This window comes from Hydra vulgaris, chromosome 09 (genome assembly GCF_038396675.1).
Source record: "Hydra vulgaris chromosome 09, alternate assembly HydraT2T_AEP".
Classification (NCBI taxonomy): Eukaryota; Metazoa; Cnidaria; class Hydrozoa; order Anthoathecata; family Hydridae; genus Hydra; species Hydra vulgaris.
In genome coordinates this window covers 20,079,974-20,145,000 of record NC_088928.1, presented here as the reverse complement: position 1 = coordinate 20,145,000, position 65,027 = coordinate 20,079,974, and the positions used below count along the sequence as shown (strand labels likewise).

The window sequence follows — 65,027 nt, the reverse complement described above, 5'->3', positions numbered from 1 at the left end:
CGTTTGACATCATAGAAAAGGAGAGTGGTCTTAAGTACCAGCTTTCTCTACATCAAAAGGTATGCATGCTACTTGTTAAATTTAGTCGCTATAACTGATACTGACTCGGCAGAAAAATACAATGACACATACAAAAGGCTTTCACGAGCTGTCTTTGGGAAATGCCAAGCTAGGTGGAACAAGACAGGTCGGTTATACTTGGCAGCAGAAACTGCTGAAGAGAAATGCAAGCTCCAGCTCATCAGGCCAAATCAGACTAGGTGAAACTTTACATAAATGTGGAGAGAATCTTAAGGATCATACAATAAAAAAGGCCCCAATGCCATCAGAAATGTGTGTGAAGAATTCAAAGGAAAAAAGTTTTTTTAATATAATTCAATCAGCGTAATCAAATAAGTATAAAATAATACTGATTGAAGTAATTACTTGAAGTTCCTCGTCTCATATTTTTAAAATATTTATTCCACACCTTTTCGTGCAAGAAATGTCTATAAATTTGCATTTGCTGTGAATTCTACAGGTTGAATCCAGTTGAAAATGTTTTCCTGACAGAATATTGCGCTTGTATGAAACCTGTTGTTCAAGCAATGGACATTCTTCAGTCTGAGTCCAACACACACATGGGACGGCTCCTGCCAGTAATCTTTTAGTTACAAACAAAATTCAGCTGCCTTGAGACATCCTCCAAAATATGCCTGCCCCTTATTAAAGCAATTCAAGACGGTGTCTAAAAACGTTTTGGTAGAATGATGCAAGACCTGGAACTGATTGCTGCTGCAATTCTTCTGCCAAAGTTCAAGAACACCTGGACTGATAAGACTGATACTATAGGAGCAGGTATGGTTTCCTTTTTTTTTTATGTCATAGTGATCATCTGATTTACTGCTTAATCATTCATTGTTTTTTAAGTAAAATGAATCTTTACATTGCTAAAAATATAATATGTATTGTTTTGTTTTTAAGCAAGTCTGGTCTATGTGAGACAACACATTGACCAGATGGCCGAGATGGAGCAGGGTGGGCAATATTCATCAGATGAAGAAGATGTCTTCTCGTCAATGAAATTGAGAAGATTGTTAGGTACAGGGGAGGTTGATAAGTCCTTTGCTTGCAGTTCGAACAAAAAGGATTTGTTGAACTCATTTCCACCCATCAAAAACCATTCTCTTAAACTGAACACTGGTCTTCCTGTTTCTGCTGTTAATGATCGTCGATTTAGCAGTGCTGGACTCTTATTCACTGCAAAGCGGACAAGAATAAAATCGGGCAAGGAAGGAATAGACTACGTTATTTTTGTTTTTTTATTCGATAGCTTTGTTATCTGACAGGCTGTTAAAAAAGTAACTCATTTTTAATTAGCTACTTTTTATTTTTACTTAAGTAAACTTTTCGACCGGTAACTTTTACATGTATTTGAGTAAATTTTCACTCAAGTAACAGTACTTTTACTTGTGTACAAAATTATTTACTTTTTACACCTCTCTATACACACACACACACACACACACACACACACACACACACACACACACACATATATATATACACATATACATATACATATATATATATATATATATATATATATATATATATATATATATATATATATATATATATATATATACATATATATATATATAAATTTATATATATATATATATATATATATATATATACATATATACATATATATACATATATATATATATATATATATATATATATATATATATACATATACATATATATATATACATATACATATATGTACATATATATATATATGTATATATATATATATACTCATGTGTATATATGTATATATATGTTTATAAATATACATAACAACACAACAAATTAAAGATATGCGTGCGTTTGAATGCGATTTATTCAAATTAATTAAGAACATACAGTTTATAAGGTTCAATGCGCCTTCCAAAATAAATTAAAAAATGACATTTCTTCTGTTCGAAAATCAACGTATACTTACACTTACGCAGATAAAACATCAAATTTGTATAAATTATCAAAAGACGAATACAATAAGTTGTTAATGAACGCTACTACATCTAACTATAGAAAAACCAACCCTATTATAAAAGATCACATTAATAAAGAAGGAAAAACTATTCTAAAGAATCATGACGTTTTTAAAAAAATCAATATAAACAGTTCTTCAAATTGCTTCATTACATTAAAAGACCATAAGCCTAATTTTTTAAATAATCCTATTGTTCGTCTAATTAACCCAGCTAAGAATGAAGTTGGTAGAATAAGTAAGCATATTTTATCAGATATTATCACCAACCTAAGAAATATTTTGCAATTAAACCAGTGGAATAGTACACAAAATGTAATAAATTGGTTCAAAAACATCAATGACAAACATTTTTATAAATTCCTTATTTTCGACATCGTTGACTTTTACCCTTCTATAAATGAAAAGCTACTTATCGACTCCATAAACTTTGCAGAACAATACGTTTCCATTGATGCTGATCATAAATCTTTAATTCTCCAAGCGCGTAAGTCTTTATTATTTACCAATGATCAAGTTTGGATTAAGAAATCAAGTGGTTTGTTTGATGTTACCATGGGTGCATTTGATGGAGCGGAAGTGTGATAGTTAGTTGGTATTTTTCTTCTCTTCCGGATTTCGCAATTTTATAAAAAATCTGATTTTGGATTATATAGAGACGATGGCTTAGCCGTGTTTAAAAACGCAAGCGGTCCAAAAATGAAAAAAATTAAGAAGCATTTTACTCAAATATTTAAACAATACAACCTCTGTATTTCCATTCAATCTAATATGAAAGTTGTTAACTACCTTGATGTTACATTTGATCTTAATAACTGCACTTTTCAACCTTACCATAAACCTGATAGTACGCTAAATTATATCCAAGCTAGTTCCAACCATGCACCAAGCATTTTAAAACAATTACCAACCTCAATTGAACATAGATTATCTTCCAATTCTTCAAACGAAAAAATTTTCTAAAAGTCTGCTCCTATTTATAAAGACGCATTAGAAAAGTCTGGATTTCTCACCAATCTCCAATATCATTCAAATCTAAATTCTTCTAATACTAATAAACGAAAAAGAAATATAATATGGTTTAATCCCCCTTTCAGTAAAAATGTGGTAACAAAAATTGGACACCTTTTCTTATCTTAATTGACTTACATTTTCCATTACATCATAAGCTCCACAAAATTTTCAACAGAAACACAATAAAAGTTAGTTACAGCTGCATGCCAAATATTCGATCTATTATTAATTCACAAAACCAACAAATTTTGCGCAACAAACTCACCACAAATGATATAAATTGCAACTGCATTAAGAAAACTGCATGCCCGTTAAATAACGAATGTCTATCAAAAACGTTGTATATAAAGCCACTTTATCATCACCTAATCCCAGTCTTACGGAAAAATTTTACATCGGTATCAGTGAAAACGCTTTCAAGCTCAGATTTGCAAACCACCTTAAATCATTTAATGCAACCAGATATAGAAATGATACAGAACTTTCCAAAGAGATCTGGAAACACAAAGACGCAGATAACATGCCTATAATTAAGTGGAACATAATTAAAAGATGCCAATCTTATAATCCATCTACAAAAAGGTGTAACCTTTGCATCAGTGAAAAATATTTTATTATGAATTTTGATAGTGGTTTACTACTTAATAAAAAAAGTGAATTGGTTTCTGGTTGTAGACATAGGAAAAAATTTTACTTTCCAACTTTGATACTGGCGATTAGCAAATATCGGATCACGTACACTTGACGTCAGATGCCGTTGCAACGCTAAATTTGTATTTTTTATAACGGTTTTTATTTTATATTTGAATAATATGGCTGATGATTGCCGAATGGCATGAAACTTCAAGTTCCATTATAAAGTTGTATTTTCTCATTTAAAATATTTTAATATTATATATGTATATATATATATATATATATATATATATATATATATATATATATATATATATATATATATATATATATATATATATATATATATATATAAATATATATATATATATATATATAAACTAATTTAAAATGTCAGATAATACGAGTTCTCTCAATAATAAATAACTTATTTGAAATTTTCGCCGGATTATAGGCACCGGCATCATCAGCATATAATACAATTATTATATTATATGCTGATGATGCCGGCGCCTATAATCTGGCAAAAAGTTCATATAAATTATTTAGTATTGAGAGAATTCGTATTATCTGATGTTTTCAATTAGTTTATATATATACTCTGGTACAAGATGTCAACATTTAAATCATATATGTATATATATATATATATATATATATATATATATATATATATATATATATATATATATATATATATATATATATATATATATATATATATATATATATATATGTATATATATAGGCCCGTAGTAACCGGGGGGTCAGCAGGGGCAGTTTTCCCCTCCCCTAAAAATTTTTAAAGTAAAAATTTGGAAGTTAGATTTTAGAAAAAAGCATACGATTACAAATTAAGATATAAAAGAAAAACTTGTTATCCATATTTTCGGCGTAAATTCCTTTGACAAAAATTTGTGACCTTCTACTTTTTGACCTACCCAGTAGTATTGTCCCCCAGATGTGGCGGGTCGGGGCCTAGGACAATTTTTTTTAGTAGAAAAAATGACTACAAATAAAAAAAAAAGGTCCCCAGTGCTGCCCTCCCCCTCAGTATTATTTTTGTTCCTATGGGCCGGATATATATATATATATATATATATATATATATATATATATATATATATATATATATATATATACATATATATATATATATATATATATATATATATATATATATAATATATATATATATATATTTGGAAAATTTTTCAGTATTTGATATATATTATATATCAAGTACTGCAAAGTTTTCAACAAGAAGCGTTCTTAACAAATGTGCCTTAATTCAATTATATTACTCTTTAATTCATTGTCATATTAAGTATGCAAACATTGCAAGGGGTAGTACAAATAAGGTTAAACTTGAACCTCTCTATCGGCAACAGAAGCATGTTGCACGCCTTATAAATTTCAAGTTTTGCTCATGCAAAGCTTTTTTTATATGGAATGTAAATTCTCATATACGAGCATATATATATATACGAGCTAAATATTTTTAATATTCTTTGTTTTATGTATAAATGTAAAAACAATTTATTGCCCGTTTCTTTCCGCGACTTGTATATGCAAAGATATAAATAAATATATTTCAAGGAATGAAAATTTAATTTAACAACCATTTTCTCAAACTAATTTTGGAAGTTTTTTTATTTCATTTTGCGGACCATTTTTATAGAATAATATAGTTTTAAATACTATAAAAGACATTTCTTAAGAACCTAAGTTTGATTCTTTTTTAAAAAAATCTTAGAAAACTCATTTTTTTTACTGAAAATATACTTATATACTTTTAAAACTTAGTCGAATCTTAATTTTTAGGCGTATGTGTATATTTTTATGTTTTTACTGAAAGCTTATTGTAATATGTTACATAAACTTAATACAAATACGCATTTACTAAATATGTTGCAATATGAATTTTACTGTTTTTTGATCATATTTATAAGTTGACTTAATTTTACTTGCATGTACTGTAACGTAATGTATCTATTTTTTAAGGTAACGTACTGTAATTTTTTTTTAGCGGTTTTTGGTGACAAGACCTAGCGGTTAGGGAATACAAATTTTGACGAAAATAAAAAAATTGGAATTCGGAATTCGAAATTAAGTTTTTTCGGAATTCGGTCGAATTCCGAAAATAGTTAAAACGTCTATAAAAATAATAAAAATAACTTATTTGAGAAAATTCATTGTTATTTATTGCATAAAAAAATACTTTCTTTAAAAATAAAAAATGGAACATAAAATTATACTAAATTCAATTAGTAAAGAAATATTTTAATATGGTATATCAAAAATATAAACTTATTGTTTTATTTGCCTAAAATATGCTGTGAGAAAGCAGATATCACTTAAAGCTGCGTCTCCGAGTCTCGTTCGAACTTTTGTACAAAAGTTACCAGCAATTGAGAAGGTTTGCTCAGACTCCACGTTCGATGGCGGAATCAAAATCAAATATGATTAGTCAATGTATTCCTCATCCGATTCATCTTCTACACTAACATTTTCTGTATGTGTGAGCCACCAATTCAGTTGTGTTCGAATTATTATACAGGGCATCAGTTACAGCTAAATGTATTGCACGTGCGATGCACAACTGCTGATTACATGGTAAAAGCCGTCCAACTTTTTGCATCACAGCTGCTCCATTAGTTGTTATAGACGTAATATCTTTATCGATATTTAGATTGTTGTCTGGCAATGTGGTTTTTAGAGCCGTAATGCATTTTTCTGCAGGGAAACGTCCTTCAACAGGTGCTTATCCTAATTTCCAAAACTGTTTCTTGCCATGGACATTCACATTTAAATAACATCGATTTCTTGAAGATGTCCATTTACCTAGTGTTAAGCAAAATCTTGTTCCATCTTCTTTTAAATTTATAAAATCTTGCATCATTTTAGCCCGCATTTTTTGTGCGTATTCTAAAACCATTTTGCAAATTGAGTTAGGTGATTTTGGTAATACATAATCTCGAGTGCCTCAAATCAAATCCTTAAATTAAAAAATAAAAAATTTCTCAAATCGATAGACGTACAGAAAACTTTGAATGGCATATTATCTAAGGCACACATTCGTGACACGATTGCAGAAAGTGATTCATCTTTTTTGTTGAATAAATAGTTTGTAATCATCATTTTTGATGCGCGGCTTTCTGGACCTTCATCTTGCACGACACCCCGTTTTAATACATTAATATTTTGTATTGTTTTTAAATGCAAGTGCTGTGGTGTTGCGGTTGAACCAGCGATTTTTACTATATCATAGCATATTTTACATTTTGCTGTTAGTTTTTTTGATCCTCTTAAATAAATCCAAACAGAATTTTGATTTTTACATTGCTTTGTGTATTGCGAATAACTTTTGAAGATATTTTGAACTTTTTTAGGATGTACTACTGATAATAATTTAATTTGTTTTAAAGACATTTTAGGATGTACTACTGATAATAATTTAACTTGTTAAACAAAACAAAATTAAGATTAAATAGTTATCAAATAATGTTGTTTAATTAAAACTGCTATTATTCCTGCTATTATTTGCTTACCTATTTAAAAAATATTGATCCAAATAATTCAATACATACGGCACTCCAAAAAGCAAATCTCATCACTGTTGAAAATCATAAAATATAAGACACGAACACGAGGTTATACCAAATATAAAAATTATTAAAAGTGGATATGAAATGAAGACATGAAACCGTTAACTGCAATAACGTAATAACGCAATAAGCAAATCTCAACAAATTATTACAAGTGGATATGAAATGAAGACATGAAATCGTTAACTGCAATTTAGGAATGTTTTCTCTATGGCTACTTGTATTATGCAGGATAACTGTAATTTATAATTGTTTTCTTTATTTCTTCTTATAGAATTAGAATGTAAAATATTTATATGTACAGAAACAAAAACACAATTTAAAAGTTAGAAAGAGCACGAAAAAATAAATTTTAATTTCGGAATTCGCTGGAAAAATTTTCGGTATTCGAAACAATATTATGAAAATGAATTCCGGTATTCTCGAATTTCGAATTTCGAGATGCAATCCCTACTAATAGTCTTCTTCGAGTGTCCGCGTTCTTTCTTTTTTATATTAAATATTGTTAAAGTTTTACTATGTTTAACGAATTTTTTTACCTGTAATTTCATTTCTTGTATATATTTAAATAAATATTGAAATAAAGAAAAATAATAATAATAATAATAGTAATAAAAAAAAAAGGTTATAAACTTTCGGGGTAACATTGATCACGTAAATAATAGTATTATTTATACTCATTAATAATAGTATAACTATTATTAAATAGTATAATAGTTATACTATTATTAACAGTTATACTATTATTGATGGTTATACTATTATTGATGGTTATACTATTATTGATGGTTATACTATTATTGATGGTTATACTATTATTGATGGTTATACTATTATTGATGGTTATACTATTATTGATGGTTATACTATTATTGATGGTTATACTATTATTGATGGTTATACTATTATTGATGGTTATACTATTATTGATGGTTATACTATTATTGATGGTTATACTATTATTGATGGTTATACTATTATTGATGGTTATACTATTATTGATGGTTATACTATTATTGATGGTTATACTATTAGTTATATAACATTATACTCATTAATAATAGTATAACTATTGTTAATGAGTATAATGAGTTAATACTTATTTCAAATTTGCCTAATTATTATTTATTCTTCCTAGATTTTTTCATACCTAGTTTTTTAAAAAATATATTAATTAAATAACTTATTTTATAATAATAAAGATTATTTATTATCAAGCTGAATTGTTTTTGTTGTTGTTGTTGTTGTTGTAAATTTATGGAACTTTATATTTTTATTAACCCTAAAGATAAGTTAATTAGTGTTCAATAATTGACTAATGCAATAATGATGTGACTGCCAACTATAAATTCTAGTTTATCAAATTTAGAAGTAAGTTTATAAACTTACTTCTAAATAAACACATTTATTTTCACAAGTACAAATTGCAGAGTTTGTTTGTGTTGTTTATATTTACTTTTTTTTAAGTATAATTGGCCGGGTGAATAAAAACGAGCAATTGCTTTTACTCAGCAATTGATAAAACTTTAAGTGAATAAAAAGTTAAGCAAAATTGTTAAAGTTTTTATTAACGTAAAATTACTGAGTAAAAGCAATTTTACAAACATTATAATTGGTGATGATTGGTTTTAAATGTTATGAAGCGTTTTTAGTTAACCCGTAAAATTACATCAAACATTAAAAAAAAACGTGTAATTTTTCTAACTGCAGCTATAAACAAGAAGAATTAAAACTTCATTTTAAAAACATTTAACATGAACTTGAAGGATTTCCACCTTGTAACATTTGGAACAATGACAAAACCAATTGACGTGATGACCCTGGACTTAAAAAAATGTTATGACACGTGAAATGAATTAACTTGATAAAATAATTCTTCTCTGTGATGCTTTGTGGATATGATTTAGAAAAAATTTTGCCATTATTTTTAAATTATTCATTAATTTAAAAGTCTATTGGTTAAAACATGTTCCAAAGTCTTCTCGATTTAGTTGAAACACACCTTGTTGGTTTGATAAAGTCAGTTTTGAGGATTGATAAATTTGGGCGTTTTTACCATACGTAATGAAACAAATTAAAAAAAGTATTATTTGACAATTTTTTCTCATATATAAACAATAGTGTTGTTAAAAACATAAATGGAGGTGGTGATGTGGAAATAAGTTTTAACCGATAACCGAAAACCGAGTTTTTTTTGGCCAAACTGATATAAATGAAAACCGTCGGTTTTCAAAAACGTTTTTGGCGGTTTTTTTGTATAATATCTTTTGAATGTTTGTTTATTAAAAGTATTAAAAAATCAAATTTGTAAGTAATAAAATTTTTATTTTATTATTTTATTTTGCTGGAAAGCTTAACATGTCTTTGTATTTTCAAAATTATTCAACCATTCCAAAAAAATATTTGAATATCAAATGAAACACGCAAATATATTTGACTATTAAGTATATGATTACTCAAATAGGATGGCCTATTCTTTATGTTAAAGATTTTTATTCCTTAAAAAAACATACAGATATTTTTAGTGTGTATTTTGGTTCAACAAAATATTAACGTATGGGTATACCTATACACCAATATATAAATAATTGATAGAAACATTATAGAGGAATTATTTTTATTACATATATGTAATAAAAAAAATTCACGATAATGTTTCTATCAATTATTTATATTTTGAAAATATATTTATCTTCCAGATAAATCATGTCATTAGTTTGAAAAATTGCTGTCCGGCTTAAAATTCCAAATTCAAGAAATGTTGAAGGCATCTGAAATAGACACGGTTCTTTTGTAATATGCTCTGGTGGGATCCTCAACTACTTTGCGGAATTATATTTTGCGTCATGGAATTACTATTAATAGTCCTTCGACTAGAGAATATGTTTTTAATTTTCTTTTTTTCTCTCTTTCTCACACTCTCTTTTATTTCAATATTGTTCATTCATTATAAACACTTTATACATTTTGTTGCTTTTTTGTGTTGTGTTTTCGTTTGTTGCGTGTTTTTTGTATCTCATGATGAAGTTTTAAAACGGTTATAATATTATTGCTTAATTTAAATTGTTATTATTATAATTGTCTTTGTTATTTTTATTATTATTATTAATATTATTTTCTATTGTATTACTGTTATTGTTATGTAAACTCTTTCATCGTTATTATAATTGTGTTATTACATATTATTAACACATTATTTTAACTGTATTATTAAGATTATAAGGTGCATTTTATAATTTCATGGTTTTTTTAATTTTTTAATTTTTTTTAACTATGTTACTTTATAGTTTGTATAATTTAATAATATTGTTGTTGTTGATTTTATTTTTTGTTTATATTATTTAGGTGTCACTCCTTTGACTAGTTTTTAACTATATGAGCGACACCTAACCTGATTTGTAAAATTATAATTGAATTTGTAATTTTTAAAATTTGGTTAAATAAATGAATGAAAAGAATCAAGCAGCAGCTCAAATCCACCACTCAAAATCCACCACCGAAAAAAAAACCCGTGGACAATTATTTACAAAAAAACAAACCTTAAAGACATCAAAAAAACAAACCTTAAAGATGATCTAGCTATAGACGGTGTTTCAATGAATACGATAACTGACAACAAATTTATTCGTACACCGATTCAACAAAGAGGAAATCATCTTCCTAAAAGTCCAAAAACAGTAATAAATTTAATCCATCAAAATTTTTCTGATATAAAGAAAGTTATGAAACAAGAAATTATCAAAAAATTCAAATCGGACATAAATTCAGCTTAACGCATAATGAATACACAACTTTGAGGCACAGAAGGTAAATTGGTGTCAATCTGCATGAAAGTAAATGTAAGAAAACCTATAAAACTAGTCTCATTAAGATTTATGGTTTCTGTCCAGCTGAAAGTTTAATACAAAATATTAAGTATCGTTTGAATTCATTTGGTATTTGTATGGAAAGAGATGTTGTAGGTTCTACTCAAGATGGTGCAGCAATCAACAAGAAGCTCATGCAATTAACGGACATTATTGATTAGTTTTGCTTTAATTATGCAATTTATTTTGGTGCATGCGACACGTTATACAAGAAAAATAAAGACACAAACGTACCAATTCCCAAGGAAACAGACAGTGATTCAGAAGAGGATAAACATGAAATTTACATTGATAATTTTAGTTTGAATCCTGAAATTTTGATAAATGCACAAAAAGTAGTGAAATTAATAAAAATTTTATCAGTTCGTAATCAAATTTTTCAGAAGAAAATTACTGAGGAATTCGGTAAAGAAGTTAAACTACATCTGAATGTTCGTCATCGATGGAATTCTCTTTTTTCAATGACTCCGCCTTTATTAAAAACTAAGAAACGTTTATTCCAGACACTTACTGAAATAAATGCTCTTGACGTAATCAACAAGCTAGATTTTGAGTCATTAGCTTCATTTCATGCCGCATTAGAGCCAGTAAAACTAGCAGAGAAATTCCTTCGCAGAGTAGATGCAAAGTTATCGACAGCAGATATAGTTCTTGAATTCATGCTTGCAAAGCTTTTTTGTATGAATACAGAAATCGCATCTTTATTGCACTCTAATTTAAAAAGCGCGTCGATGAAAGAATTAACGGAAATGTTATGCAGTTGTTAAGGTGCCTAAAAGATCCTTTAGTTGTTCCACTAAAAAATACTTTAAATTTTGCTGAAAAACATGCGTTTAGGCCTTTTAGATTTACATCTAATGATGAGGAACCATTACTAACTGAAGCACCATGTATAACATCGGAAAGTTCACCTGTTTCTCTTAAGGACTGTTGTACCGAAATACGGACAAAAAAACAGAAAATCTTGAAAAAAATTTCAATGCGATTCTCTCTATAAAGCCTACGTCAACAGATGTTGAACGCATTTTTTCGAGCTGTACTAGTTTCTGCACAAAAATCAGGTCACGATTATCTGATGAATCGTGAAAATCTTTAGTTTTACAACTTTGTTACAATAAAAATAAGTCATAATTTTTATTTCGAAATATAAACATAATGTTAGAACACTTTGTTTAAATAACTTTTTTAATAAACAATGTAAGATAAACTTACATCAGTTTTATTATTTAACAAGAAAAACCGAAAGCCACGATTGTTTTTTTTTAAATTACAACCGAAATCGCGGTTTTTGGAAACCCTTATGTTGAAAAAATGACTTTAAATTGAACCAGGAAAATCTATTTTAGCGAATTTTGACAGAGAAACGGAAACAACATCAGAAAGAAAAATATTGTCGACTTAATGTTAGACTTAAGGTAGTATAGTAATTAATAATGAAAAGTTCATTTTTTCAAAAATATCTTTTTTTGCTAATATAACTATTGTAGATTCGAAATGTTTCTTGTTTTACAAAAAAAACCTTAGTATATTCCTCTAAAATTGCTTTTAAGTTGTTCGATTATAGTTTTTATTTATAGCAACGCTTTATTTACCATGTTGCTACGGGTTTTTGCAATCAAATTTATGCAAAATAATGCAATAAAAACATTTCTATTCTAACTTTCTATAATGAACATTGTTACTCGGCAGTTGCTTCTTGTTTATTGACTCGATTTTTACGCATACATTGCGCATGTACTTTATTGCTATCTTGTGATCTTGACAAGTTTAGTAATAGTGTGTACTACAGTCAATTTTTGTAATATCTTATTTTAATAAAAAGTGCAATCTAAAAGACTATACCAAAATAAGAAATCAAAGTTTCATGGAAACAGATACAAAAAGGTCTGCAAAAATAATGAAAACACAGCTATACCTTTAGTTGAAAACATGCCATGTTTATCATCTTTCAAGAAGTTGTTCAACAAAGAAGTTATAAAGGAAGCTCAAAATATAAATGAAGACTTTAATTTTATTTTGAGCTTTATTTTACTTAAAAAAGCAATAATGGTTTTTAAATGCCCAGATTGTACAGAGTTAATTAATTTGCAGTTTGATTCTTCAAAAAAATATGGCCTAAGTATTGGACTAAAATTTTGTTGCAGTGGTTGTGAATGGGAAACGGTTTTTTTCATCTGCTAAAATGAATAAAAGGATAGATTGTGTTGGACGTAAACGCTTTGACATCAACACTCGTACAGTAGTCGCATTTCGTAAAATGGGTAAGGGATTTTCAGCAATAGAAACTTTTTGCGGAATTATGAACATGCAACCTCCACTGAATAAAAAAAGTTATAATGACACATTGCACATACTGTTGGATGTCTATCAAAGTTTGGTTGATAAAAGCAAGACAAATGCAGCAGAAGAATTAATATCAATCAATGAAACATCTAAAGATATTACTTGTGGGTTTGATGGATTGTGGCAAAAACGTGGATACACCTCAAACAATGGATGAGTAACAGCTGTTGCTGTAGAAAATGGTAAATGTATTGATTTCAAAATAGAAACAAAAACTTGTAAGTTTTGTTCTATATGGGAGTTAAAAAAATACACACATCATGAAAAATATAATGAGTTTCACTCCTTACATTATCAAAAGTGCAAAATCAGTCATACCGGTTCAGCTTCCTCTAAGGAATCAAGTGGTATAAAAAAATATTTTTGCATTCTAAAAAAAAAATAATTTAAAATATACAACATTTCTAGAAGATGGAGATAGCAGTTCATATGTTAATGTTGTTTCTGTAAAACCTTATGGAGATATTAAAATAAAAAAAGCAGAGTGCATTGGACATATTCAAAAACGTGTTGGTACTCGATTAAGAAATAAAAAAAAACAAAATAAAGAAATTTTATGTGATGGCAATAAGTTAGGAGGAGTTGGTCGCTTTACAGAGAATGTTATAAATACACTGCAAAATTATTATGGCAAGGCAATAAGGCAGAACGTTGGAAAATTATATGGAATGAAAAAGAGTGTTGCAGCTGTACTTTTTCACTGTTCTGAAAGTTGTGATGGCGAAGCGCGTCATCAGTTTTGGTGCAAATTCCAGGCTGACAAACTGACTGGAAAAATGTGATATAAAGAAAATATTTGTATTCCTGCTGCTGTCTGCGATGCCATCAAACCAATATTTATAGACCTTGGTTCCGATAAACTTCTTGAAAAATGTTTACATGGAAAAATGCAAATCCCAATGAGTCTTTAAACCAGTTGATATGAAAGAGATGTCCAAAAGATGTATTTATTGAAAGAACTGCCCTAAGTATAAGAGTAGTATCAGCTGTGCTAAATTTTAATGATGGGCAACAGTTTTTAAATAAGTTGTTTGATGAACTTGAAATGGAATTTGGTATAAATGCGCAAAATTACTGTTTACGTAAGGACAATAAACGAATCATTAAAGCAGAAAAACAATGTAGTGCTAAAGCAAAATCAAGAAGAAAAAAGTTTGCAATAAAGAAAGGTTTTGTGTGACCAAAATAAAGAACTGGAAGGTGTAACGTATTAAAGTGGAGAATTTTGAACTATTTTTATCAATTTTTTTTTAAAATTGCGTTTTTCTCAAAATCATGTTTTTGGGTCTGGCGACGGGGGTATTTTTAAAAGCCAATAATCAAATTGACTTGAAATTTGGCACACCTACTCACTACATTTAGCACACATACTCACTACATTAGTATCTACAACATGCACTAGAAGAATTTGCACTGATTCTCTCGTTCAGTAATTTTTAATGTTTTTTTTCATCAATTACCCCCAATATTGCATAAATTTGCACAAATTCAATTATTTTTTTATTTTTTTGACCATATTGAAATCTTTTAGTCCACGACACAATGCCACATGTAATATATCACCAGCCAAAATTTCAATAGAAAATATATAATGGTTCTCGAAAAATCTCTGTTGCCCTTTACCCCATTTTTGGGCCTTTAGCAATTACTAAATCGGAAAAAAATTGTTATGGTTATTTTTTTTTTTGCTTACTGATGTTATATTACACATTGTATAAATTTTTTTGTAAAAATAAATTGATTTTTTTTTCTAATTACTTTACTACCTTAAAGGATTCACTGCCAGCAATAGCAAGCGGGCCTCGTACGGCTTTTATCTGGGCTTACAGGAACGGATGGGCGCGAGTTCTGGTTTCTAGATGGGTCCCGTATGGTTTGAAAATCGTGCAAAACTTTGCATCTGGTAATGAATGGGCTAGAAAATCTGGGATTTGTTTTTTTATCGATTGGCTTGGAATTTTTGTTTTGGTTTATTTTAGAAAATCGGGATAGTCTTTTTTTCTGGTTTTAATCTGGTTTAATTATTAATTGGTTAAATTAACTGGTTAAATTAATCTAGTATTAATCTTTTAATCTGGTTTATTTTTTAATCTGGTTTATTTTATTTAAAGTCTTTGGTCTTTTTTTTTTTTTTTTCTGGTATGTTTTTAAAAATCTGATTTAATTCTGGTTTATTTAATAATAATCAAGTTTTTATTTCATGAAAAAAGTTAATTTGAGGGAAAGAAAGATTTCCATTTTTTCATTTTATAGAAGAACAACCAAGTTAAAATAAATGAAAGAAACGCTTACATTAAAATCTTAAAACATTAAAAACTTTTACTTGTAATGTCATTAAAATGTTGCATTTATCACTTAATTGCCAAAAATGTTAGAAAATTCTTACATTCAAGACGACATTTTTTGAAAAAAATTTGCCTGTAATGAATGTTGTTTCCCAAGTTGAAAAGGTCTTTTTAAATCTACTGTTATTTGCAAAAAGTCAAGAAATTGAAAATCTTTACACAAATCGTTGTTATTCATAAATTAACTGAAATTGCATCATTAGAGCGAGTCTAAAAACATTTTAAAAAAAATGAGTTTAAAAAAACACAGCTGAATTCTAAACTGCTTCGTGAAACCATTTAGAAGTTTCCGGAGACCTAGACCTCTGCAACATATATGTCTACTGCCTTGGCTGTCTATGTGTTCTGTTTTTAACTATTTTGTTGAGTCTTCTCACAGATCATCTGCATAAAAATTAAACTAAGGAAATATCAAGCCAAGGCTTGCATGCAGTCTTTTGGATCAAATCATATTTAATAACTTAAAAAATGCATTAAGTGATCGCCATTTAAAATTCAAATTTTAAGTAGAAAACTTGTATAAATATAAACAATGTAACGCGTATAAATTATAATTATATTTAAAGAAAAGTTAATTTTTTCATTGTAAAAAAGTTTTTCTTTTATTTGGTTTCTATTTTATATATAAGAATTATTATTTTTTCATAGAATTGTATTAATAAAACTCACGTTTATTAAGTTTTATGAAACGAGGAAACCCACTCAATAAAAAGTTGATATTTTTATTTTTATTATTGTTTTACTTTTTTTGAGCATAAATTTATGGCAATGTGAATGGCTTATAATATTATTAAGGTAATTCAATAACATTTTGCCCTTTCAAAAGAAATAATTTTTGTATAAACTTACTCTGTAAGTTACAGTTCATATAAAATACAGATTATATAAATATATATAAATTGTATTTTTATATGAACTGTAAGTTCATATTATTAAAAGTATATGTTTATGAACTGTAACTGTTTTAAGTTGTAAATGTAAGCTATAGCAGTTATAAAGTAAGTTGTAGCGGTTATAATTGTATACTATAACTGTTTAAATACAGTTATACAGTTATAAAGTAAGTTATAAATGTAAGTAAAGCAAATGTGTATGAAGTAAAGCAAAAGTGTATGCATATATATATATATATATATATATATATATATATATATATATATATATATATATATATATATATATATATATATATATACATATATATATATATATATATATATATATATATATATATATATATATATATATATATATACATATATATATATATATATATATATATATATATATATATATATATATATATATATATATATATATATATATATGTATGTATATATATATTTATATAAGAGATATATTTATATATATATATATAATATATATGTATAGATTATATACATATATACTATATATAAATTAGTAAAAACACTTATCTAACTTTTATCTTCAACATTATGTTTCACCATCAGTAGGTTCATCAGGAAGAATGTCTTAACATTTCAAAAAAAATTTCAAATTATAGAAAAATTATTTAAATCTTATTAAATCATTCCAATCTCGAGTAAAGAGAAAGGTCAAGAAGATCATGTTTACTGTTGAATATTTAAATATATGCGTCACAAACCCGTTATTCAAACATTAGAATATTAATGTAACATGAACACCTTTTTACCGCAACACCTGTTAGATGTTAATGTATCGTGAACACCTTTTTTGCATCAACACATTTTCCCTACTTTAATACTTATTTATATTATATTTATATTTAATACCTAAAATATCACAGAGCGCCCGCGGTGTTCTATGATAAGACTGTATATTTTGTAAATAATAACTTTTTTTTCGAAAACCTGCTTGTTTTGAATTTTATTCCAATAAACGCACTGGTCTCTCTTTCAAAATCCGCAAATCATTTTGCTCATCTCTGGCTATTCGAAGTCTGTATAAGGTTTCAAAATAAACTTCCCGGTATATCTCACGCTTAACCCAGTCAATCGCTGGAAAGTGCTATCTTCGAGCTTGAAAAATAAATGGGGTAGGTACAATCGGCTGAGCAGAGCAGATTGGCTGAGCAGATCATTCATATGGTACAAACGGCTGAGCAGATTATTTAATTATTCAGCCGAACTTTGTGTGATCAGCCGAATAATGATCAGCCGAATATTATGTGATATATGTGTGATCAGCCGAATATTATGTGATATATGTGTGATCAGCCGAATAATGATCAGCCGAATACTATGTGATATATGTGTGATCAGCCGAATATTATGTGATCTATGTGTGATCAGCCGAATATTATGTGATATATGTGTGATCAGCCGAATATTATGTGATATATGTGTGATCAGCCAAATATTATGTGATATATGTGTGATCAGCCGAATACTATGTGATATATGTGTGATCAGCCAAATATTATGTGATCTATGTGTGATCAGCCGAATGTTTTGTGATATATGTGTGATCAGCCGAATACTATGTGATATATGTGTGATCAGCCGAATATTATGTGATATATGTGTGATCAGCCGAATAATGATCAGCCGAATATTATGTGATATATATGTATTACAATTCTGAAAAGACAATGACCGTGAACAAACGCTGCCGACGATAGCATTGTTTGCTAGAAAGTTGTTGGCTATTTTTGCAACTGATACTGATACTTTGTTTTTTAGTTAAAGTTGCATTAGTCAAAGACTATTTGAAATAATTTGAAATGCTTTAACTACTTAAAATTACTTAAATTTATTTGTGTTTCATTATTGTAAATGTAAAGCTTTGTAACTAACAAAAAAAGAGGTTTGTTGATATCGAACCGAACCCGCACTGTGCTTGAAGACCTAACCGAACTCCAACATTAGATATTAACGAACCGAAACTTTAAAAAAAAGGGTATATATATTTTTTTTCGATAATTCACCTTCCTTAAGGCCCGAGGGGGCCACTACAATCGGGGAGGTTACTTTTTTTTTTATTCGTGGTGCAACCCTCTCGCAACTCTTTAATCCGAAACACGAACCTTGACAAGCAAGTCCGCTGCGCGGATAAACTAAGTTGAGCGCGGTACTTCCAGGGACGTGTGGTGGGAGTCGAACTCCGAACCTCTCGCACGCAAAGCGAGCGCTCTTACCACTACCGCATAATATATATATATATATATATATATATATATATATATATATATATATATATATATATATATATATATATATATATATATATATATATATATATATATATATAATAGTAAAATACACTACAAACTTAAAAAGCAATTAACCGATTTGGCAATCAGCCGAAATTAAATAATTCCAGTTGTAATATGCTTAGTACATAAATCTCGTAAAACCGTAAAACCGCAAATGTGTTATAATACAAAAAGTGAAAATATTTTTAATTATTAAAAATGTATTAAAAATAAATAAAATAATCACAAAAATTAAAATCAAGAATGTTTAGAAAATATTTTTTATATACATTTAGCACATTTGTAAATTTTCTGTATATCTCTCTTGTACTCAATAAAAAGTTCCTCGGATAAACCTATGCAAGATGAATGAAACCACTCATTGCACAATTTACACGGGACCATCGAGCCAGAAGACATAAAAATAGTGCGACAAACACAATACAAGGTGTTTCTTGAAATTCGAATTACACTCTTCCTCACAGTTCTAAAACTCTCAACAGGAAACTGAGTAATACACTTATTTTCAAGACATGCCAATAAATGTTGGCGCATTACTGACTCTCTGTATGTAAAATTGCAGGGATCTTTGCCTAGGCACAAAGAAACACAATTTGCAATTGCATAAAATCCACATAACATTTCTCTTTGACGGGATACATTGTTAATATGGAGCTCCATCACTGCACACTGTATACGAGCAAATTTTGAAATTGAATGTGTACACTCTTTGCTAGGAATTAACTGTAAACTGCAATAGATGTTTATTTTACCATCTTTGCAATGCTGGTTGGCAACAGTTATCCAATGTCCTTTGGTTTCATCATTAAAAATTTGAACATAACCACGTTTTGAAAGCGGAACACTATTACACTGACCTGCAAAACACAGAATTGGGTCCTCTAAACCGTCAACATCGAGGAACTGTTGTTTACACAAAATCATTGCAGCATAAATAACCTTATCATTAAGAAGGCCATCTGGACTTGTGATTAGATTACGATCAGCAATGCTAACACTCGTTGTATTAAATTGAAGCCAATCGTCTACATCAACTGGAACCTAGAAAACAAAATATTATTGGTTTATATTATTAAAACTGAAAAACACATTGAGAATACGTTTAGCAAACCAATGTCAGTTCTATTATTGTAACTATTTGATACTACTAATGCTATTTTTACCTCCAGCAAAATATTTACTTATGATTAACAATGCTTAGTGTGATTGCTTAGTCTAGTGACATAAGTTTAGTGACATTAGTATGTAGCTTAGTATGAATGTTATTATTAATATTTAATATTATAATTCATAATGACATTTTTAGTATAATTAGCAAACGGATTATATACCATGTTATAAACTGATTAGATATCATGATATCTTCATGAAGTGTAATAACTATTTTAGAAATATATTGATTTTTTAACCATTTATAGATTTCAATTATACATACAAGTTTCAAATTGAAGAACACTTCAATTTGAATTCTTATTTGGTGCACTTCTTGATAAAACTTGTTATAACAACCAACATTTGTTAAGAACAATAGTATAGCTGTTATAAACAACTTAGTTAACAACAACAGAATTTTGTAAATATTATTATGCTGTGACAAAAACTTCATACCCTGCTGCCGCTTGGTGTAAACGCTTGATATCTGTTAAACACACATACTTTGTAAACATTGCACACACAAACCCAATGTGCAATTAAGCACATAGTTAATTTAAACTAGTGCCTTGCTAGCTGATGAAAATAAACACAGATATACTTAGAATCTGAAAAATGAATAAATAGAATTGCATCACTTACAATACACTCCAATTCAACATTAACAATTGGTATCACATCTGAATAAAGTAACGACTGAAAATCAGATGAAACTAAAGAGGCAGAGGGTTGTCTTTTCTTTGGTACATATGCATCAACCAATTTTAATTGTTTTTGCTTCCTTAAAAACAATAACATATTTAACAGAAAAACAATATATATGTTTAAAAAGAAACTTTAAAAATAAGAACAACACTTGAATATTAAAAAAAAGAATGAGACAATTGTAAATGTAAAAATACAAAACCAAAAAATACATTTTAGATTTCGCTAATGGGATTGCTGTAGCAATATTATCAGCGTGTAAATAATCAATACCAACTAAAGTTGGAGACACTTTTGCGTCATTATTTTGTATTAAGGAAAAGTCATCAAAACTACTCAAGTCCAAATTATTAATTGCACCAATTGCATCAGGTGCAGGGATAAAGTTAATATCTCCTGGTCTTGGTTTCTTCCTTCCCGATTTTTTGTCACCTTTTTTTCTAAAAAAAAAAGAGTTATTTTACGAATTTAATAGATTTTAGAGAGAAAAAAAGTCTAACTAGAATGTAATCAAACAAAAATTAAATAAACTTGCTACAGAAATTAGTAAAATTACCGTGAATTGCCTCGCAACTTGGTCAAATTCAAAACTCGCCTTTCACTACACTCAACACCTATGCTACGTTTGACTGCCAGTACATGACAGCACATTGTTGAAGAAGGGCATGTGCAACTTTCTTTTGGAAATAATTTCACCACATGTGCATTGCCATCTGGTCCAGAGACTGTAAAGACTTTGATGCTTGGATTATGAACTACTGTCAGCATGTTAGAAAAGACACTAATCGATGGTGGTACAAGCTGTTTCAATGATACATTGGCTGCTGCTTGCAGCTCTGCAATAACGAGCTCAGGATCTTCCAATTTAGGTACTTCATCGATGTTAACTGAAACAGAGAATAATTTAAGGTAATGAATATGCAGGGGTGTACCTTCATGGTCATCTGGTACCTTAATGATTTCATTACTTGTGATTAATTAAAAGAAACCTTTAAAAAATAATTAAATCTTTTTAAAAAAAATACTAGGTTTAAAATTAAATACACTACAGTGCACTATTTAATTTTACTAAACGTTATAAAAAGCAGCGGATTTTAATTAAAATAGACAATAAATTACAGCACTGTTGATTATTATAGTGGGCGACTCAAGTAAGACATAAAATTACACACCTGATATGTTGTATAGATTATGATGATGAATGTAATGTGCTATTGCACGATAGAAAAACGACTGCAAAAATAGCAACAATAAGTGACCACAAAAATCATAAATAAGTTTAAAACATGATTTAAATACATACTAGACAGGTGAGTATTTTCATTGAGAGTGTATGGTCCAAAGCCACTGAAGCTGCGTTTAATTTCGGTGAGATAAAAAGTTTGTAAACGGTGCATTGCTATAAGCATAGCATCAACTGGTGCCTCCTCCCATTCCTGAAATCTCTTTATTAGAGCGTTTAAAGATTCAGATATATTGTTTGTAACTAAACCTTCAATTAATCCAACAGATCTCAAATAGCCAATAAAAGCTATAGAAATACGAGCGCTCAAGATCAAATTTTCGATCGTGTAATAAAAAGGCTATAGGCATACATGGTTTTTCCACAAAATAACTCATTTGTGCCACTAAAATAGATAAATAAAAATCCCCTAAATTAAAAGTTGTATCATAAGAAAGAAATACTTGAGAACACATCACAAGTTGTTCTATGGATTTTTGTATTCCAAATGATACAGCCAAGTCCAGGTAAGTAGAGATTGTCCACACAAATCCAGGCATCATATAAGCTAGTTCGTGAAGAGTAACAAAAGAATCAACTCCAAGTCTTTTTCCTGCTGATTCAACACTCCTTATATACTTGAATTGTCTAGGATTTCTAGGTTGAAACTGTATGGGCTCATCTTTGACATCAATAAGCATTTCTTTGTAATTCTTTGATTCAACAATAGCACTTCGCACTGATGAAGCTGTTGTTAGGAAATTAATAGCTTTTTTAGAGTTTCCTAAAATGCAATAAAATATAATTTAATTAGATATTAGAAATTTATGAAAAATATCTTTTAAACAAACATAAGATAGAACTGTTATTAAATAATATTTGAAAAGATTACCATGTGGCATAAGGACAGCAAGGTGATGGTTTCCCATATAATGAATAACAACATCTTTTTGACACAAATCTTTATAAACAAACTTCTGAAATACAGTTGATGTTCCAGTAGATGTCACTGTGGCATAGTGGAGCTTTGAATAAACTGGCGAACCACGTGGAATTTTACAGCATCCAGTTTGTTTCCATCTATATCCATCAGCGCGCCAGTCATCTAATAAATGAAATTAAAAAAGTTTTTCAAAACAAACAGAACAAATAATTACATAAAATAAGGTAGGTGAGTAGCCTTAGCCCTAAGGATAAAAGAGAAGGAAAAAAATTATTCAAAATCTTTATTTTATTATGTGTAGGAAAAGGAGGACAAGAGTTGAAAACCTTGATCACCCAAACTAATATTAAAAAAATAAAATGCTACTATATCATCTTACATTTTCTTAAATATCCAATTACTATAGACTAAACTTAAAATGTTAATATGATATGCAACACCAAAACATTTGTTAAATGCAAATGTGGTTGAAACATTGCTTTTTAGATGCATTTCATGGTCCTTAAATAACCATCTAGAGCTATTGTGCATCTTCGTTATAGCTATAAAGCTAAAGCTATTGTGCAGCTAATTTATATTGGACATTTTGACCATTCACTTTCCCCGGCTCCTAGGCAAAAAGTATTAAAAGTGGGAATAAGGATTCAAGCTATGCAATTTCTCTAATAAAGTAACTTTTATGAGCAGAAACTAAAAAGCTATGGAGTTACATAACTACTTCATAAATTATTACATGAGTATTTTTAAACACTTATATTTACAATTAACTTTTATATTATAATTGCAAATACACTCATTATACACTTTCAACTTACTGGTTGAAGTCTAGGAAAACATAAACAACTTATTAAGTATACTTATAAAGTTTTTTTTTTAATTATCTGGTTATTTACCTTTTTATTATTTGGCATTATACCAACATTGTTGGTATAATGCCACTGGATTACTTCAGCATTGTTGGCAACAATGCTGAAGTAATCCAGGTATGATCAAATTTGCTATATAGATAATCTGTAAGTCTGTAAAGAAGCACATCCTAGTTAAACCTGGCTTATTGAGAGTTGCTTATAAACGATTTAAGAAAGTGTATAAAGTATCATTATTTATTTTATCGTTATTAGATTTATTAAAGTTTATTTAATTACAAAAAAATCTTAGGTGTTTATGACCTATCCCATTGTTCACTTGAGCGACATACACTTCTCCTGACTTCGGCTTGTTGAGCAGTGTTGACCTTGTATTAATGTCGCTTTTGGTAATAAGTTCAGCAATAACTTCTATTTTTAAATGAGACAGAATATTTGTAAGTATTGGTATCGCCATTACATAATACACTTACACTTGAAGATATAAGACAAAAATAATAATTTAAATGAGTTGAAACATTTGTAAGTACTAGTATCGCCATAATACGCTCACGCTTGACACTAAGAGCACGTTTACATAGCATTTCATGTCGGGGAGAAATGAAATATTTTCATTTCGGTCTTTAATAAAACACACATATCGGTCTTTACACACATACACGGTCTTTAATAAAACACTGTTTACATTAACCAGGCGAAATGAAATTCATTTTGTCGAGAATTTCATTTTTGTCATTTTGACCGAAATGAAATTTCGTTGCGGTTATCGTTTTATCATGTAAACAGTTTTTAATCAAAACGCGCATGCTTAAAATTTATATGATTGACGTATTAGTTTTTCTTTAACGCAGTATTAGTTAATTTCAGACAATCGAAAAATTTTATTCATTATGATGTAATATTTTGTCACATTTAACGCTCGAAACTGCTTGATATAAATAATGGACGATTTAAGTTGCAATTTTCCAAAAAGATTTACAAAAAGGTAATATAAATTATTATTATTGTTATTTAATATAATTTAAATACTGCATTAAGATATGAAAAGTAAAATTTTTTATGTAAATTAGCTCTTTATAATTACAATTCTATGTCTAGTTACATTTGTAAAAATACGCAAAACATATGAATCATATAATTTTTTATAGGTGTAGTTTTATTATTTAAGTTTTGCTGCATTCCTTTTCTTTTAGTAAGTTAAGCAACCTAAGCAAAAGATTGTGTACTGAGACAAGTACATCAAATCATTGTTGTGAATCAGAGGAAGAGGAACCACATTCTACAATAAATTTAAAAGACATCGATTTTCAAACTTTTAACAACGCTAAAACCTGCAAAAGCGATCCTATTAGTATTAAATCTGCCAGTCTCATTTCTATTACAAAAAATAGATATAAGATAGATAAAGAGAAATCCCCAAGATGGACTTGGAGTGATGAAATGGTAGAAGTTTTATTGGAAAACTTAGTAAATTATAAAACTGATATGGATTATAAAGGTTTAGACTTTGAAAAAGATTTGCCTGCGATGTATAGTTCTGTTAGAGAAATGATGGGACAGATGTATCCACCTGAGGATTTGGGCCTTTCAAAATACAACCAATAGAAAGTAATCATCTTTCAACAGAAGAGCTTTTGGTCTTAAAACGGAAAATTGATAATCAAGAAAAACAAAAAAAGGAAGGTTACAATAGAATTAAATCAAAAATAAAAGAGTTAAGATCTGGTTACAAAACAGCCATCGATAAAGGAACATGATCTGGCAGTGGCCGTTTGGTTCAAGAACATTTTGAAAAGTTAAGAGAAATATGGAGTGGTTCACCTTCTGTAGGAGCTATACCCCATGGTCATTCTAGTTTAAATCTTATGAGTGAATCAAAAATAGACCATATGGTTATCAAAGATACAAAGCGAGATAAAATGAAAAAAAACTGTCTGCATACCAACGGGACATGATGCAATTAGATCTAGCAAGAGAGGAAATGACATTAAAACGCAGTCTAATACAAGCCATGGAACAATCGTCAAAACAAACTCAAAATGCTATTGAAGCGATGACTAATTCAGTAACCTCCATTGGTGACAGTATTAAAGAGGGCCTTTCCATCTTAGCTAATTCTTTTATGCAAAATCAACAAATGCAATGGCCAAATTACAATATGGTTTATGCAAATTTGCCAACAATGTCCAATAGTTTTTCACCACCGTCGTTTCCAAAACCACTGTAACACTGTTTTCAGTGTCAGTAATCTTATTGATAATAACTTTATCTTGATTCTGTTTTGTGTAAATACAGTAAAATGTAGAATTAATCTGTTGTTTTTAATGTTACAACCCTCGGAATAAAAAAAAATGAGGTCGGCAATAATTTGACGACCTCAATCTTTTAGACGTCGGCAAAAAAAGTTTGACACAAAGGTCTTTCCATAAAAGATGGAAACGAGGTCGGCAACCTCGTTTCTATCTCATGCCGACCGCAAATACTTTTAGGTCGACCCTAATTCCGAGGGTTGATGTTAAATTTATCTTAATAATAAACAATGCGTATTGTCGGGGTGTCACTAAGATAACGTCCTCATTACATTTTTACACTAATTCCGAGAGAAACATGTTAAAAGTAGATAAAATCGAAACAAGAAACAAAAAAATAATCACAATAACATGATTATAACAAAAATACTGCTAAAATAATAAAAAAAACAATGAAAATGTGTCACAAAAAATAATAAAAATTTATTACCTTTGCATTTCATTTTTTGCCATTACCGTTAGCTAATGATTAACAAAGTAAATTTCAAATCATGAAATTTGACCAAATTAAAACCATATTTTAACAGTCAAGTCAACTAAAACACAATGATGGAATTGATACAACTAAAAAAAAAATAATAATAAAAAGCAGACCAAAAATTGAAATCTTTAGATCTTTAAAGCCTTTTAACACAAAAATTCAACATATAGAAACTAAATATGATACAAATATAAACAATAATTAAAAAAATAACAACATTAAAGATTCTTTTTAACAATAGTTTCTAGCGTAAAGAAATAAAAGATTATACAAATATTAACAATAGTAAATAACAAAAATTATTTTTAAGAATTATGTATAACTGTACATAATATACACATACATAAGAAGAATATTAAATAAATAAAGACCTCAATCATAATTAAACCAAAGTGCAAAAGTATTTAAACATTTATTTCAAATATTTGTCACTTAAATATTGAGCAACTGCTTCTCTTGTTTGTACTCCACGTGATGAATTGTAGGTATAAAGTTTATCAAGTTTGTTGTGATGATCACAGCATTGTGACCTTTTTTCTGCAACTATTTCTGCTTGTAATAATTCACTGTGAATGTCAACCTCATTATCTTCACAAAAATTATGCAATACAAAGCATGTATAAACTAGGGAAGTGGTAAGTTCTAAATCAACATCAATGCAGCGATTAAGGACTCTCCAATGAGATTTTAATCTTCCAAAAGCACATTCTATTTGGTTACGAGCTGAACGCAACATGTTGTTAAAAAGCGCATGCTTATCACTTTCAGAATGTGGATATTCTTTAAGAAGATTTGGTAACAGAGGATATGCAGGATCCCCTCACAAAAATGGCAAAACAGGAGAATACCCAGGAACAAGCTCTTGATATTTTAATGGAAAATGTTTATTAACAAACATTTTGTTTAAATTACTGTTAGCATATACTCTTGCATCATGGACACTTCCTGGCCATCTAATTTCCACATCTGTGAATCTTCCCTTTTTGTCACAAACTGCTTGACAATTTAATGAATATTTCATTTTGTAACAAAAATAATCATGGCAATTTTCTTGCGGTTGTTGAATTGGAATGTGAGTACCATCAATGCAACCTAAAACTAGTGGAATACCAAATTTTGATTCAAATTTGTAAGTCATAAAATTAATTTCCTCATTTGTATTTGGGAACTTTATCAACTTTGGTCCTAGTTCTAAGTTTATGGCACAACACACAAGGCGTAGTGACACAGACAAAGTAGCTTTTGAAACACCAAATGTATTTGCTACCATTCTAAATGAGCCTTTATCTTTTAGATAATACAAAACCATTGCAACACGCTTTTCAGGAGAAATAGTATCTCTTCTTACAAACCTTGGACTTGGAGAAATATGATGCCTTATAGAGTCCACCAGTTTTATAAATACATTGTAATCCATTCTTAAATTAAGAATCCATTCTTCAGGAAGTAAATAACCAGATTCCAGATTTCTCCACCAAATATCACTTCGACCAGGGTTTTTCCAGTTTCTTCTTTTCTTTACTAGTCTAAAATAACATTATTCAAAAATAAAAAAAACAAATAATTATATTAAAAAAGACTTGTAATAATATTTCCAATATAGTTTACAATAATTATACATTAAATCTTAATCATTGGCATATCAAAAATAGTATTATAAATAAAAGATAATATCCACATTAGTATAAAAAAATTTACATCCAATAAAAACAGCAACAATTACACTTAATATGATTGTGTACAACCATAATACTTTTTTTTTATTTATAACAGTTTATATTGAAACCACATGTGTTTTTAATATAAACTACTATGAATAAAAAAAAGTATTATTACTAACCTTTTAATATTTTTTTGGTGACGCTTAGAAATTTTTTGAAGATCCATGTTCATATAAGAAATGAGTTGCACTTGATTACGATTTAAACTTAATAAATGAGGCAACACCAATGTTGTAACCGTAGCTATATTACCTAAAGCTGAAATAAGACAGCTTATCAACGAAGCAATGAACTTGTATATATTATTGTTTGTAGGTGCCATTTTGAAATAAAGCTTGTAATGCGCGCTTAGTTAAACTTTTAGGACCACTTTACTATGGCCACCCCGAAATGAATACATTTTTCATTTCATCCGAAATGAAAGCTCATGTGAACGATTACGACTTTCATTCCGCAACGATTTCAACTTTTGTTTCGCCCGAAATGAAATTCCATGTAAACGAGCTCTAAAAATACTATTTTTTATTAAAAATACTGTTCCTTGCCGTCCGCACTATTTATGATCTGCTCAGCCAATCTGCTCTGCTCAGCCGATTGTACCTACCCAAATAAATGTCTTAAAATTAATATTATATTATTAAATTTCTATAAAATAATAAAATAAAATATAACAAGCCATTTACAATTTAATATGGAGGTTAAGTATAAAGAAAAAGACAGTATATACATTTTTAATGACTCTTCTTTTTTTTTTTTACAGAGTAAAAAGTTTATTTTGAATGGCGATGTTTGAAGCTGCAACAAAGTGCATTGCAAAAAGTATAGGATCGAAGACTCTTCACAACGTTTCAGATTTAAATTCTTCTGAAAGATTCAAACTTTTATGCGTTGTATGTCAAAAAAAATCATTTTGGCCTTGGAAAAAAGCGCAAGTATTCCCTACTCAGATAGTATTGCAAGATATTCTTTTAACTGTATGAATTTATAATAATCTTTTTTTACTTCTTTAATAATCTGCTGTGATTATCTCTGAATAACTGCAATTTATAATAGTTCAAATAATACAATTTTTATAATATACTATATTATAGTCTTACTTAAACTCTATAAGTCTTATGTGTTCTTTAAAAATAATTTGTAATATAATGGAGGGCATTTAAAAATAAAATTTCAATTGATATCAATAAATATGCTAAAATTCAAGATTGCTTTTTTTCTAAATGACAAACAACACAATTTTATACAAAGTTGAATAATTTTTGTTCTGAAAAAAACTTCATATGATGTTTTAAAATGGTGATATATGATGCTTCCACCCTCCAAAATGACAGATAATTATGAAGCAAATGATAATAATGTTGTAATAGAACCATTTTTAACTCAATTGTTCTAAAATTTAGGTGTTAAATATGATTTTGTGAAGTGGTAAATTGTGCAACTAAAAGTAGGTGCTTGCAAAGTTTAAATGCTTTTGTATTTCCTGGGAAAAAAAGAATACAACTTTGCAATAATCATTGAACTCAAAGCTCGTTGATTCAACCATTATCACTTTAAATTGATAATTTGGTTCTTTTACACTAAGAATTTAGGCTAAAATTGCTTCAATGAACTTACTACTCCTTTCACCCTATACTTATTATAAAATATAAATTGATTAGGCTTATGTGAAGACTATTTAGGTATTAAGGGAATAACTTTATTTAAAAAGGTGATAAAAAATTTTGAGAATTGTTGACACAGTAAAACAATGTAAATTTTGCTCAAAAATTGTTGTAAATATTTATAATATTTATATATTTCTATTAAATATTTTTTGATGGTTCCAAAATGGTTTTAAAATCCAAAATTTATCTTCTAAGTCTAGCTAGTTTTTACTTCTGACTTTTATTTTAGATTATTAAAACAATTCAATAAGAAGATGTAAATTTTTTAAAATAATATTATTCTAAGATTTAATCATTTGATAGATAAGATAAACTAATTAAACTATTTTTTGCAAAATAATACAGATAGCCACAGAGAATAACCATTCTCTGTGGCTATCTGTATTTGGCATTATTTCTGATAAACCATCAGAATAAATGGATATATCCATTTTGCAGATCTAAGTCACACTGCCCTAAAACAGTTTACGGGAGCAATTTACAGCTCTTGCAAAAGTATTTTTTTTCTCTCAAAAGTTTAATTATCATTGTAACTAAAATGAAAAACGTAAAGTCAAAGTTCTTTTTAGAAGAGTTTTTCTACGCTCTCACGCTCATTTAATCCTGCCAAGGCCTGATTTTGGGAAGATGATAAATATTAAAGAACAACAAGAAAGGAGGTGGAGTGAAATTAAAAATTGATATTTACAGAAAACAAAATGTAAGTGTATGTCAAGGCCAAGCATATGGCTATTGTTTATGTGACAAAAATAATAGCAATCAATACTACGACTCAAAATTAGAATCTGCATACTCTAAATGACCTCAGTTTTTTGGTTACTCCCATGACAAAAATATAAGTCCCAAAACTAAAAGTCAGTCGGTAGTACCAGTAGCCCATCATTGGTTGCATTTAACTCTACCTATTTTAATGATGCTGACTATAGTAATTGAGTGTTATAGGACTGTTATAGCTTTCCAAATGCCCAAATTCTTATAATGACTTGAAAGCTCAAATAACATTTAACAAAAAACTCTTTTAGGAGTTGTATTGTTTTCAAGTCTTGTATTAGTTTAAAAATAGCAATGATAATTTTTTATCATCTTGTTTTGTTATCAAATTCGGAAAAAAAAATTAATAGTTAATAATTTTTTAATAATATTTTATAATTATCATGTAGGAATTTTTCTAGTTATTTTGGTATAGTATCATTGGAATTCTTCTAGTTGATTTTTATTAAATGCAATCATATCTTTGGTAATATCATAGAGAGACCATCCATATATTACGTATGCACCAAGGGGGAGTGTCCCAAGTTGAGAAATTTGTGTATCAGTGCGTATGGAGGGGGGAAGGTTCCAATAAATGTATGTACGCAAATGCAAAAAATTGAAGTTGCAGTTCATATTCACTTGCCCATTAATAAAAGGTGAACGCTCCTCATGTTCTCGGCTTGTTAAGGTTGTAAAGGTTGAACAGCGCAAAAAAAAAGTGATCAAGTTCGTGTATGTGAATGGAATTGGGGGAGGGGGTTAGACCACCAAGAATATGAAACTTATATTGGGGGAGGGGGGGGAAAGACCACCAAGTATACATATGCATGGGGGGGGGGCAGGTATAAAAATGTATGAGGTGCAAAAGGGGAGTGGAGGGGTCAAAATCTGGAGATTTTTGCGCACATAATATATGGATGGCCTCAGGCGCAATTATATGTAACATCATCAGACATTGCAACTTAATAGCTAGCTTTATCAATGATACTCCATTTGGTCTAAAATTGCTTTAAAACCATGATATCTGGACGCTTAAATGGTCTAACAAAAAAAAAACTGTTTCAAGTATGATTTCTAAAATATGGTGACAACATGCAGGCCAGATATCTTTTTCTATTTTATGTTTGAGAAGAATGCATGCACCATTTTTCATTCCAGAATTCATTGAGGTTGTGTCAAAGCACAAACATTTTTCTTGAATTTTGATACCACATACAACCACAGATTCATAAACCGCTGAAGAATATGCACAAGCAAGAAATTGATTCACACCTAAGCCAGGCAATTAAATTCAAAGGTGATTCACAATAGTTAAAAAAATTGTCAAGTTCCTTTGTTAGAAAACTTTTGTTTTATAGTTTGATGACCATTGATTTTTTGGCATCTAGAAACTGTTTTTGATATCTTTACTTTATATATAGTTTATATATAAGTTTGTATCTATAGTTTACTTGTAGCAATGCCTGCTTTTGACCTTCATCTTTAGTGAGGATTTGATTGTATTCCTGGACAAGAGCCGCTCCTCTTTCTGCTCTTTCACAACACTCAATCCAGAAACAATCTAAAGAGTTGCCTCAAAAACATTATTCTGGCTCCACAAACTTGGATTACTTTTTAGCCAGTTTGATGTGATACCCAGGTTTTCAAAGAACTTCATGGTATTTTGTGTAACAAATTTCACAGGGTTTAGTGATGCAATATTGTATTCCTTGATTTGTGGTCGTTAAGAATGATTTTCAACACCAACATTTGTTTTTATTGCTTGAACCATTTCAGCCTTGGTAGCTGCACATTTTCAGTCGTCAAAAAAATTGAAGGCAATTAGTTCTTCACTCAAGTATCATGTATGACAACACAATGCCTTTATTGCCAGATTCGCAACTGTTGAATTGATTGATTTGTACAATTCTAGCCTTTCAAAGCTCTTAAGATCAATAAGTGGAGCTTGAATGGTGTAAGATGCTGTAAATCATGATTGGACATACAAAAAGTAGATAAGTATGTTAAACAAACGAACTATATATTGTCATTTACAGATCACTTTGGCCATCCATCTAGCCCGATGCATTGCTCCAGGTGCCACCAGATGGATGTCTTCAGGTGGGGTATGTCCCACATGGATTAGTGATAATTCAAGGAGTTCTTTATAGTCATCACAAGGCTGACTCTCCTTCTGCAAACATGACACAATAAGTTCCACAGCCACTTTCATCATCACTTAGTTGTTGTTGAAAATTGTTGTTTTTTCATTACCATCCACAATTCCATCATAAACCATTGACATCCATGCTCCTTTGAATATTTTAAACAGCAAAATATCAGATCCAGTAGATGGTCCAGCCAAGGAGTTAAATACAATTCCGAGGACAACCTCAAATATGTAATGTCGACATGCTAAATGTAATAATGCCTTTTCAATCTTTTCTTCAATTAGAACAGTTGCACTGGCTCGAGTTCCAGAGTTACTGGCAGTGGTGTCAAATGACAGTGCTTTCACATTTTCAACTAAGTGACAGTCATTGATTGCTGCAACCATCGCATTTGCTATTGCTTCTTTTGTGCCATTAAGGAGATCAGGAACATTGAAAAGACGTTCAACACCTAACCTGGAAACAAGGATAGGTCCTTATGGTAATGCGTACGCTCTCAGGTACAGTTTTGTGATAGATCTTCAACTGGTAAAAAAATACTGTAGAGCCTGCTTTCTTGATGGAAGCCTTCCCCTGAGAATAGAATCATTGGTAAATTAAACTAGATAAATCTCTGTATCAGATCTGGTTGAAGACATTAAACTTGCCATTCTGCAAGTAATGATAAATATTGCAAACAAAATTGAGGTAGGTAACTGGTAAAAATTCTATTGTGATGAATATCAAAGTTTGGCTGGTTTTCTTGGTTAACTAGATTTAGGGTTGGTTCTAGCCTGTAGGGTTAAGGTTTTCTTAAATAGAATACATATTTTTCTAATATTGATTATTCACAGCTATAAAAAAAATTAATAAATAAAAAACAAATAGATTTGTTTTTTATTTAAGGTTGTGAAAAATTACTTTTTTTTAATAAAGTGTGCTTGATTGGTGTATTTGTGTATTAAATTTGCAATGGATTCTGGGAAATAGTAGTAGGTTTTGTAAGTACTAGTAAGTAGTAAGTTATAACCACAATTAAGTAGTCTCCTTGTTTATAGTGGCCTACTTGGCCTTGGGGAGGTGAATTAACATGAAGAAAAAAAAAGTATTTAAATAAATGAACATTTAAATTTTATCTAAAAATAAAAAACTCTGAAAAGTAAAAATGCAAACTACAGTCAAATGTCTGATGCAATTATGGGTTCATCAAACTTGTATAATTGATCAACAAGCATGTTTTTGGTTTGATTGAACTTTATTAGCTGATAAAGCAGTACAACATGTGATATTTGCAGTCATATATGCTGATATAATAAATTTTAACTGATATCTGAAGATGAAATGCTATTTGGAATTATTTTTTGCTTGGCGGCTGTGCTAGCATGAATGTTCAAAATTTGTGTTGTCGTGTGGCACTCTTTAATATTTTAAATGTATTTGCATAGTAGTTTCTCTGGTTAAAAGGAACATTACTAAGGGTTGTCCATTCATTATCTTTTTTGGCTACCTAATATATATATATATATATATATATATATATATATATATATATATATATATATATATATATATATATATAATATACATATATATATAACTCCTAACTGGTTGTCAGAAAGTTTTGTTGACAAAAATTAAAATTAAAATGCAAGACCGGAATTTTTTTTTTTGTTACCAGATAGACTGCTTGCCCCAACCAAACCCTCATTCGATGTAGCAGCACTCCCTTGCGAGTCAGGCTATAAAATAGTCAATGTAGCAACACTCCGTTGTGAGTCAGGCTATTTGTCAGTCGATGTAGCAGCACTTTGTTGTGAGTCAGGCTATAAGATAGTCGATGTAGCAACACTCCGTGCATGGTTTACAGTAAAAAATAAATTAAAAAAAAAAAATTTTATTAGAAAAAATAAAAATATTGTTTATACTGTTAAAAATATTCAGAATGTTTTAAAATATAAATATATAAATATATAAATATATATATATATAAATATATATATATATATATATATATATATATATATATATATATATATATATATATATATATATATGTATATATATAAATATACATATATAAAAAATTTATATATATATATATATATATAATTTTTTTTTTTTAAGTTTTTCATTTCTATTTTGTAGAAATTAAATATAGAGCAATCAGATGTAAATTTCACATTGGTCAAAGATTATATTGAAAATCCAACCCTAAACATAAAAGGAGATGTTGGTGCTAAGATTGCATCTGAATTACAGCTGGAATTTTCAGCTTCTGACTCAGTTAGTCTCAATATCAATGTTGGATCACTTCAAAAGCAGGAGGTTTTACATTATTTCAGAATTGTTTAATTTTTTCTGCATGATATTTTGTTGTCTTATACATATTCATATATATATTTACAATACATTATTTTAAGCTATTAATTTTGATCATTTTTTAAAGTTTCTTTTTCAAAAAAGTCTGGAAAATAATAATATTTAAATATTTAAAAGAAATAAAATATATTTTTTTTTTTTTTCAAAAGAAAAATGTTTAGTTATTAGTTGAAACCTTATTAGGAGATAAAAGCAAAGTTGCAATGACCATGAACAAAGTCAAAGCAATAACTTATAAGATCCATGGTTTATTTTCCTAAACAACATATAACAAGTTTAATCTTAATCAAGCATATTATAAAGATAAAGATGATATGTTTTAATAACTTTGTATAATTTAAAAAAAAACTTGGTATATTAATAATTAAATTGTTAGCATAATAATAATAATAAAAAAAGGTTTTATTAAACAACCATGAACTATAAAGTTTATTAAAATAAAAGAAAAAAGTGGCATAGTTGTTATCTCTGTCTTTTCAATCTTCCTAAATTGATGTTTTTACTATCCAAGAGGAAGTGGTTACTATCCTTAAAATTAGAGTTATCATTATATTATTTTTGATTTGAACAGTATTTTTTGCTAGCATTTAAAGTTAGCTTTTGCAAAAGATATTTATTACCTTGATTTTGTATTGCATACAGTATTTGTGTTATCTTATTTAATGAAACTACCACACTAATTACATACACAAAATGGCTCTTTGTAACGTGCTGCATGATAATTTTTTATAGTTAAAGAAAATAAGAATATTTTATAATTTAGTCTTTATTTCTAAACTTGAACTACAATAATAAAACTGAAAGTTATAAAAGTTTTTATTTCTTAAAATTAAGAGTTTCATCTTTCACATGCTGTTGGAATATATTACACCATCTCTCAAGTTTTGTAATGAAATAAAAACTTTTTGCTTAAAATCTTTATTTTTATTATTCATTTGTTTCCTCTGTAGCAAGAGTTTGTCTAAGAAATACGATTTAGTAAAATGGTATTATCTAATACACATTGTATAATTAATTTTTGGTTCCAACTTTCATCAATATTGCCAAAAGTTCAATGTTATTCTTTGATTTTGCTTGAATTCTATGCTTTTTTATTGACATTTTTAAAATTCTTTTCTTTATCAGAGACCTTATAGGTAGAGGTATCAAGTTCAGAACTTTCTGTAAGAAAATTTTCAAAGTTGCAAATCAAATTTTTTGATGCTTGTTATAAAAAGTTAACAATCTTTTTCAGATTAATGTTGCACTGATATTTTTTTTCCATTATGTTTTTAACATTGCAAACATTTGCCAAAAAAATGTGCTGTCACTCAACAACAACAGCGTAGCACAGAAATCAGTTTTTGGCCAACTGTTATTCGTTTTCTTTTTTAATGATGTACCAAACAAAATTGCTCAAATGATAAAACTGTATGCAGACAACAGCAAAATTATAGCAATAATTAAATCAGATAACAACAATAAATCTTTTCAGGTCTTATCAGATGCAGTCATGCATAAATACACAATGAAAAATATTGATCACAAAAATTGTATTAACAGTCAGTTTAACTATTAGCATCTACTAAGATTGCCTTCATTGCTTCATTCTTGTCATTTTCTTACTCCTGATTTCATTCTCTACCTATATAAATCTCTTAATAATCCTTATGGAATACTGTTGTTATATTTGGGCTGGTACTTCAAATGAGACCCTCTCTCTTTTAGACAAGGTCCAAAAATGTATTTTAAATGTTGTTAGACCTTCAGGTAATAAAACTCTATTTTCTACAAAACTAAAAACAATAATAAAATTTTTAGTGTTTAAAAGTTAAATTTAAAGTTATTTTATAGGATTGATTAATCTTATAGTTTATAAGATTAATCAATCTTATATACTAAAAAGATTAATCAATAGTAAAAGGTTGGCAATTTATTTTTGTCTTTATTTTTCTAATTTTTCATTATTAAGATCATCATAATCATCCTGCTACTGATAAGAGGTTATCCAGTACAACTTGCCTCATATTCTTCTGCCTTGTGCAATTAGCTTTTCTAGGCAAAAGCTAGAAGAAGTTAACTCTCATTTAATATGCCTTGGGGCGCTTGGTTGAGTAATTGAGATAAATGTCTCAACTAAAATGTGCTTCTTGCCTAAAATGTTAAATGCTGGATATTCTTGGATATACTCATGTTTTTTGGTAGTTGCTATAAAACTAATGGTTCTAAGGCAGGTTGTTCTAATGGCTCTGGTAATATAATTTTTTGAATTTTTAACAAAAGAAGTTTTTATTTCTTATCATCAACTCGAGCTTTACTTTACCTCATGGATTTCTCCTACTTAAGGAGCTACGTTTTTGTAATCATTTTTTCCTATCTTTTCCACAAGAAAAACATTCTGGAGAGCAGAAATTATTTTATTATTGCAAGAAATCAATGCTAAAAGCTATTGCCTGATGCTAACATTACTTTCAGACTACTAAATCTCCTTTTTATTCCAAAAATTAGATTCTAGAAACTTTTGCAAAAAATTTGGTACAATGTCATCAATAAAGGTAAGCCTAACATTCCATATCTTATACATGGGTTTGGTTTTATTATCTTACCTAAGGATAAGACAGAACTATTTGCTAGGAGTTTTCTTTCTTATTCATCTATTGAATCTAATGCTCACCCTTTTCATCTGAAAGAAACGGTTTAATCCATTTACTCTGCTTTGTTCATTCGAATGGCTCTTGTTGCTGTTATTTTTCATTGCTATGTGATCAATGTTTAAGAAATGAAATCTGTTTATAAATAATAACTTTGTTTATTTGTATTAAAAATACCTGTCTTTGACAGAATTTATGTTTATACATTTTGCTTAACATTTTCGTAAAGAAAATGATTTTGAATTTTTAATTGTACATTTTTTTCTAATGTTTTAATAAATATACTTAAACAAATAAAAAAATGGTAATAAATATTTTTTGTAAGTTATATTATATAATATAACTTACAAAAAATATGTTGAATATATGATAATTAAAAATGTTAATGGCAACAATAGTTTTATTTCATATTTCTTATAAACTTTTACTTTTAGATAAAATGGCAAAAGCTAGACAATGCATTGCAATCTTCAAAAGTAAATACTCGCCACCCCTTGTTAGAAGAAATACAATTTTTAAAGCGAACAGAGTTAGCAGTTGTACTTGAATCAATATCTACATGTGCTGATAGTACTTTGAGTGGTTCAGCTGATTTAAATGGTATTAATGTAGTTTTAATGTCATTAACTTTTTATTTAAATTACATCAAAGCAATATTTTCACCTATAATCAGCAAAGCAAATTTATATTATTATATCTATCCCCCCTCCACCTTTCAAAAAAAAACAATGATTAAAATCCCCCCAAAAAAATTATTAAAGAAGTAAAAGTAAAATAGAATTCTATAAAACGTATGCATTTTATAGAATGCTATATGCAAGGTGATATAACAGCTAATAGCAGTATAAATTTCAATTATAAATTTACTATTCAATATCTTTTAACTATCAAATTAATAATGTGAGGTATATATTTTTATACCCCTTTTATATATTTTTACATTTAATATAAAATACAGAAAACTTATTAATTTATTATTAATTTGCGGATTTAGGTTGGTACTGTCCTAAAATATTCAGCACACTTAAATTTTAAAATACTGACTCTAATTCAAACAGTGTTTTCAGAAAAATAAAAGAATAATGAAAAAAACAAAGAATAATGAAAAAAAAAGTATATGTGTGTGTATATATCAGGTTTAAAAGTCCATAAAGGTTCAAAATATCATTTATTAAAAAAACAACAACAAAGGTTTAAGGTGTTACACTAAACTTGTAGAAAGCGTAACTAGTACGCATGACAAAGAAATAAAATAAAAATATATATTAAGTTGATCAAGAACACCATTTTTTTTTTCATGTAAAAAAGCGTTGTCTTTAACAAGTAAGACCGTTCATCTTTAAATAATATAAGTATAATTATAAATAATATACTTTAAATATTTTTGTAACTTTTATATTTTTATACTTTAAATAAGTTAATAATGATTTTTTATTAAGGGAATTAAAAATACTTTTGGTTAACTAAATTTGCTGGTCAAGTATACCGAAAATAACAACAACAAAAAAATCAAAAATGAGACTTGCAATGAAACATCATTTCTGTTATATATGCGTAAGACATAAAAGTGGATAATTAAATTTACATAAATTTTTATAATTTTTTGAAATTTTATTTACAAATGCAAAAGTTTAATTTATAAAAACAAAATTAACTTGTATTCGTTTGTATTTATAAATCAAATAGTTTTTTAATTTACTAATACAAAGTTTGCAAAATTCATCGCTCAAATTTTTTTTTCAATTTGAAAGTTAACTTTTTATTTAATTTTTAAATTAAAATTGAATGAAAATTTGTATAAAAAAACTAATCATTTTGTTTTCTTTTGCGACTTTTGTCTCATCTAAAAATCTTTATAATACACACTTTTTTACAGACATGATCTACAGACTACAATCTACAGATTACAATCTACAGACTTAATAATCCTTTTTAAACACAATTAATTCTAAATATAAAGCAACATATAAATTACATATACAACATATAAATTAGAAAAAGCTTGATATAATAATTTTTTAAATGTATCTTATGATACTTTGACAATTTAAATTACCATTTGTCTTAAATTATCATTTTGTGTTAATTATTACTAGTTTATATTTATTTAAATATATTATATACTATTTCATATATCAGTAAAAATAATCTCAACTTGTTATCTCAATTATTATTCTCAATTTTACCTTCTTGTAGTATTGAATCTGTTACAATATTTACAGATTTTGTAATTACTGTAATAAGGGTAAAAAAAATTTTGTTTTTTATTTTATTACTTGCTTATTGTTATATATTTTTAAAAATAACTTGGATATTTTTTTAGTTACAACAGATGACAGTTTGTCCAATAAGTCTGTTGTTGTAGTTGATGTGCATACAAAGGATTCCATTGAAAAGAAGACCACACATTCTTACACACTGCCTCCAAATACTGTGCTTGCATTCAGTTGTAACACATTTTCTGTTACAGAATATGGAGGTATTGATTTCCATGCAGCCCCAGATGAAGCTGATTTTTCAACGAAAAAATTGCTACAAAAAACAAAGGAGGATTCATTTGATTTTATCAAATCAATGTTCTTTTCATTTGTTAAATCAAGCAAGTTTTTATCAATCCAAAAGTTCTTCAAATCCATCATTGGTTCAGTAGAAAAATCTTCGCTTGAAGCTATATATTTATTAGTAATTTTATTTTTACTTGTGTTTACATACATCCATGCATATATATATATATATATATATATATATATATATATATATATATATATATATATATATATATATATATATATATATATATATATATATATATATATATATATATATATATATATATATATATATATATATATATATATATGATGTATGTATGTGCAATTTATATTATTTGTTAATATTTGATACAAGTATAAACAAAATTTTCAAATTATTAAAACTAAGTTTAGTAAAAAAAAAAAAATTTTATTTTATCAGTTGTTTTTTTATTTTAATTTTTTAGCTTTTAGCTGTAGAAGGCAGTTCTGAAAACAATTTTTATCTAAACAGTTGTCATTCAGCATTGAGGTAAATCTATTTTTCTTTAATTCACACTTACCAAAGCATTAGAATGTTTACTTTACTCTAATACTCTTGTATATAATCTAATTATATTCTGTAAATCTATGTAAATCTATGTAAATCTATATAATCTATAAATAAGTTTTTGAAAATTATTTTAACACTTAACACTTGAAATTCGTTGTTAATACATATTATGTTATTATTGTTAATACCAAATTTAGTTTATAGATTATATATAATTTAGTTTATAACAATAAAGTTGATGCATATAAACCAAATACATGCAAACCAAAACTAAACAATCAACATTTTTATATGATTTTAAAATTTGAGTTTAAATTGTCATGAAATTATTTACTATTTAAATTTTTATACATTATCTAGCAAAACAATTGTTGAAAATATCGATCTTTGGAAGCCATTACTTATTTCCTTGAACTTTTTTATTCCTGATGATTTGAATCTAAACAAGGCTTCTATAAAATTTCCAACCAATGATGATGATTATCTTGTTAAAGGGTGCATTGGGTGGATTGATGCATTACTTGGTAAATGTTTTTTTATTTTGTTTTTAAATGTGTTATTTTTAATTTATTTGTTTTCTTGAATAATTAATGATAAATAGTTAATATTCATTAAATAAAGTTAAAGAAAGATTTTAAGTTTAACAATAGTAAAATGAAACAAAAAGTTTGAGGATTTTAATTATTTCTTATTTTCTGGTTAATGATCAACAATTTTTTTTCTTTAAAATTACTTATACATGTATAAAATATATGTTACATATTAATAAAATTAAGAATGCCAGGTGTTATGGAATCAGATTTCTTTAGTTTATTATAATTGAAAATTATAAAATTAAGTTATGATCTTTTAGTTAACATCCTTAAACTTTATGGTGTATTGCAAACATAAGTGGCATTTATTCTGGTGTGGAAGTGAGTTTTAGAAAAACTAACATTTTAACAGGTATATCTGCCAACAATTTAAAGTTGGCTGATTCTAAAGTGAAATGCTGTTCAGCAGCAGGTAGTTACTTTGGTATTGTTCAGTCAGTCTTAATATTCTTCTCTTCATCACCGCAGTGAGAGTCAAAATTTAAAGAATGCATAACAACGCATACACTTTAGACAATACACAAGAATGCTAAAAACACTTTTGCCCTGCAAAATCACAAACAAAGTAATCTAGGAAGAGTAATACAACTAATGCATTTAAAACATTTGGAGATTTACTAACCATTGTCCGATATCGCTGAAAGTGATTGTCAACCACTGTTCATAAAGCAAGGTGTTATTTGAAAAATTTTCATAAAATAAATTTTTAATTAAAAATTTAAGGAATTTAAAGGCAACATGTGTGGGTTTGGCAGCAGGGTGTGGTTCGGATTTGCTAAACAAAATTGATTCCACTTCGACTAATAAGGATATTCTCAATGAATTTCTTGCAGCAGCATGGCTTTAAGCTGTGCACCATTATATTACAAAGAAGTGACAAGGGAAAAGAGTACGAACACAATTTCATGGTAAAATTATGGATAACACTGCTTCTAGTGTAAAAATGAATGCTAGTGATACAATTTGTACATAGTTTTTTTATGTGATCATTTAGAAGCTTATAACTGAGATAAAAAAAGCGCGTTATAAACGACTTGTGGAAACATTGACTTGTGAGAAATGGCATTTAATGACATTATATGTGATCCTTTTTTTTTTTAATGAACTCACCTTACCAAGGCTGAAAAGGCCACTACAGACAAGGAGGCGACTTAGTTGTGGTTATAACCCTCTCTCAACTCTATAACTCCGAACAAGGCCGCTGCGCGGAGAAACAATTTGAGCGCGGTACTACCAGGGACGTGGTGGGGATCAAACTTCTTGCAATGAGAACAATCTTGCTGATGAAAAATAACCACAAAGTTAACATAATGTAATAACAAAGCCTAATTGTTAAATAATACTGTTCCGATACTAAAGTAACTGTATTTGTTTATTTTATACGAAGTTCGTTAATTCCTATTTCATTTTCTTACTAGGTCACAAATTTATTTTTTCGCTAATTCGGTCGTTGACTTTTTGTAGACCCGAAAAGTTCGTATGCCCTCTTTTGTACCTAATGGATAAGACGACCCTGATCCTATGAGACTGTAATTTAGTTATAAAACAAAAATAATAATGCAAATACGCAAGGTTAATTTAAAAGAAAAGCATAAATTGGTAAGGTTAAGTTTAAAAAAAGGTTTTGATACCTTTATAGGTACGCTTATCTTATTAGAAAATAAGTGCTGCGTTTTTCTTGTTTTGGAAAAAAAAATACTTCGCGAACAAATGATTGTGTTTTTGTTTAACCAAGACTTATGTTTTTGTAGTTAGTTTTGATTCAATTTCATTTCTTCTTATTTTTTTGATCTCTACTGTATAAACTATTTAATATTATGTTCGTTCGCAATTTAATTTCTTTGTCTCTAAAGTGATATAAAAGCCTAATGATTATTTTATATATTGTTCGTTTAAGACACTGATAAAAACTTGCGCCATTATCTCATGCAATTTTCTGATGAACATTTGAAATTGTTACTACATATAGTAAGATTTTTTTATTATTTTGTTTATTCTTTGTTTTATTTTGTTTATATTTCATTTACTTAAAAATTTGTTGTTGTTTTTTATTAGTTTTAGCTTATTTTTTTATTATTTGTTATTTTTTATTTTTTTTGTTATAAATTTAAACAATATAAATTTAAAAAGTTTAAATAAAGTGACCAACAACAAACCAATATAAAAAAAAACCTAACTATATTTAGTAAATATATGATTAGGTCGAAAGTAAAATCCTGAATGAAGAAATTAATGAAGAAACCCAAATAAATTTAATGTTTTCGGAGAACCAATCAACAAAGTTGTTTTTAAGCGGAATTGGTTTTGTGTTTGAAACGGAAGAAAAAAAAGAAGTTATGACATATCCTTCAGAAGATCATCAAAAACTTTTAGACGCTTTTATTAACATTTATCTTTTATCAGCCTAGGTTGTTTAAATTTTATTTTTTCGTATCGTGATGAAATTATTTGCATTAGTTTGATTCTTTTATATAATATTTAAAAATAAAATTTATGACATGATTTAAGGATTTTGTCATAATGTTGAATTTTTTCTTATTATTTATATAATTTAAAATTTTTTTAAATTAACAAACTAAAAAATCTTTTTTTTTTTTTTTTTTTTTATTTGCGCTAGAATAATACGTTGTGTTTCTTTGTAATTTATTACTAGATTATGTTAAACTATTACTAGTTTTATAATTATTACTTATTTATGTTAAATTGAAACAAAGTATTTAAATAAATTAGTAAACTTGTTTAATTTTTTGTTGTTGCTGTAATATTTTGTAGAGGAAGGTCACAAGAATTATTATAATCGGAAGTTGGGGCACAGTGGTTCGGATTTCTTTATTTTTTAAATTAAGCAAAAGTTAAAATATTTATTTTCTTTTTTTCAAGGCGAAGTGATTGAGATATATGTCTTTCATGATAAGAAATAACTAAAACACAAATATTTATTATCTAACGGCTCACAAAAAGGTTTAAAGTGAGTTGTGTTATGTTATTCACTGTGCACTGTACTGGTGCACAGCGAATAAATGAACCAGTACTGGTGCACAGCGAATAAATGAACACAGCCGTGGATTAATGGTAGTGAATATGAGCATAGCCAAATAACTTTGAGATTGAGGGAGTGAAGACACTGTACACTATACTTTTGGTATACTTTTATTAATAGATTAGTATAAAATCGAAAAAATTTTGAAAATTAAGACATTTTGAAAATTAAGAATAAAAGAAGAAGTGTTGTTGATAACAAAACTTATAAAAGTATTAAAAAATGAATCAAATATTATTCATAACTTAAAACTAATAAATTCATTTTTATGTAGTTAGTTTGTTGAAAATGCATGAATTTAATCTTGAAGATCATTAATGGGGCATAGTGAATCAACCTATCCACTGTACCCCAATACACTGTGCCCCACCATAATAAATTAAGTTTAAGTCTTATTTATTGGGAAATGAGTGTTGTTAAAGAAAAAGCTAAACTACTAAAAGTATAAATATCAATAATCCAAATGAAAAACTTCAACTTTTGAAATTAATTCAACCGTGATCTCCATAAGAAACATAAGGACGATAAAAAAATTTGCTTTAGTTAGCTAAACACAAAAATTACCTACCAAAAACCGGAAGTCAAATACTATGTGGTAACAACTATAAATGAAGATGGCTGATATATAAGCACATAAAAATGATTACATTATCAAGATGAGCAAAATTCTAATCTTTTAGAAAATGTCTCTTATTCACTGTGCCCCTCGATCCAATGAACCCCAACTTCCCTTACTTGATTCCACGTCGCACTGACGCGTCGCTAAGCAGAAATAGGATTTTGCTAACTTTTCTGAAAAAAAATTTCAATTTTAATATTTTAAATATTTTTTAACCGAAACAAGTTAGCATTAATTAATATAAAAAAAGTTTGTTTCAAAATTTTTTAAATTTGCATTTTTAAGTGCAGGATTTTCAGGGGTAAAAAACCTCGGGTTTTCACTAAATCATTATATTACATACGATATTTTGCAAATTTCCTCAATTTTTTTGCATATTATGAAATAAATGATACACTTTGTAAATTAAAAAACAAGTAAAGAAGAAATGTTTGGATCATTGTTTTTGTGTGTCCGTAAAACATTGATTGATTAGACCATTTTACTACAGAGGTAGCCGGTTTTTTACTTATTATAAATTTTCTGCAATAAATAGACTTATTAGAAGTGAAATAATATTCTGGCTACCTCTGTAGTAACAAGGTATAATATCAATTCATTCTTATTAAAAACCGTGTAGTTAAAAAGTATAAAAAACAACACTAGATGCAGAGCGGTACTTTTGTTCCTAGTCTTTAAATTATAACTTCTTAAGTTAAGCGTGGTTTAATGTTTTAAAATGGTTACATTTAATCTCAGGAAACTTTTGTTTGATGATTTTCCTCCAATGCATATTTTTAAAAGGCATTTTCAAGGCATATTTTCGCAAGTAAAAATGTACTTGCATGTGCTATATTTTTGCAGTCCACGTTTTTATCACTTTAATACTGGTTACACAGAGAGTTTTAACATTTTTGAGGTCTGCCTTTTTATTTTAAGTCTGCCTTTTTATTTAATAAAATTATATATATATATATATATATATATATATATATATATATATATATATATATATATATATATATATATATATATATATATATATATATATATATATATATATATATATATATATATATATATATATATATATATATATATATATATATATATGTATATATATATATATATATATATATATATATATATATATATATATATATATATATATATATATATATATATATATATGTATATATATATATATATATATGTATATATATATATATATATATATATATATATATATATATATATATATATATATATATATATGTATATATATGACTCTTCCTGATGACTCCAACTTCCTGAGACTCTTCCTGATGATCCAGCAATGGTGAAACTTCAAGTCGAAGATAAAAGTTAGATAAGTGTTTTTTACTAATTAATTATATATATATATATATATATATATATATATATATATATATATATATATATATATATATATATATATATCCTCAGACAATGTTGCAGCACTCCGTTGCGAGTCAGGATATAAGATAGTCGATATAGCAACACTCCCTTGGCAATAAGATAGCCGATGTAGCAACACACCGCGCATGTTTAAAAAAAATGTTTTTAAAAAACAAAAACACTATTAATTATAAAAAGCTTTCTAGTCATTATTATTGCGGTTTTTAAAAAAACGATAAAACTTAATGAACTTCTGGATTAACTGTTTAACTTTACGACGACAATAAAATGTTGATTAATTGTCGAGGTAGCGAAATTGTTGTTCAAAAAGACTTTTTTTTATATTAAAAGTCTTTTTCAACTACGAGATAAGGGTATAATCCGTAAGTGTGAAATAGTAAATCACCTTCTTTTAGTTTACACTCACTCTGCTTGATAAGTTGATTATCCTGATTAATCAGATTTTTTTTATTAATTGCTGTTCCTCCTCATATGTCCTAATCTATATTTTAGGATCTTTTTTGTAATTTTTTATATATTGGTTGTTATTATTAAAAAAGTTATGAATTGTATTTATTTAGCATTATCTATCTATCTATCTATCTCTCTATCTCTCTCTCTCTCTATCTCTCTTTCTATCTCTCTATCTCTCTATCTATCTACCTCTCTATCTCTCTTTCTATCTCTCTCTCTCTCTCTCTCTCTCTCTCTCTCTCTCTCTCTATCTATCTATCTATCTATCTCTCTCTCTCTCTCTCTCTCTCTCTCTCTTTCTCTCTCTCTCTCTCTCTCTCTCTCTATATATATATATATATATATATATATATATATATATATATATATATATATATATATATATATATATATATATATTTATATATTTATATATAAAATATATCAGAAAAAAAAAAGTATATATATATAGAGAGAGAAGTATATCAGAAAAAATTGATAGGAATCTTATAATACAATCTCAAGATGCAAATAAGGCGTATGAACTTTTTTTGGCGCAGTTTCGTAAATACCATTAATTGGCATTTCCAACAAAAAAAAATAGTTATAAATTCTAACTCACTTTTAAACGCTTGGATGACCAAAGGTTTACTTAAATTATCTAAGAGGAAGCAAAAACTTTATGAATAATATTTAAAACATAATGAAATAAATTACAAAAATTATACAAATTTGTTTGAAAAAACAAAGAAACACTCAAAAAAAGTTTATTATGCTAGATGTTAGAAAAAACGCAGGGAAACACATAAAAAACTTGGTAAAAATAAATGTGCAAACTATAATTTGCCACAAAAACTCTTAATTGGTGGGAAAATGATCAGTAATAAAAAAACCATAGTTGAAAAGCTCAACGACTAATTCCTTGAAGTTGGCCCAAAGTTAGCTGATAAAATTCCAAAAAACACCACAAATTTCGAATCCAATACAAAACCAACCAATATATCTATGAAATAAGTTAATTTAAATATAAGTGAGGTGCGTAATGCGTTCAATAGTCTGAAAACTAATAAATCTGTTGGCATTGTTAATCAAATTAGTGTGAACGTAGTTAAAGCAATCTTTGATATCATTGAACCATCAATCGTACCGGAGAAATTAAAAATTGCTAAAATATCACCTACTTTTAAAACTGGCGATGATTATGTCAAATTATAGACCTATTTCTGTCTTACCATGTTTCTCAAAATTATTGGAACGTATTATGTATGATAGACTTAATAACTATCTAACCAAAAACAAAATACTGTATAATAAACAATTTGGATTAAAAAAACAAACATTCAACGGATCATGCAGTAATCGAATTAATAAATTATATATTCGATGGGTTCAATAATGGTTGTTATACACAAGGAGTTTTTATTGGTCTGTCTAAAGCATTTGACACAGTTGACTATGATATACTTATAAAAAAGCTAGAACTCTATTGTGTATTAAACAATTGCCTTCTCTGGTTTAAAAAATACCTATTAAACAGAAAATAATACAAAGTGTATAAAGAAAATGAAACAGGAAATAAAATTTTAACTTGTGGTGTTCCCCAGGGATCCATCTAAGGACAACTATTATTTTTGATGTACATTAACGATCTAAAATTAGTTTCCAAAACTTCAAATCTTATTTTGTTTGTTGACGACTTTAATCTTTTTTGCTCAAATAAGAATATAAAAAATTCTTTTTTAAAATATTTAATGAAGAACTAATAAAAAATAATGATTGGATTACTTGTAATAAACTTTCATTAAATGTACAAAAAACTAAATTTCTGTTGTTTCATACACCTAGTAAAAGTGATTACCTCCTTTAAAATTACCCAATCTCTTTATGAGTAATTCAGTTATTAAAAGAGAATCAAATGTTAACTTCCTGGGAATAATATTAGATGAAAATATATCATGGAAATCTCATATTAAATCTATTGAAAATAAAATTTCCAAAAATATTTCTGTTCTATATAAAGTTAAACCATTTCTTAATATCAAGTCTTTAATAGCTAAATATTTTTCATTTATCCATAGTTGTCTATCCTATTGCAATATTGCATGGGGAAGTAGCAAATATAGAAAGCTTAAAAAAATCTATGGTAAACAAAAACTTGCATGCAGAATTATTTTTTGGCGTTAAGAGAACTGCTTATGGAGAGCCTTTCTTAATTGAACTCAATGTTTATAAACTTAATATATAGCAAGTTATGCTGTTCATGTTTAAATTAAAACATGGTTTGTCTCCTAATATACTTCACTCTAACTTTACTAAAATTTCTCATAAATACCCTACAAATTTTTCAAATGATAACTTTGTAGTTCCAAGATTCTATTTAAAACTCAGTTCATTCCAAATTTAATATCGTGGACCATTTCTATGGAATGAATTTTTTCAAAAAATTATTCTCGGCTATAAGACAATATATATCTTCTTCTTGCTCCAGCCATTTATCATGTATGTAAACAATTTTTCTCATTGTAAAATAATACTATACGACAAAAATATATAAATAATAATAAAATAATATATATATATATATATATATATATATATATATATATATATATATATATATATATATATATATATATATATATATGTATATATATATATATATAGTATAAAGTGTCAAAACGTCGTGTAGTGAAGTTTTTCCCATTATACTATCAATACAATGTCTAAAAACAATTTTTACTGATTTTTGAAAAGTGATCCTGAGGTCTCAAGACCTCTGAACATGTTTGCCATTTTTTGCATAAATTTCATTTTTTGGTGTTTTTTTTAGACTCCCAATAATCAAAGAATCGTTTCTAAAAAGTTTTGATTGGTTTTCAGTGGTTTTTAGTTATATTATTCGAGTTTTGATACTGTTTAGTGAAAGAATAAATTTAATTTTATCAATGAATATATTGGAAAAATGTTGATTCGAAGTAGTAAAAAGCGCGATCCATCACCACGGCGAAGTACTGAAGACAAAAAGTCTGAAGAAACAAAAAGAGAATCTACTTCGTCAAGGTAGTTCTAGCTCACATAAAGGCACTCCAAGCAGACCTGTGACAAGAATGTTAACTGATTTCTGGTTAATTGGTTAATTAGTTTATTTAAAAAAAATGGTTTTGAAACAACTCTTTTGAGTTGTTTCAAAACCATTTTTTTTAAATACTGTTTAATTGGGCCTGAATCTCATTCGTTGTTCCACATCTTAAAAGTGAGCACTGGTTGGCTTTCCAAACCAGAGCAGCAGTGGAACTCAGGCTTTTAGAGAACAATTTTTTTGTACAGTTAAAGTTGTCAACGATGCAGCGGAGTGTGGTTTCAAGTTAATTTCAGATTTTGCTACAATCTTTACAACTGGTATTGAGCAAAGGGCATGGTTGTTGCTGGGTATCGAGCAGCATAGAAAGTTATATTCCAGTTTTGGTAAAAAGACACTAAATTTGTGAAAATGTAGTACTATGTAATACATGAGTGTGTTGAGATTAAACACAAGTAAACCACTAACATTTCAAGTAAAGAATGTAAAGTCCTTCACTTTTTGTTTCATTTCAAGTAAAGTCATTCACTTTTTGTTATACTTGGTCACAAAATTGACCAAAGCATTTTATTTTTTTAAGTTGAAATGTTAAATGTAACATTAAATTATTTTTTTATATTAAACATGATTTTGTTTAAATTATGTTGTTATATTTAAAGAATTATAACATTTTATAATGTAAAAGACTTTAATTTTTTCTCTGAAAATGGGGTTCAAATTCGGAGGCCTTGAGGGACCTCAGGATCACTTATCAAAAATCCGTTTTTTAGGCATATTATTGATAGTATAATGTGAAAGTCCAAAAACATCATTTTGAGAAATTATTATTATAGAAAGTATGTAGTTATTTATACCACTATTTAGTAAATAGTGGCATAAATAACTACATACTACCAAAAATGGACTTAGTGCAATTCCATTGTATACTGACAATATATATAGACACGCACAAATTGTTTTACAAAAAGACTTCTAAGTTTGACATTTTTGTTGGTGTTGTATATGCTTTAATGTATTTTTTATTACTTATGGTGAACCACAAAGACCACCTAAATCAAAATATATAAGTTGTTTTGCGACTTACTCATTGATGCAAACAGACTACAAGACTAGATATAGACTTTCAATCAGAAATCTGAATATCTATTGGCAATTATTACTAATAACACATTTAAAAAAACCATATCAATCTGTATATAAAATTCATAGTGCTTCTTTTATTTGGTATTTAAACCATCCACCAATCACGTTCTTTGTCTGAGAGTGCTATTGAAGCCAGAAACAAATAAGGCAAAACTGCACGAGTTAGTCATGTGTGTCTAACTTTCTTGGCAGAAAACACTTGGGATACAGTTAATTGTTAGTTAGTTTTGTTTGTGACATTTGATATGTTGCCGAAATCTACCGAACAACTCTATTGAGTGCCGAAACTACCGAACAACCGAACTGCCGAAATCTACCGAACAAATCTATTAAGTGTTTTTTTGAATGCTATTGTTAATAGTTAAGACTAAGTTGTTAATTTTTTTTTTTTTTTGATAAAGAAATTTCAATACAGTTCATAATAACAATTCAAAGTTTTGAAGTTTTTTGTTTTTAAAAAATATTTAAGAAATAATTTAATAGATTTTAACTAGTAATTAACTAACCTAAAAAGATCTATATCATGAACTAAAAATGTTACACTGATAAGTTGTTATATGTTATGTGTTAATACTGTTATGCGTTGAGTTTTTGTTACGTGTTGAATTTTTTTAAAAAAATGGCTATTATCATAGTCATAAGTTATTAAAAACATTAAAAAACGTTCCGAAACTTTGTAAGAAACTAAGGAACGAAGAATCAGATGATAGCGGATTTGTTTATAATTTTAATAAGTTAATATTTAATGATATTTTTTTATTATTAAATTGTGTTAATGATATGGTTTGTATAATTCTATAAAATATTGGCGCCTACTGTTTATTGAATAAAAATATCCGGACTTAAGCAATTTTTGGACAAGTCTTGCGACTCGGTTGGGAAGGGGGCGTGAACTTCCTATTAAATGCTCTTCCGCGGTACTTCGTGATAAGACTGTAAAGACTTCTTGAGGTACCTAAAAACTAAATAAATAAAAAATAAAAATCTCTTTCCGGATATTTTTCTTAATTTCTAGTTTTTCTAAAACTAGAAATTACGAAAAATATCCGGAAAAATATCTAAAACGTTTTCTATACATACGAGTTTAGATATATATTTTTGTAATATATTTCTTTTTAAACTTTTTCACTCATCACTCATACAAAAATTAAGAAAAGTTTGAAAAAATATTGAAAACAACTCAGTTAAAAGTAAAGTTAGGAAGAAAACATATTCCAGATTTTTTCCGGATATTTAACCCAAACAGTTTTCCGGATTTTTAAAATATGACCTGGGATGATATATGTATGTAGATAGTTATACAGGAGCGAATGCTGCATTTTTTATAGGCGATGTCTATTTTTAAAGAAACCGCCTCTAGCCAGTATAGGGTGGAGTAAACAGGTAAGGATAGAGGAGGGGAGGACAATAAGGGGTAAGGGAGGGGTTAATACAATTTCTTCCAGTTATCGGGACAAATATGTCTGTCTATTTATTACTTATTGATTTTAACTACCTTCAAACTAATTAAAAGTGATACCTTGTTCATGCCTCTTTTCATAAATTAGACATTTAATACTCGTCTAATTCACTTTACAAAGTGCGCCAACGAGAATTCTATTTGATATTTTTCATGTTGCCTAAGGTTAGCCTTTCATTTCTGGATTCTTTTCGTTGCTTGATAAGTAGTTTATGCACAGTATTTTGAATTTTATTAAGGATTTATCCTCTCCCTCCGATTTTTTTGTTGACTTTATAGGCAGTTGTGCACATTTTTCTTATTTTTTTATACACTATTTACAGCCAAATTTTTATTATACATTAAATCATAACATAAAATATAATGTAATACAATAATTATAATATAGTCAAGTCAATAATTGATATTAGTTAAAATCTATTCTGACCATCATTCTTTTAAAATGGAAAAAATATTTAATTCTTACAACAAGAAATTTTTTTTTAATAAACAGATATTAAAGCTAAAGAATTAATGTAATCTTTACTCTACCATGCAAGTATCTGTAACATTGGACGAGACAACAGATTGAGTATTCTAAAACGTTTACTACAAATCTGATGTATAAAAAAGCAAAAACTCCAAAAAATGTAACTTTTACAGACCTGCAACAACAGTTGCAGGAAATCAGAGTTGTTAGTCCTTGGCCTTGCTTGTTTAGCCTTGGCCTTCATAAAAAAATACATAAAATTAAAGAATTAAAAGTTTTCATTCTTTATTTTAATGTATTTTTGCTTTCGGTTTTCATATATATCTACAAGTATATTTTCTTATTGACTTCGTTGAATTCCGCGCATAACTTTTATCTAATTTTACAACAGATGGTATTACTGTCTCAGCACTTGCTACCTACAGTTTTTTTAATAAAAGAACTGTAGGTAGCAACTGGTCTAACATAAACTTTTCTTTTGTTATGGTGTTTACGTTTACAAAATATCTATAATTTTCTAAATAATTGTCGCGTTTTGGGCCAACTGAATTTTATTCGTTGAATATTATTACTGAAATCTTATTTATCGAATAAAAAAAAAAAGCATGCTTGTTCTGAGGTACTTCCAAATACACTTCCAGGTTGTCTAAAAGGTTGTGCAGAAAAAACTAAAGAACCGTACTACTGTGTCTCCGTGTATGAAGCTAAATTACCAAACAATGGTAATTTGGCTTCACAAAAAAAAATCAACAAAAGTTGAATATCTTTATTGACTTTTGTTTGTTTGTTTGTTTTTTTACTTTATAAAGTTGTGAGTAAAGTGTAATTAAAAGCCAATCATCAATAAAGCACATAAGAAGTGAAACTATCTTAATTTTGAAGATAATCATAACTTTCCTAATTATGCAATTTTGGAGTAATGAAGAGTATAAGAAAAAATTTTCGGCAATGCACAGCCACCCTGGTGTTAAGAACACGTCACACTACTTGTTAAATTTCACAATGGCAAAAAAATATCAATTCAGAAATCTTAAAATCATTTTAGTTCTGTTGTATGTGTTAGTATTGAGAAGGTTCTTAAAAGATTTTAATGAACGTGTTTAATTTAAACAGGAACGTGTTTAATGTAAAATCTTTGTTTAACATTTTTAGCGTTAGATATTTTTTTTTTTGTTATTTCACCTCCCCAAGGCCCAGAAGGCCACTACAGATGAGGAGGCTACTTAATTGTGGTTATAACCCTCTCTCAACTCTATAACCGGCCGCTATAAAAGGCCGCTGCGCGGAGAAACAAGTTGATCGCGGTACTACCAGGGACGTGGTGGGGATCGAACTCGGAACCTCTCGCTTATGAAGCGAGCGCACTACCACTACACCACTACCGCATATTCAACAAAATATACCAGGGTTAATACCATGATCATACTAAACATAGTTTGAAATTAAGAGGAAACTCAAGAAAATCTAAAAAATTCTTTAACCCTTTCATCTCAATCAAATGAAGTTTACTTTGACGTCTAACCTTATCTTCATTAATTTATTTATCAAGTCTTCTATAAGACTTTTTAAATGCAAAATTTATTACCCGCTATCCTTATGAATCTTCATCCTTGTCGGCTAACGTTCCAATGAGAATGTTTTCACCATGAGCAAAATAACTTATATTATCTATGACTTTATAATAAATGTTCATTTAAATCAAAAAATTTATTGATTCTTTGAATCGCATTGAATAGGTTTTTGAGACCATCAGTTAAATATTTATTAATCTTAATATCAAATCAACTAGAAATTATTTTACGATAAATTCTGAAGTCAGCTTTAAATTTTTAGTTTGTTCAAAAATAGATACATAATAACAAATTAGATGTTGATTAACATAAGATTCTACATGCTAATGTTAGCCAACTTAAACAGTTTATAGGTAGAACTTCTAAGAAAGCCAAATCACCATCTATGTTCCTTGTGGTTTCACTCCAACAAATGTAATAAGCATAGTATTGGTCAGTCAATAAGTCATTTATGACTTTATTGTATAGTATGACAAATTTTGGATTTGGAATTGGTCTAACTTTGCAACACATTATTTAGAAAAATTGTCATTTTGCTGTGAGCATATGGTTCTAGAAAGTTTATTTGACCCTTTGGTAGTTTAATTTTCATTAAAAAAAAAAAAAAAATGTCTTAATGTAACTCATTTAAATGCAAAATGCAAATTTCCCACAGCAATGGAATTCTTAGAAACATTTCTAATTATCTAATGAAACCACGTAAATGACTCGCCAAAATCTACCAATGTAGCAGAAGCAATAGCTGCACCAACTCCATCACTTATTTGATACCTAAAAAAAAGGTTAGAGTTACTATTATAGATGTTGGAAGGTCGATAGTATTGCAATAGTTGTTTGCAGTAAATAACTGAGTTTTTTTAGAGTTAAATTTCACAAGCCTGTCTCTGTTACAAAATATGCTTTAGTGAGATCAGATTCAAGATTGGCTCCCTGTTCTAAGATCAAAAAAATAATACTTTTTGTTAAGACAGAAGTATAAAGTTGAGTCATCAGCAAATAGAGCCACATTAGATATAAGGTTGTAAAGAAGATTATTAATGTAGATAAGAAACAAAACAGGATAGAACCTTGAGGTTTCTTAGATTAATTGGACGATAGTTGGAGGGATCATGTTCTCCAAAGTTTTTAAAAACTGGAACTACTGATGCAATTTTTTAGAGTTTTTAAAGTTTAGAGAGAATTTAAGAAAGTTATAAAGAATACCCTTGTAAAGATGTTGAATCAGATATTGATTTTGAATCAAGATAAAGATTTTACTTGAACAGGCTTCTGTATTTTTTTAATTAGTGATTTTTAATAATTAAAAGAACTTAAAATAATTTTAAACAATTTTACAAAAAGCGAAAATACTGTAAATTATTCCTCTAGATTGCACAAAATATTTGATCTTTATTGCCTTAGTTTCATATTTTATTCTTTATTTTATACCTTAAACTTGAAGTAACTTAAATAATTAAAAAAATTGTTAATTTAGGTGTAATTTTTAGAAATCTTTATTTAGACTTTATTAATACTAAATAAATTTTTCATAAAATTACATTCTTACCATTTCACATGAGTTTTTAATTTTATCTGTTTTCATTCAATAAAGAACTATAAAAAAATTTTCTAGTTTAATTTTAATAGTTTCGAAAATAGCTATAAATTAGGTAAATTTAACTCTCAGTAGCTTTTGAGCTTTTTTGAATACTTTTGAATTATCATTACTTATGTTATAAGTAGTATATGTTCTTCCATATTTTCATTGTATTGTGTTCTATATATATATATATATTTTTTTTTTTATGTGTGTTATATATGTTCTTATGTGTTTTTAAATAACAACCTACAAATATTAACTTGATATATTTATTTATATATTTAAATTTCCTTTAATTAAATGAACATATATTAAAATTAATATGTATTTTTTGATTTTAGAGTCTAAGGACCTCTTGTTTTTAGAAATGATATTGATAGTTAAACCCCAAAATCTAGTGTTTAGTTTTTGAATCATAAACTAAGAAACACAGCAAATTGGGAACTACAAAGCATTTTTTTAATTGGAAGGAAAAACATTCAATAACAAATAAAAAACTTGTACTTAAGGGTAAGTTGTAATTTTTTTTATTATTCAAACTCACTTCCAATACAGCTTTAGGCAAAAATTAATTGAATAAAAGTTTACTAACAAAGTAAGAAAACGGGTTAACAGAAAACTTATAAAACTTTTTTACCAGAGCTAGAAAACATGCATTTTAGAAATAACAAAATCAAAATTTCATGACTTACTAGGACTATTTTCCTATTTTTCAAGGATATTTGGCTATAAAATTTCAGGATATTACTAAGTTTGGGAGATATTCTATTTGTCAGCCCGGAACATTATAACGGAGAACGAAAGTCCGAAAAAATTTTTGTCTATGAGACTATGAATATACTTAATATACTATTACTTTTTCTTCTTCATTACGTAACCGTATTTCTGGCTAATGGCATCCGCATTAAGTACTTTCTGATCTTTAAGGACAAAGTCATAGAACTCAGAACACGATTTAGAAAAATTCATTCAAACTTGGAGCTCTGCCCTCACAAGTTCAACAGTCGCTCTATCTCTTTCCGACCTCCACTTGGTATTCATGAGTGAGAAGATTCTTTCACAAAATGCATTACTTGCCGGGATAGACACCACATAGGAAAAAACTTTTAGTAAATTTACTGGAACATGTTTTTCCCTACAGTTAACGAAAAATATTTGCAATTTTACAGCAGCACTGTCACTTTTATCATCCGCAATAACGTTTTCTAATCCTGACTTTGCTGATGAAAACTCATCGTACATGATGTCCACGTCTATACTTGAAGAATACCAAGGACGCCACAAGCAGTAATGGCATTCTCAAAGCTGGGGATAACCTATAGCAAGAATGGAAAAAACACGCGTAACTGCTCCAGATGAAAAATCAAACCACTGCTCTAAATAAGCCACAGCTGTCTACAAACCAGCACATAAGTTTGACTCAATTGACTTTTTTATAGTTGCGAGAATTAACTTAAGAATACACTGGGCGCTAAACCCAAAAAATTTGTCTGAAGCCGGTCGTTCAACTTCTTGCATAAGTCATACATAATATTATACAGCTCGCAAAAAGACTTGTTATCTCTTTCCAGAACAAGAACAAGTTTTTCAAAGACACAACTTTCAGTTGCAAATCACTGTAATCAATGTCGAACTAAAGACCGAGAAGTTTTCTTAGTCATACTGGAGAATCTTCTCCAAGTGATTTGAAATATGAAACAATATTTTTCTTAAATATCTTTTGTTTTATCATACTTTCCTTTTTTCTTTTTCTTTTTTTTTTTCTTTTCTTTACTATTTTTTTTTTTTTTAATCTTTTTCCGTTGAAAAAAAGACGTTCGCCATTTAGCGAAGTTGTTACGAAGCTCTAAATTACTGATTTCCAATTTTTGTCTGCACTTATGCGAATGTCACAAAAAATTAATACAACTTCCGGCGTGCGACTGCGCAACTGCGCGACCCACAAGAGCAAAAAAGTAAAGCTCTAGTTATTAATAAAATATTCAAGAAATTTGTTATATTTAATCATCACAAGTTTGTTGTGGCTCGAAGACTTAGAACAATTGATGACATTTGAATGATTTTGAAACCAATTTTCATAAATTTTCGGATTCGGGACATTTAACGTCCCGGAGAGGATTGAGCCGGGACGCGGGACACAGACGCTTGAATCCGGGACTTCCCAGGGTATTCGGGACGTCTGGCAACCCTAGATATTACCCTCTAGAAAAAAAACATTCATGACTTTCCCAAATTTTACCTAAAAATTTTTTAGGATTTTTTTAATAGTCAGAGCATTTTTTTAAATGAAAAAAAGTATTTGAAAAGATTATAAATAACAATTTCACTAAAAACTCTATACCAAAAAACTAATAATTATATGTTTGACGATTTTACTTTTCTACAAAACCTAAATCATAAAATATGTCTTAAAAATTAACTTTATTAATAATTGCTTTTTTAAGTACTGAAATCTAATATTTGACTTTATTATTATGACAATAAAATATCATCAAAGGAAAGTGTAACATTTAAAATAATATCTACTCCTTGTTTAGCTTTTTTTTCAATCAAATCAAACTTATCAGTGGCAAGCTTATCAGACTTGTTCGATAAGAAATCAATTTAACTTTGAACAAGTCTGCAAACAATTTTTTGCTTTAATGCCACATTTTTTTTCTTTTTTTAGTTTTTTACTTTTGTAAGTTTTCACAGTAGCAACTGCTTGCTTCTCTTGCATGATGCTGCATCTCTAAGGGTTCCTACAGAGCCTGTTTTCCTGTTTTTTCCATTTTGGCCTGTTTTCCTGTTTTTAAGCCAATATCCTGTTGTTTTTTTTAAAAATCTGACGATGTTTAAATTATAAAATGATATTTTATATGGATTTAGGAGGTAATCAATGGATTTAAGAGGTAAAAAGTTTTTCAAACAAAATTTACTAATTTTGTTTTAGGTATAGTATCAGCTATTACTTAAAGAGAATGATAAAAAAAAATGTTTGGACTAAATTTTTTTGATTAAAATTAAAGAATAAATGAATACCAAGAAAAACTAACTTTTTTAATTTAGTCGAAGCTCGCCTTCTCCGTTTTATCTACAGACTTGATAATTTATTCAAGCGCGTTTTATTCCTAAGGCATCATTAATAAATTGCGACATGCTTTAGAGGGATGGGCGGTAGGGTTAGGCAATTTTGTGACAATTTTTTACAAGGGGGAGGGGGATCTCAATTTTGTGACGCAACATTTTTTTTTTTAGTTTTAAATCTAGAAAAGGCTTCCTTTGAATTAAAAGAGTATCTGATCAATCCAAAACCCTCATTTGACCCCTCATCACGATGTATCTACATGTTGGTACATCGTGAGCTTGACAACCTCAATGAATGGTTAAAAGCCAACAAACTATCTCTAAACAAAACTAAAAGCAAATAAAATCTTTTTTCTAAATTCTCTTAGTCTGAAACTTTGCCCCTAAAACTCCCAAATATTTCAATAGAAAAAACTAACTTACGACGGACATTCTGCATTAAATTCTTAGACGTTTCACTTGTCGAACAAATAAGTTGGAAAGACCACATTAATTTGATAGAAAATAAAATTTCAAAGAGTATTGGAATTATGTCCAAGTCAAGACATATGTTGAATAAAAACTGCTTAAAACTTATGTACTTTTCATTTATCCATAGCTATATCAGTTATTGTAATATGCGTGGGCCAGCACTTATCCATCAAAATTAACGCGTATCTTAAATAAACAAAAACAAGCAAGCCAACTTATATTATATGCTAATAAATACACCAGTGCCAATCCATTGCTTAGAAAGCTTTCATTGCATAACTATCAGGTACCAAAAACCTTATTAAAACAATCTAATTTCTCAATAACATACCGAGGGCCACATTTGTGGAACTCATTCCTTCCAATTGAAAGTAAAACTATAATTTCACTTCAAACTTTCAAAATCATTTTAAAAAAACAGTAACTTGATTATGACATATCTCAAATTCTATTTTATTTTTAGTTCTTCTTTTTTTAATTCTTAACTTTTCTTTCGTTTGCTAAAAAGCAAAACATATTTTTTTTGCTTATTTATTTAAATTGGTATTTATTTCCTTTTTTATATATATATATATTTTTATGTGTGTAAAAATATATTTTTTTTATGTATAAAAAAATGTAAAACGTTTATTTAAAAGTATTTATATTATTTTACTGATATTGTACAACTTTATGATAGGTTTAGGATAGTGTAAACGATACAACAGGGCTAGATGATAAGACTTTTGTCTTCTGCCTGCTCCGGTCATATCTTAACTCAAAATATTTTGTAAATAACTTACAATGAAAATGACGAAATAAATAAAAATAAAAAATAAAAAAATTGTAAAAAAAAACTACGCCTAAATCTTACTTAGTCGATGCGTACAATCCGTTAACGGAGTAGTTACAGCCTGTTAACGAACTGTTGCGGCTGTAATAGTCTATGAGCAATGCACGTTCTGCGATTTTATATCGTAAGAACTTTATTTAGTTAGTGCAAAAAAGTGTGCAGCAACAAAAAAACAACCTTTGTGCACTAACTAGAAAAAAAAATGTCGACACCGAGAGGCCAACCTGGAACCATCAGTTTACAAGTCCGAAGCAGTACCACTAGACCACGCTAACTTTGCCAGTTATGAAAAAATTATATTTATAAAATAAAATTTTTGCATCTGCAGTGTATTATATTGTATTATTACGTATTATATATTATATATATAATATTTTGCATGTATTATATATCGGAAGAATAGGTTTTTAAAATTGGTGTCGTGTTTAGTATAGCAATGTTAATTTATACAATTTTACGCGGAACGATTAGAATGAAAAAAAACATTAAACAGACTGAAAAGTACTGATTAATTAACTCAAAGAAGCCCAGAAAATTATAGATATTATTATATTTAAAATCGTTTTGTATTTTGTAAAACTTTGTACTTTGTGAAAGTTTATTTTGTTTTTAAATGAAGTTTTCACTTGTGTGTGGCTTGATTCATAAATTATATTAAATTATTTTGAAAAGAAATTTTTTTTTATATGGCATTAACCTGTTTTGCTGATAAGGGGGTTTTATGTGACAACTAGAAATATTACTATCCTAACCTTATACTGCAATTTCATTTTTAAGTAGTTTTATAGTTTTGGTGATTTAGATTTTTACATCAGAGTTAAGAAGCCTCTCCCTCCCCATATGAAACTAGTTTTACAGAATTCAAATGGGAAAGCCCTTTTAAATATAAAAGTTTCAGCTGCAGTGATAAAACTTTACAATGATTTTCTAGACTCTGTTATACTGATATAAATCTTTTAGGAAGCCAGGAGTGCAATTTGTTATTTTTATTTTATAGTAAAAATAATTATTTTTTTTCAAGGAAATATTTCCGTATGAGAAAGACTAAATACCATTTATCCTGGGAAAAGAGTTATCCATAGATAAAAGCTTCAAATAAGTCTGTTAACCATGGCTTCTGTAGATTTTGTTCTGTAGAAATAAAAATTTCAGCTGGTCTAACCCAGATTAATCTACATTTGAAGTCAAAGAAACGCGAAGAAAATGCAAAATCAACTGGATTGCAGTCTAAATTTGTGACAAATTCGAATGGTTTAGCTCTGAAGCTACCTACAATAAGCATAATATAAAGTACCAAAGACCAAGTAGTTACGACTGAAATTGTTCATTGTTTAGATATAATTGATTCAAACTGTGCGTTTTCTGCAGATGATGGTGACAATGCTAAATATAAGCGTATGCTTCCGGATTCTGAAATTGCTAAAACATGTCAATAAAAATCTGATAAGCTTAAATATATGATTCAGTTTGGCATTGCCCCTTGTATTAAAAAATTATTTGGAATGAATTGAAATGTTTGCCATTCACATTTCGATTTGATGAAACAACTACATTACAGACAAAAAAAAACAATATGACGCTTATGCCACGTACCATTCTAATCACTTTCAGCAAATAATAACATCGTACTTGGGGACATTGTTTGTAGGAAGGTGTACTGTGGAAGACCTTCTTGGTCATTTTAAAAAGTTGTTTTGGAAAAATCAGCTGCAACCAGAGTCAATTCTCTCCAATAATATGGATGGTGGTAATGTCAATAAATTGTTCTTAAAAAATTAGAAACTGATTTTGAAAAAAAAGTTCATTATCAATGTTGGGTCATGTCCGCTCCATACAGTTTCCAATTCTTTTTTAGAAGGTTTGAAATTCTTGATTTCTGAGGATACTGATTCGGACCAATTAGCAATTAGCAACTGATTTGCACAGTTTTTTTATATTCTCTGGAAAAAAAATTGAAGAATATTTTGCTGTGGAATTATTCACTGAGCTCCAAGGTTAACGGATGTTGAGACATGTCTCTACTCGTTGGATAAGCATTCAAGAGGTATTAGTGAAGGTTATGGAGCATGTTGACAAGTTGCGAGAATATTTTTTAAAAAGTTCTAGCAAATCAAAAAGAGTTCAATGGTAAAGCTGGTATTGCAACAACTGAAAGGTACATTCGTATTAAGAAAGCACTAAATAATAAAATGTTACATGCTATTGCATACTCTGTCATCTTTATTGCTCATAATTTCAAAGGCTTCACGGTTGCATTAGAAACAAAACAGCGAATGATTACAGTCCTGTTCCCAAAGATGCAGAACCTTCAAAAGAATTTGCTCTCAAAGTTTGTTATTGATGATGTTATTCTGCAACCATCCAAAGTGTTAAAGCCTATATCAAAATTGAAAACCCTTAACTTAAAGAATGCTGGGATTCACAAGGTAAAATGCATTTCTTATGAGTTGGCTTTTTATTTAAGTTTTTTTTTCTTTCAAAATTGACTATGCTAGAATTTTATTTTTAAGATAAACAATTTGTAATGTTTTTAAAACAATTGTGAAATAAAAACTGCTTTGGAGCTTGAATTAAGGGTAACCAGTCACCGATTATTCGGTATCATTCACCGATTTCCCGGTATCATTCACCGATTATTCGGTATTAGTCACCGATTATTCGGTATTATTCTGATCGGTATTAATAACCAGTCTACCGATGTTATGATATTGAAATTGAAAGTAACTTTTTTAAATATCGACACTTTCAAATATTCGGTATTGAACGGTATCTTTTGAAAGTGCTTGATAGTATAAACTTAAATTATCGCCGCTAACAAAAGAATCAAACACCTCTTTTGGTTAGCTCGCGTATAAGACAAAATATACTTTTTGTATGATTGTTCATATTTTTTACAACACTCCACCTTTTGGAATTTTTCAAAAAAAATTGACATTTTTAAATTGGTTTATATTTCCCCAGAGACAAAATATGTATCAAGGCTTGACCAAAATTGCATTGGTTTTTTTAAATATTTTATTAATAAAAGTAAATATAGTTCAAACTCAAGTCTCCAGCACATGTGAGAAACACAAACAATGGATTTTAAAAAATTCATACAATAATATAAAAACTCGTTTAACTATTTTTTTAAAAAGAATTATAGCCAATACGAACAATTAAAAGAACTTGCTATTACAGTATTAACCCATTAACTTCACAAATGCTACACTTAATCGGCAAAATATCAATGCCTTACATCAATAAACGATTTTGATGAGACAAAAAAAATGATTTATTGAGCCCCAATTTATCAAAGAATCAGAAGAAGTATTTTCAAACGGTGTTTTTATTTAAACCAGAAAATTTTAATGAAAGTACAAAATTTTTTGATATTGAGTTCGGGAGTAGCAAAAGGGACTTCGGTGGTGATGGGAACAACTTTCATTATTGGAAATGTTTTCACTTTCAAACACTCGATATTAAAATTGAGTTTTTTGATATCGCACTTTCAATATTATTACTAACGATAGTTCGGTGTTTTTTTGATATTTCAATAGTTTGATATACCCTAGCTTGAATCTCTTGATATCGCAATACCCTAGCTTGAATCTCTTAATGGGCTTGTTAGCAATAAAGTGGTCACTTTAATGAAATTTTTTTTGTCCAAAACCAGTACTTACCTATTAAAGAATCTTCCGCTGGATATTCAAGTGAGTTGTATTTATTAACACTTGTCATTTAGCTTAACATTTTAGCATTTGTATTTCTTTGAGCAATTTATTTTTGGTATTTTTATTTTATTTTTATAATTTTTTATTATTTTATTTTCTATAAGCTGATTTTATTTTCAGGTGATACATGATGCAATACTTACATCCTAAGAAACATGATGGCTTGAAAACAGTTGATGCAATTGGCCGATTATCACAAGAAGTATTTTTAGGCTTAGACTCAATGGTTCAAAATATCTTTAAGAAAACATTTTCAAAGTTTGACTTCTGCGATATTGTTAAGAAAGAGTTTCAAGAATTTCAAAATGATAAATTAACACATTTTTCAAAGAAAGAAGTATTTTCTCTTTAAGCTGCTATAACACGTCCTTCTTATTGGGCAACTTGTTATGGCCAGTATGGAATATTGGTAACAAACACTGCTGTCAATGTAG

At 28.1% G+C, this 65,027-nt stretch overlaps 3 protein-coding genes across 6 annotated transcripts; 1 reads left to right on the top strand and 2 right to left on the bottom strand.

Annotated features, from left to right (window-relative positions):
* Positions 1–19,252: 19,252 nt before the first annotated feature.
* On the bottom strand, positions 19,253–27,257 carry LOC136084629 (uncharacterized). Of its 4 annotated transcripts, XM_065805001.1 has the most exons (8): positions 27,120–27,257; positions 26,698–26,831; positions 23,042–23,254; positions 22,231–22,933; positions 21,484–21,814; positions 21,140–21,367; positions 20,865–21,003; positions 19,253–20,111 (listed from the first exon to the last, which is right to left on the bottom strand). In XM_065805001.1, exons 4-8 carry the CDS (start codon positions 22,334–22,336, stop codon positions 19,332–19,334), a joined length of 1,584 nt encoding a protein of 527 aa, XP_065661073.1. In that variant the 5' UTR covers positions 22,337–22,933; positions 23,042–23,254; positions 26,698–26,831; positions 27,120–27,257; the 3' UTR covers positions 19,253–19,331. The 4 variants fall into 4 exon arrangements, with proteins under 4 accessions (XP_065661073.1, XP_065661070.1, XP_065661071.1 ...); XM_065804998.1 differs by lacking the exons at positions 26,698–26,831; positions 27,120–27,257 and adding an exon at positions 24,262–24,961; XM_065804999.1 differs by lacking the exons at positions 26,698–26,831; positions 27,120–27,257 and adding an exon at positions 24,432–24,961.
* Positions 27,258–27,568: 311 nt separating this feature from the next.
* Positions 27,569–28,843, bottom strand: LOC136084630 (putative nuclease HARBI1). The gene is made up of 2 exons (XM_065805003.1): positions 28,589–28,843; positions 27,569–28,274 (listed from the first exon to the last, which is right to left on the bottom strand). Exons 1-2 carry the CDS (start codon positions 28,789–28,791, stop codon positions 27,569–27,571), a joined length of 909 nt encoding a protein of 302 aa, XP_065661075.1. The 5' UTR covers positions 28,792–28,843.
* Positions 28,844–29,200: 357 nt separating this feature from the next.
* Positions 29,201–44,175, top strand: LOC100201064 (gasdermin-E). Its single transcript, XM_065804997.1, has 8 exons — positions 29,201–29,443; positions 35,161–35,340; positions 38,459–38,624; positions 40,348–40,706; positions 41,023–41,087; positions 41,469–41,632; positions 43,599–43,669; positions 43,903–44,175. Exons 1-8 carry the CDS (start codon positions 29,249–29,251, stop codon positions 44,107–44,109), a joined length of 1,407 nt encoding a protein of 468 aa, XP_065661069.1. The 5' UTR covers positions 29,201–29,248; the 3' UTR covers positions 44,110–44,175.
* The last annotated feature ends 20,852 nt before the right edge of the window (positions 44,176–65,027 follow it).

Bases quoted from the DNA above. Each gene is read 5' to 3' on its own strand.
- LOC136084630 (XM_065805003.1), bottom strand. From the start codon at position 28,791: ATGGCACCTACAAACAATAATATATACAAGTTCATTGCTTCGTTGATA. The intron at 28,275-28,588 runs GTTAGTAATAAT...ATGTTATTTTAG, and splicing joins CACCAAAAAAATATTAAAAG to ACTAGTAAAGAAAAGAAGAA.
- LOC136084629 (XM_065805001.1), bottom strand. From the start codon at position 22,336: ATGCTTATAGCAATGCACCGTTTACAAACTTTTTATCTCACCGAAATT. The intron at 21,815-22,230 runs GTATGTATTTAA...TCTCTGTTTCAG, and splicing joins TGAAAATACTCACCTGTCTA to TTAACATCGATGAAGTACCT. The intron at 21,368-21,483 runs GTAATTTTACTA...TTTTTTTTTTAG, and splicing joins AAGTTGCGAGGCAATTCACG to AAAAAAAGGTGACAAAAAAT.
- LOC100201064 (XM_065804997.1), top strand. From the start codon at position 29,249: ATGGCGATGTTTGAAGCTGCAACAAAGTGCATTGCAAAAAGTATAGGA. The intron at 38,625-40,347 runs GTATTAATGTAG...ATATTTTTTTAG, and splicing joins TGGTTCAGCTGATTTAAATG to TTACAACAGATGACAGTTTG. The intron at 41,088-41,468 runs GTAAATCTATTT...TACATTATCTAG, and splicing joins AGTTGTCATTCAGCATTGAG to CAAAACAATTGTTGAAAATA.